The 65,245-nt window shown below is 43.5% G+C and overlaps 4 protein-coding genes across 12 annotated transcripts; 2 read left to right on the top strand and 2 right to left on the bottom strand.

Moving 5' to 3' along the window:
- Positions 1 to 5,316: 5,316 nt before the first annotated feature.
- Positions 5,317 to 18,174, bottom strand: CGRRF1 (cell growth regulator with ring finger domain 1). Of its 2 annotated transcripts, none has more exons than XM_056346776.1 (6): positions 17,970 to 18,174; positions 13,090 to 13,229; positions 11,705 to 11,882; positions 11,364 to 11,511; positions 8,036 to 8,143; positions 5,317 to 6,685 (listed from the first exon to the last, which is right to left on the bottom strand). In XM_056346776.1, exons 1-6 carry the CDS (start codon positions 18,071 to 18,073, stop codon positions 6,335 to 6,337), a joined length of 1,029 nt encoding a protein of 342 aa, XP_056202751.1. In that variant the 5' UTR covers positions 18,074 to 18,174; the 3' UTR covers positions 5,317 to 6,334. The 2 variants fall into 2 exon arrangements, with proteins under 2 accessions (XP_056202751.1, XP_056202752.1); XM_056346777.1 differs by having other exon boundaries at positions 5,317 to 6,682.
- Positions 18,175 to 19,549: 1,375 nt separating this feature from the next.
- On the top strand, positions 19,550 to 33,435 carry GMFB (glia maturation factor beta). 3 transcript variants are annotated; one of them, XM_056346230.1, is made up of 7 exons: positions 19,550 to 19,704; positions 21,911 to 22,007; positions 22,552 to 22,601; positions 23,555 to 23,606; positions 24,645 to 24,725; positions 26,909 to 26,982; positions 29,555 to 33,435. In XM_056346230.1, the coding sequence occupies exons 1-7, from the start codon at positions 19,702 to 19,704 to the stop codon at positions 29,624 to 29,626; spliced, it is 429 nt and encodes a 142-aa protein (XP_056202205.1). In that variant the 5' UTR covers positions 19,550 to 19,701; the 3' UTR covers positions 29,627 to 33,435. The 3 variants fall into 3 exon arrangements, with proteins under 3 accessions (XP_056202205.1, XP_056202204.1, XP_056202206.1); XM_056346229.1 differs by lacking the exon at positions 19,550 to 19,704 and adding an exon at positions 19,835 to 20,180; XM_056346231.1 differs by lacking the exon at positions 19,550 to 19,704 and adding an exon at positions 19,843 to 20,239.
- A 9,108-nt stretch (positions 33,436 to 42,543) lies between these two features.
- Positions 42,544 to 50,224, top strand: CNIH1 (cornichon family AMPA receptor auxiliary protein 1). Its single transcript, XM_056346785.1, has 5 exons — positions 42,544 to 42,703; positions 44,102 to 44,170; positions 47,411 to 47,523; positions 48,453 to 48,596; positions 49,365 to 50,224. The coding sequence occupies exons 1-5, from the start codon at positions 42,623 to 42,625 to the stop codon at positions 49,390 to 49,392; spliced, it is 435 nt and encodes a 144-aa protein (XP_056202760.1). The 5' UTR covers positions 42,544 to 42,622; the 3' UTR covers positions 49,393 to 50,224.
- Positions 50,225 to 50,668: 444 nt separating this feature from the next.
- Positions 50,669 to 57,355, bottom strand: CDKN3 (cyclin dependent kinase inhibitor 3). Of its 6 annotated transcripts, none has more exons than XM_056346779.1 (8): positions 57,279 to 57,355; positions 57,050 to 57,132; positions 56,463 to 56,518; positions 54,832 to 54,876; positions 53,597 to 53,819; positions 52,670 to 52,701; positions 51,692 to 51,795; positions 50,669 to 50,995 (listed from the first exon to the last, which is right to left on the bottom strand). In XM_056346779.1, the coding sequence occupies exons 1-8, from the start codon at positions 57,351 to 57,353 to the stop codon at positions 50,909 to 50,911; spliced, it is 705 nt and encodes a 234-aa protein (XP_056202754.1). In that variant the 5' UTR covers positions 57,354 to 57,355; the 3' UTR covers positions 50,669 to 50,908. The 6 variants fall into 6 exon arrangements, with proteins under 6 accessions (XP_056202754.1, XP_056202755.1, XP_056202756.1 ...); XM_056346780.1 differs by having other exon boundaries at positions 50,669 to 50,992; XM_056346781.1 differs by having other exon boundaries at positions 51,692 to 51,792.
- Between the last annotated feature and the right edge of the window lie 7,890 nt (positions 57,356 to 65,245).

Raw genomic sequence — 65,245 nt, 5'->3', positions numbered from 1 at the left:
ATCCATCAGCACTTGGCAAACATCTTTCTTTTGGTCCTATAGCAAAATGTAAAGGTAACTTTTTGCGTCATTCAAGCTGTCCCAGTGGAGGAGGGTTTGGATGATGCTGCAGCTGTTCCAGCCAGGGTTTGGTACTGACCACCTAGGAAGAAGCCAGCCTTAAGAAGAAAGGCAGCAGCTGGGTTGTCAATCTTGTCTCCATGTATGGCAGCATCTGGTGAAGAGCACTGCTTTTCGAGCTGTTATATGCCATAAATCGCTGCCCTGTCTTACTCTGATCAATGAAACGTGCCGCCATGGAAAGGGGTCTGCTAACCTTGGCAAGCAGAGCAGCCATGTAAGAAAATGCAGTGCCTGACTCTCTTGGGGCTCCATGCTTGCCACAATTATCCTCAGCCTCGTTGCCAGCAATATCCACCCTCAGGCTTCCTGCAAGCTGGTGCATTTTGAACTTGCGGTCTAGGCCCTTCCCCTACAAGGGAAATCCCTGAAATCGAGGACCCTCAGGAACTAGACACCAAAATCAAATAACTTCAAGCATGGCATTTGTGTTGCATTTGACCAGCTAAGATGCAACAGAACATCTGTATCTCACAGTAAATTCTGGTGGCTGGAGATTGATGCATGATGATCCCTGGTAGATCTCTGGAGTCTCACTGCCTCCAAACTCAATAGCATCGGCAGATTTAAAAGAAAAAAAATCAAGAGGAACAACTATCAAAATAATTCACAAGCTAGCAATCCTCCCTCTAGCCTATTTGTTAAAATACTGTTCAGAAGGAGCTGATAGACACTGAAGTAAATAGCACTATGAGAGAGATAAGTGATGCATTACACTTCTCACCAGTCCCCTGACTATAGCTACTATTGAAAAATCTGTCAAGAAATATTAGATGTGAAGTGGCTATGCAATGGGAGAGTAAAAAATATTAGCAACTGCCAAAACCCCTCATCTGATGAAGACAAAAAGTTGGAGGAGGCATCTAAAACCTCGACAAGCTTTCTAGGTACAAATCTGCTGCTGATACAAGGATGCCGCCGCAGACTGAGGATATAAACAGAGGTAGAAACTAACTTTCCATATCATTTATTGCTGGTCTTGCAGAAGCAGTTCTGGGATTCACCCGATGCTCAGGAGCACCCAGACACTGCATAGGTAGGACAGGTGGTCCCTCAAGAATAGAAATGCAGTGACGCCTCGTGTCACAACTACGGCAAACATCACAGTATTGCCCTTTCTATGGCTGAGGAGTACATGTGTAGGGAGGAGGAGGAAAAGGAGGGGTTTGGGTTTCTCTGAACCATGATGGAGGATCAGTAACCTCAGCAGGAATTTAGAATGTCGTTATTTTTCAAAATACTGTCGGGAAAAATTGAGAGACTTCTCACTCTGGACATCAGACTCCACTGAAGACTTCATCTAGTCTTAGGACTATGTTTACATACAGTATTTTTACTGTTTAAAATCATTCCCATTGTGAGATGGCATAATTTAGGCAGGAACTCTCCTAGCCCAGATGCAGCAGCATCCAGACAAAGGTGCCTTTACGTAGGTGTTGCACATTCCTACAGATTTATGTAACCAAACCATCAGAAGTCCCTTTTTACAAGTATAACCATCACTGTGCTACAAGCCCGTATCTCTCTACCCACATTGCCCACTGACACGAGTAAAAGCAATAGAGAAACAACGGGTAAAGCCACCTGAGCAACTCCACGCTGTTCAGCAGAGACTTTCTGAGCCCCTCTGTGGCCACTAGCTGGGGCAAACATCCCAGGGGATTGTGGCTAGCACTGCTTGAGAGAGCAGTGGCGAGGCAGGGCGTGGGGTCTGGCTGGTTTTGGAGGACCCTATAAATCATGGGACTCCAGGACGCTTGGTCATGGCCTGATAGCTGCACTCAGGTAAGCATTTCCATTATGAGGCTACTGCATGCTGTCAAAGCAACATTAAAACGGTAGCAATACCCAAGTTAGCCAGAAACATAACCCTTATTCTGGTTTTCTCTTTGCCCTTCCTGCCCAGCATACTCCCACAAGACTATACCAAGCTTTTCTAATGGCTTAGTTTGGAGGAGGACTTTCGCTGTATCAGATAAAATTCAGCTATTCCTGGCATTAATTATATCAGCTATAAACATGCAGGACACCAGGGACAGCCTTTGCAGGGGCTGCACATCCACTGCAGTAACAGAGGCGAGTCCTTGTTTATTCTGGGTATCAGGACAATTGAGCAAATGGTGACTGGTGACCAGTTACTGCAGAGACCTCCTTCACCTGGCAGACCTCGCAGAGCTTCATCAGGGCAAGGAGAGACTCAACAACGCACAAACTAGCAGGAGAAACTCAGACCCTGATTCCTGGCTCCTTTTACCATACTTCAGGTTTAAAGCTTGATGTTGGCAAGTAAATTAATCATTTTAATCAGATTCACACAGAATTTGCCTTGAAGCTGAACAAAACACGTACATGAGTTCTCATCTGCTCAGACCCACCAAAATATGAGATACTGAACTCGCCATTCCCTTATTCCCTGATGGAGAACAGCATTGTGCCAGGCTGGTAGTGTTGGCTGCTGGTAGCTCAGCAGACAGCCTCAGCACTCTGATGGTCAACGATCATCCTCAGTGGTGGTGGTGAGACTTTACAAGGTCTGTAGCGGAACGTCCACACCACTTTAGCCCACAAGAAGTAGGGGTCAGGGCATTAGCCAGTTTTCAAATTGCCTTATGGCAATTTTGAATTCTTCATGGGAATGGGAAGACCATTTTAAGATTAATTGACTGGAATTGTCTCCCTCCTACCATTTGCCCTCTACTTGGAGGGGGCAGGTAGGAAGGAGAGAAGACCCTAACAGAACAGCTTTCTATACAGAAGGAAGATGTCCACGTCATAGTCCATTGGCATTTGGAAAGGCACCTTGGGACTTAGTGTGATAACTAATTTCAGAGCCTCAGCTCTGATTACAGTTGATGAACCAAACTAAGCGGTGAGGTACCTCCCACCTCTCTCCTGCAGCAAAAATCATTCCAACTTTGTAATACACCAACGCTGCTGAAGTGTCTTGTTACCTGCATCAAGGAACATATGTCTGCATATGTTCCTTGACGTCACCAAATCCATAAACATCATCTATAATGAGTGGAAGAGAAATGTTATATTACCTCTATTACAACAGGGTGACCGAGCAGAACAGCCTCTGCCAATATACTGTGTTTTTGTGGGTCACTGGAAGGTTTTATTTCTCTCTTAGAGCCTTGAATTCCTGTTTTAAGACAACCAAGGGACACACAAGGCAGCTTTCGAGCTGCTCCTTTTACTTCTCACCTAATCTATATTTTCAGATGGGTTCTTGGAAGAAGGGCAAACATAATAAGCCAGCTACTGTACTTTTTATAACTCTCCGCCAGGTCTTTGATTTGGGCCAGCAAGGAAGCTCGTTAGATCTGATAAAGCAACTAAGCATCTCTGGAAAATGCTATTACAAGAACATGAAACAAATGAAAAGCTGGGACAAACTCAATGGTAAATACATGGCCTGGCAGTTCAGCACAGCCACATCCTGTTTGCAATTATTATTTAATACTGGCATCGATTGGTTGAAGGATGAGACAGACCAGGCAATTCTCAGCAGGGTTTACTTGAATACCATTTCACTCTGAGATAAAACAAGCCCACAAATTCGGATCGCACTGTCTTGTTGGGAAATTTTTAATTAATTGATTTAATATCAGGGATGAGTGTGGTCAAGCAGTAAACAACACCTCTTTGATCACCTATGTGGACAAACCAAGTCCCTGCTAACTACCAGACAGTGCCCAACTCCAGGTTAAAACCAGCACAGTACTAACCTGCTCCTCTGGAATAATGAGCTGTACAGCCACTATCCCACATGCTGGTAGCATCAGCTGTGTGTATGGGGATAGCTAGTGTCACGGCTCAGGCTCTTTGGTCTTTATATTAATTTTTCTGAGAGCCCACAGAGGCTTAGAACTATTTACACCAGCTCTCCATTTCACAACAGTGACACATGGATATGAAGGAAAGCCTGAAGAGTAATTATCGCCACCATCATCACGTTAGCTGCTCCCCTTTAACAGCACGACAAGGCTAATAACACAGATAGGGAGGCTAAACTCAGCAACTGCCTCCAGCAGGCATGCCACAATCAAGCTAGCAAAACCCAATGCAAGCCCACATAGAAAGGGAAGGTGATTTTAATTTTTAAGACTGATTTCACCCACTCATTCTTGCACATTCATATTCTCACTAGCACCAAGAGACATGCATCCAAGTGACCTGGTGAGGATTGCCTATAGTGACAGAGAGGCCAAGTCCTCATTGCATCTCAGTGATCCACCCTGAGTGGTGAAGACACGTATGATATTTAGTCTTTACACTCTCTTAATACAGGCAGCTCTGGGTCTACTTGAGATGCATCACACTGTAGTCGCTCCACATCCGCACTGTGTTCTTATCTGAGACACGGCCTTGCTGCCACCAGTGTTCATTCCTTCTGCTGTTACCTTGCCCTCAGCTCTCCTCTTGCTGTTCTCAACCTCCTGAATTGTAGCATATACACCATCCTTTGCCATGATGATTTCCACACGGAACCATCTGTCTTCTAAAGTTCTCTGCAAGTCCTGCTCAGTCCCGACAGACACCAAGGTATTTAATTGCTGTTTGATATACAGCACAAACAGAAGGCTGATTTGGCCAGCAGTTTATTCCCAAGTTGTCCCTGGCAAGGAAGGTCACTTTATGTAGACCAGATAAATTGTCTTACTAACAGCCTACTGATCACTGGCTGGAAATCTGTGGCTACATACATCAATTCCCAACCTCCATCTGCCTTTACAACTAAGCATTAGTCTTTCTACCACCACCACCTAAATCTTTTTCTCAGAGGCAACTGCCAGGAGTTTGGAAGCAGGGTCATGGCAAAACAAGAAAAAAACCAACATGAACGATGGAACGATGGAATACCTTTGAGGAGGGGAAGCTTCCTTCCCTGGTGTGGAGGTGTGCAGCACCTTGTGCATACCCTGTACCGGGAGCACTGTTAAAGGAGCTGCAGGAGAGTGCAGCTGAATAGCTTGGAGCACGGCTTTCTCTCTCTCAGACTGAGCAGCTGTCCTGGAAATGGATGTGGGGAAAAGCTGCAAGGGAACAAGAGGGACAACAGAAAGCAGCTATTCCCCATTTTTTTACAGGTTCTAACAAGCATTTGTATTTTTTGCCTTATATGAACAAGTGTGAAACCCAGCCCATCTGTCTTTAGGACAATTCAGCTCTCTCAAGAAGCAAAACAACACCTTCTCTTCTCAACAGCCATTTTTATTGCTTTTAATAATACACCACTGGAGGGAAAAATAAGTGATTTTCTGCTATTCTTCAGCTTCTTTCTTTATTAGAATAAGTAAATTCCCTGGGACTGTTGATAAAAGGTAAATAGTTAACTTTGCATCTAGCCTGACAATGCAAGTAAAAAGAATTGGAAATTCCCCAAAGCAGGCTACTTATATTAAGAATAGCATCACAAAACTGCCCAAGTAACCACTCTATGGAGTAATTAACTAGTATTTACATGGAAAACAAGCTCTTACAGCCATTGCTAACAAGAATGAAAGTCTGTGCCTCAAGATGACATAGCAGAGGCTCAGGCTTGAAAGTGTCAGCGACATTTAGTTCAAGCCAACAATAATCAACACAAAAGTCTTTCCACTCATTCCAGTGGGCTTTGGCTAAGGTCCCTCACACACACACATGCACACAAATCTTTCAAAACAGCCAGAAACAATGTCCTGAATCAGGTCTTAAACTCCGAGCTCCTGCCATAGTCCAGCCTTCATCTACAAAATAAATACAATTTAACAATGAAGAATATTTACTTTCCTTCATCTGATGTTCTGTAAAGTGCTACGTTTCTAAATTATACCGAGTTAAAATGATAATATTGCTCTAGTATTTTAAATACGATAAATATAGAATGAGCTGTGTGCAACTTCACTTGCAAGTTTTATTCTTTTTTTAGTAGATATACTAAATTTAGTCATCAAAATAGCCTCCAATAGTACTCCATGAAAAACTAGTAAGAAGTTATAAATAAAATCACATCCTTCAAAGAAATCCTACGCACCACTTCTGTCCACGTTGCATGGAGAAGCCTAGTGTTCCTGTGAGCATATGGAGCGAAGAAAAATGAGGAAGCTGAGAATTACCTAACAATAAAAAGCAAAACCATACAAGTGAACGCTACATATCCTCCCATAAACAGTCTGTTTTCTACATTTAATCTTGGTGCATACAACCCAGTTCTTCTATGTTTTCCCCATTAAAAAACTCTTCCAGGAAGAACATCTTGCAAGAGATGGGTTGATTCATCTTCATCTTGCTCCTTTTTACTGCAAAGTGGAAAAGATTCTTGTACAAACTGCCTACACATTGGACACTGTTGAAAATACTTAATGCAGCCATCACATAAGCACGCGTGCCTGCAGGGCAGGAGTACCCAGTTCACTGTGCCGTTTTGGCAAACAACACAGTCTTTACTGTTTTCTTCAGGCAATTCTGGTTCATCTTCAGCCAGTCCAGCCTTTTCTAGCAAGCTTCTGTCAGTGCCTCTCTCACCAGGGGATGTATTGCTTGAAGCTGGTGCAGTGCTATTTGCAGACATGAAGAGCTGCTAAAATACACATAATACACAAACATTTAGAAGTAAACAAACTGTCCCCCGATACCTGAACACACCCATGCAATGTAAGTGCCTCTGGGTCAGCTTCACTGGTTTCCACTGGGTCAAACAGTGCCAGACTCACTCTTTGCTTGAGTCCTGACAGTTGCCTGGCCTTCAGTTAAAGGTATTTCAGAAGTGTAAAATTACATAAACCACTGGAATAATATTAAGGATAAGTCATCAAATCTTAGCCGAGTCAAATCAATGTACGTGCATGAACTTTAATGCAACTGCCCAGGTTTTGAGCAGCTCCGGTTTCTGTTTCTGGTATACCATTCTCTATGCTTAGAGGGATGTTTCTATCCATTCCTACCAAAAAATACATCCACCCAGTTGTCAAGTCTACTTCACTCAACCCATTCCACTCTTGCTCATGTTACAACCCCCCACATCTTATGTGAAGTGCAAATTCTTCTGGGTGTGATCACTCAACAGAGCCAGTAAACTACCATGCAGCCCAAGACACCCACAGAGAGCATACTATGCAACTACACAGAATGCAGCTGCGCAGTTATTTCTGTTCAGTTTATGCATTGTTTTTACAATGGCAACCATACATGAAAAGAAAGCTTAAGGGGATCAGCAGGGAAGTTTACCTGGATCAACTACATCAGCAAAAAATGGCCAGGACAAACATCTCTTTGGAAAAATCTATTTCTGAATAAATGTTAATCGACTCAATTGAATTGATTTGGCCCAATTTCTAGCTTACCAATACCATACATTATTTTTATCATCACAGTAATGTAACAGTGAATCACACAGAATCACATCATCAACTGCCTGACAGACACAGGACAAAGATGGCCCCGCAACATGTGTAGATAAGGGGAACTGGAACAGAATAATGAGAGCATTGGTTTAACTTAACGATGGTATGTGCTAGACAGATTCCTAACCTTTGTGCATGTATTGCAGTAAAAAGAAAGTAAAAAAGTTTCTTCTGAGGCTGTCCCAATTGCAGGACAGTATAGGAGAACGTGAGAGACTAGCAAGGAGGTAACAAATGTTCTGTAGAGAGGAAGCATTGGACAGCTAATTTCTTGCTACTGCTTTAGTAAGTGAAGATGACCTAGGCCTCATAGACCAAATCAAGCAATTTCTCCAGGAAATCTTGAGTATTTTCATATAAAATATTTCTGTACAGTAACTTTGGCTGGAACTACTTGACTGATAAAATAATTTTAACTATTATCCATTCTTTGCATGACAATAAATGTCTTGTACTAATTTAGGCTCTGAAATCCTACACAAACTAAACTTAACAGTGTCGCCCAAACCAAACAAGACTCGGCTTACCTTCAGATCATGGTATTGACCTTGAGCTAGAAGTAGATACTGATATAATATCCTGCAGGAAAGTCTGTAGCTCTCATCAGGAATGTGAATTACAGCCACCATTGAAATCTACCAAGAAAAAGCTATGTTTAGTAACTTCCTTTTCATTATATGAATCATATAGAACAGTTTGCTTGAAAGACTGCATACTTTCTTACAACCTCTGACCTGCTTATTTCCTTAAAACAGTCAGGATTTGACCAACGTTGACTTCAAGCACAGATCAAAAAAATATACTGGGTAAGGTGAAAACAGAACGTGGCACAAGAGAGCACTTTGTGGTGCTTCAGTTTTCTGCCCCAGTTTTCCACAGAGCCCTTCTATGGCCCGTTTACAGCAGAGGCCTGCTCTAACCACTCTCACCTAGTGGAATTAGGCCCCAAACCAACAAGGCACCTAAGCAGATGCAGTCCTCCCAAAGGTAAGTGCTTATGCAGCTGAAGTAAGGCTTGCTTGTAGAGTCATGGATATGCCTCGGAGAGGCTACCTGAGTAATGATTTCAACCAGAAGTAGCAGCTCCCACTCTCCTCTCTTCACCCCCCTAACTCCTGATGAGCTTCTCCTAGATGGGAGAGACTTTGACAAACTGTGAGGACTTTCCTACAGCAACTGAGCCCCAAGCAAGCACATGCACTTAAGTCCCATACAACTTCTGCAGCCACATCCCGGACTGTCTTCAACACAAGGAATGGCCCTGTCAGCTCAAGTCTGAGTGCAGAATTACAGGGGAACATGCAAAAGGCAAAGTCTTTTCTACTTTCTCCCACCTTCCTCACAAACACAAGGACCACAGTTTTTAGACTCTGGAAAGCATTGAGAGGTGTCACTGATTGGCTTGTAAACAGAGTAGGCAAAAGACAAATTTCACTGGAAAGGATTATGAAAGGACCCCATGGGCTGACTTTAGAGGCATTTTTCTGAATAAGCTTGCATGCTGTGCCTAAAAACCCTCACCCTGCCCAAATTATGTAATAGCCTCTAAAAAGCAGGAAAAAAAGAAAGTGAAATTCAATGTTATTGTAGTTCCCAGAAGCTGTCAAAAGAGAAATGAAATATAGAAGAAAGCTGTTCTGTTTAAAAAAAAAAAGTAAGTTAAAGGCAAATCTGACTTGCACTTCAAAATCCACACATGGCTAATTATATGCAGAGTTTAAATATATATGTACTTATACATAATGTATTTATACTAACTACGTTTACTACGTTTTGGCAACAAAGTTTTTTTTTTTCTAAATTACAATGCCCAAATTGTGCACAAAAAACCTCCCAAATCACCAAAAAACAAAACCACCCCACACCACTATTAACTTCGTTTCAGAACCTGAAAGCCATTAAATTGCCAATAAAATGACAAATTTTGTATTTTGAGAATAAGAGTTTAAAAGTTAACGGTTCTCAGTGGATTTCTATTATGTCATCCCACCACAACATAAGTGCTTTCTCAATGATGACGCATGTCCCAGTTCATTGTTTGTTCAGACACCTAGGCAAACTTCTAAACTGTGAATGGGACCAGTTCCTAACACAAGCATCTTGATCGTCAAGGTACTGCCTTCTCTGTTGTGCTGTCCTATAGTATAGAAACATACACAGTGATACTATGATCTAGTAGAAATGCTATGCTGTTTGATTATAGGACCCCTTCCCCTTAAGCACTAGGTATTTTCTCTTTGTAAATACTTGTACACCATAATCAAGTTACTTCTCAGTCTTCTCTTTTGCACACAGGCCTGATAGGTAAGCCTTCTTCCACTTTAGCCCTGCCAGTCCTCAGTTTCTGTAACTCTTATATATGGTCATGCTAATTTTCTGGAGCTAAAGGAAAATCACAGCACAGAACCAAATAGGTATGATGTGGCCAAAAATACAGTTAGGATGAAAGTGAGACCACCCCCCCCAGGAAAGAGATACTGGAACACCATCTGTAGTGGTGGATGTACACATACACACAAAAATAATTCTAGATGGAACTTGATGTACTGATGCAAGAACAATGTGGTAATACCATATTGGCCACAGAGGCAAAGATCCCTTCCCACACTATATTTATATCTTAGAAGTTCGTCTCAACAACAACAGATGCAATTCTGACATTTGATTGGCAAGGAGTTCAGGTGGAGTTATTCCTTTGACCATACTAATAGATTCCAGTTGTGTTCCTTTTCTCCCAAACCAGAGGAAAAACACCTCCACCACTTCTCCTTCCACCCCTTACTTCCATGTTAAGGAACAAGAGAGAGGTGTTACAAATTCACATCCATACTAATGTCAAACACATTCAAATATGAAATTTGCAGTCTCTTTATATTAAATTAATCTGAGCTCTAACTATAAATAGACATACTTATCTGGGAAACAGCTGGGGTGAGGGGGAAACAATCCCATGTGGGGACAGGAGGGAGAAAGGCAGTCCTAAGGTCAAGTGAAATGAAGCCAATGACAGGCATCACTTGGAAAGGGAACAGACTACTTAGGCACAGGTGTAATCACAATTTCCCAATGTATGTATGGAAAAGCATTCAGTGGGTTTAGGCAATTTGCTTCTGAGTTCAAATAGAAATCCATTATTGTTCAAGCAGTTAGCACTATCGGGTCATCAACCAAATGAAAAGATGGGAGATAAAAGCATGTCCAAAAGAATCAGTCGATTTAGAGTTTAGAAGGGATATTGCACTGCATGTGACAAGGCTGAAGCTGCTTTAAAAGAGAGTCTTTTGGGAAACCAAGTATCTCATCTCAGTCTCCTGCAAGACCTTCACATCTTCCTGTAAATGACCTGGAGCTGGCTACTGTGAGGCATAACATACTGCATTACATATACTCGGGCCTGTTGCAGAAAGGTAATTTCTATGTTCCTAAACAGTCAAGTCAGCAATCAGCTCAAATATCTGTGCCAGACACTAGAAAAATAAATCCTCCTACCTTGCCAACAGCAATCCAAAAGACCGTATCAGCCCAAGAGCTCCACCACAGGTTTATGTGATCAGAAAATTCAGAGTAATAGCTTACTAACCTACCACAAGGCTAGCTCATCTGACCACAGGGCTTACCACAGAGACCTTTGCAGATATGAGCTTTGTGAAAATCATAAGCATCTTTTGAATGACATACATAATTTTTATATAACTATCCTTGCTCTTCTGCCATGCTCCTCCGGAGTCATCAGTGACAAAGTTAGGGACCAAATTCCAGGGGACAAGGAAATGAGGCTGTTTTATTCAAGCCTGTCTCCTGAAACATTCAGGCCTTAAATACAGTGACCCTAAAATAAATTCTTGTATTACTTACAATATCATATATTTCTCTGTCTTCTTCATCAGCTAACGTCAACAATGCTATCAACGGATAGCGAGATCTAGGCACTGGGCCAAAATCGACAATTTGAGCATCTTCTGGTAACTGACAATATTTTTCTTCCTTGTCATTTTTTTTAATGCTTTGTATGTGTCAAGGAAAACAATTAGCATAGCTGCAATTGTAGACAAATGTGACTTTTGCATAAAGAATATTTGTCATCATTTTTGTTCATAAATATATTGTGTCAAGAACTGCTGAATGTTCACAAGTCTCTACACTGCCTGTGCCAATAAATTAGCATATTTTGTCAAAACAACTTAAAAAAAGGATACAAGTACTGCTGTCGATAGAGGTATTCGCTGTACAGAGCATCCTCTAATGCCTGAGGAGTCTTTATTCTGAAGCAGTAGACGTGTTTCTGCAATGCTTCGTGGAGTTTTTGAACACTGCAGCCCCAGTAACACGTAAGAATACAGTCTTCCAGACAATCAGGTGTCAGGGTTATACCCTCTTGTAGAAAGAAGATAAGGATTTCATTTACTCACCCACATGTAGGAATTCTGGAATTGCTAAGTGTACGTTCTTAAAAGGGCAACAAGCAGAAAACAACTTCAGTGTGCCAGATTTTTATCCTTGTAATCTAATCTAAGAATTTAGCCTAGGTTTAGTGCTTCTGAAAGTCAATGGAGATGAGGAAGTGGGTGTGGGGGGATAAAATGGCTGATCAAGCTAAAAAAAGAGCACGTGATTTTATGAAGGGTAAATTTTAACTTCTGGTAACATTTTACACACTCACTACGAGATCCAAGAGCACAACCCCTAGCCCAAAGTCCATTCCCTTCTTAGATAATGGTATTAATTGGATCACTGGCCTACAACGCTCTCTGTGGTCTCAAAGAATAAGGCCTTCTTGATCATCATGCATAGGGAGGATAATAAAAGGACCTCTGTGCTCCACTTCTTTCCTAAAAATCAAGTACCCAAACCATTAACTTCTAAACACTTACAGCACAAACAGGAGCAGAACTCCTTCAAGAGTTCAAGTGCTCAAACCTCCTGAAAAATCCAAGTTACCTGAATACTAAGTTGTTAGGTTTGTTGGGTTTTTATGTTGAAGGAGCGGTAAAACTGCTGCAGCCCTTTTCTCATTCATAGGAAAGCTCCACATCTGTGTTGGTGGAAGATCTTGCTTACTACTCCCTAATGATGGAGAAAGGCATGAATTTCACTTCTCATGTGGGCAATTTCAAGGATGCTAGGAACCACTTGAACTCTGATCCAAATAGATATTTAAATCCGGTTTCCACTGAAGCACAGATAGAAAGACAGGAAGATTATTTGTTTATTAACAGTAGTGTGCTTCCAAACACCTCTGGAGATCTGGACTTAGGTTTAAGTGGGTGGCATATATTCTTTCATGAATTCTACAGAATTCTACAATTCTGTGCAGTTTACAAAAATATCAGTGGTAGCTGGTAATCTGCAAATGTTTTTGTTACTTAAAAATGTGTTATAGCAGGAAGTGTTTAATTAATAAAAATTAAACTGTACTTAAATATCCAAACATTTCACTTTTAAAAACACATTTAATTATTTGTATTGCAATGATGGAAGCATGTTTCTGAGGAATTTTATAACAGAAAAGGGCAAGAGCAAGAAAAGAGAAAGCTCAGGAACCTAAACCGACGAAAATCAAGCACATCAGAAATATACTGACTTGTTACTGAAGCTGTAGCAGGATGAGGGATTTCTAACCCAAAAGGATTCTTCACTTGTCTCATCCGCTTTTTCAATACTCTTGTGCTGGATTCTGTTTCTTCTGAGTTTCTCAGAATAACAGGAACACCCAAACCAAACCTATGAGACATGAAACAAGAACAAGTGGGTTAAGTGTTGATGGCGACACATTTGAGGTTTTCTTCAGCTCTAAATAGCAAGCAGCACAACAAATAGAGCTAGCTTGGCTTTGCAGAGTATCTGCTAGGATACATGCATAATACAGCCTGCCAGTCTGACTTCAACTTTTCATGGCAGAAGGTAGGAGTCTTCACAGTGATACAGAAAATTTTAAAAGGGGGAACACTTTACTCCTGTGTTTCCAGAGCGTAAAATTAATGAGAACGGTCAATGCCCTCTAGTGGTAAACGGTTAGCCAGAGCCTTCCCCTAATTGACATTGCTGCACAACCTGTCACAGGACACCCCCCGCCCCCCCAAAAAAAATTCTAAAAAAATCACTACTTGCAAAGATGGAACAGCCTTAATGGACAGTGTGTTCAAAAGGAAGACCTTAAGAGTAAATCATTCAGCCCTAAGATATTTCTAGCTGTAACTACAGCCAGCAAGATGTCTTTATGGGAGACTAAGATCTCGATTTCCCATATAAACCTCAATTACAGTAATATGCTAATAATAAATCCTGAGCCAGAAACCAAGTGCAAAATAGTCAAGAGTCCAAATCAAAGCTGAGACTGTAAGACCTCTTCAAAGCTGAAACCAGCTTGCTAGCCCAAGTGATGTTCTGACTCTAAAAGGATAACAAAGCAAAGGTTTAAAGGTTTAAACACCCTATGAATCAAAATAAAAATCAAAGAAAGTGAGGAAGGATATTTTGGGATGATTTCCAACATCAATTAAAACCCCAAGATTTTCATATTACCTGGGGCTTTTAAAAGAACAGTTACAGAAGAACAAGCTCCACAACAGACTTCCTTTTACACTTAGCTAAAAATAATTCACTTTTAAGGTGATAGCAATAGCTTTCCATAACCAAAAGCTGATTAGAGAAACTGTCCCAGATTTGCAATCAGAAGACTACTTTGGAGACTGAAGAGATTTCCTTAACTGCATTAATTCAGTCCTGTCTCATTAGTAAGGCAACAGGGAGAGGCTGTGGGAGTCTTTTGTTAATGTATTTTAGAAAACAGTTACTAATTAGCTCAGGCTGTACTTCCCTGAACTTGTGCTTTTACTGCTGCCACCTGTACTGTTGATGTGAAGGCCTGTTTAATGGCTTTGAATTTTGGTTTATGCAGTCATTAGAATATTGGGCACTGGAAAACTCCAAATGGCACGAACCATTGGCTCTTCCCTGCATCAATTGTTTCCATTTAGTATACTGAAATAGCAGCTGTTACGGTAAGATAGGTCTCACATCAATAACTCAAGCTGAAAAGAGCACTACCAGAGCTTCAATGTAATCAGTTTGATAATTGGTGATTTCATGTACAATACAGCTCTGAGCCAAGCAGACAATTTTGTGGCTTAACTGCTACTTTTTCCTGGTTTTAAAAATCTTTTCCAACTCCTGTGTGTCAAACAAAGAAAAGTAGAGCTTTTACTAACATTGGGCTCCTTTCTATTGATTCATGTTGGAGGGGTGCCCTTTGTAAAACTACCAGGCAAAAACAGCAAAGTGATTTTCAAGTTGACGGAAAAAAAATTCTCGAAGCCATTCCCAATAGCAACAACCTGTTCCTGGCAGTCTAACAAATACTCGCCTTTGCCATTTAACATCTTGTGTGCCCGAGTGTCAGCGATACACCAAAAGGGAAAGAGATTGAGCTGGCAGAAAATACTGTATACTCATTACTCCATCTTTGATAAAGTCCTTTGGCTTGCTAGACCTTGATGAAAACATTTGCATTTCTTCAATAATATACTATAGGGTGCTCAGCCATACTTCGTTTGCATGCACAGAAGGTCAAATCTGTCCGATGCAAGCAAAAGCAGCCACGGCTGTAACGAAGTACACAAGTTAAACATCTTACTCACAAAGGAACCAGGTGCAGCAGCTGTTTCACTTACTCAGTATCCAAAACTCAATGGAGCTAATCTTTCCAGCCGCACATAAAGATGCCTCCTGTTTTATACCATCTGGCTGATTCTGAAGTAAAACCCCTGTTCTTTGGAAACTTTCTTTGCTGGTCGAAAGCAACAGGATAATCACCATGAAAAGCAGGCATAGAAAAAAGCCTCTAGTACAGTTTTCCCAGCAGCTGAAGGCAGAAGGGCCTTTCTGTTCAACAATAAAGTACAGTGTTTCTGTAAATTTTAAGGTAGTATTCAGTGTATGAAGGATAAATAAAAGTAGTTTTTATTTTATGATCTAACAGTCTATCAGCCCAGATCATTAGCTAGTATAGGGGAAAATTAATTTCTTCAGAACAGTGCCAGTTTAGAAAAGGCAGGAGTTTCCAATGGTTTTACTCCTGAGTTAATTTCTCAAAGAGCAGTCCAGACTTCAAACAGGTGCCGAGTCTAACGTGAGCATTAATCTCCAGCTAAAAAGGCGATGCACAGGACTGTATTCAGCTACTCTAAATTCTACTTCATTCCTATGACCAGAGCATCTATTGAGCTGGCTCTAGAAAGCTACCTATGCAGTAACCTACTTAAGACTCTCTCAGCAGACCCACAGGTATCCAGGGCTGGCCATAAAAACAGACACTCATCAAATCACTGCATAATTTTGCAAATGAAAACATTAACACTCCTAAGCAGTTGGTGTTTTTTAGGCTGCCTGACACCATCACAAACACATCCATAAAACAAGCTGACAATTGATGCTGAAAATGATGGGGAAAATAAAATGTCATTACAGCAATATATCATGTATTATATGACACCATATGCTTTTCTAGTACTCTGTGTAGCAAATAAAGGATCAAGTTGTTTTCATGAGTAAGTTCAAGAGCACTTAAACTGTAACTGTGGCTGCAGACACACTGAAGTTGCTTGGAGGCTCTTTGTCATACAGCCGTGGTACAGCAGAGTTCAAAGGTAGCAGCAAACACCTCTGAGCAGCTGGCCACATACATACATACTCGTATGGGCTGAGCTCCCCGCCACTGCTTCTACTTGACTAACAGTTCCTTAAAAAGCTAACTTGAAGATAGTTTGTATATATTTATATAAACTGCAAGAGCATCTAGTGTAGATGCACCTAGAATCTGATCCTGAAACAAAAATGCATCTGGACAGTCCTCTGAACACCTTGTAGTCCAAAAAGCATCAACGGACACGTGTGCAGATGTAAGGATCTTCTGGCACAACTATTTCAGACATTTTACAACAGGGGATTGCAAAGCATTTATTATAGGCAGATAAATAATGATTAAATTGATAAAAGGATCACTGGTTTAGGATATACATGCAGAGGTTTATTTGAATCATGATTCAGTATCTTTTTTTTGTAAAGACAATATTTTTAAAGAACTGATGAAGTGGAAAAGGAAGAGCAGTTGGCAATATAATACCGTCAGCGTGCAGTGGGACAGAGAGAATTATGAAAAGGATTTCTACTACCTCTCTCTCCAAGTAAATAATGAGGTGGAGCTTTATCCAGCAAAAAGGTGAAAAAAGACCAGTTGCCTTCACTACCACGTACCCAGCACTAGGGGAGGCAATGCAAAACAAGAACAAAAATTTTCCAAAAAGTGTATCTGAAAGATCAAAGATCTGCTTCATTCACGCTGAAAGCAATAGATGGCATATGTTTGAGCAGTGGCAGCTAACAAACTGATGTAAACAAGGGGAAGACTTTTAAAGAAAAGTCAAGCAGAGTATTTATAAGCTGCCAAGAGAACAGCTGCAGCTAAGACATCTGTAATTCAAAGAGAGACAAAGGATGGAAAACACTGAAGTACACTATGATATTAATGTTAATCCAATGGAAGGAAATGCAATAACTCAACTTATTCTCTCCAGAAGCCACACAATTCCCAATTCCTACATAAAATATTTTGATTGCTAATCAATGGTATCCACTTGGCAAGTATCAGTATTTACATTTACAGACACTCCTGAGTTGACAGTGCTCTGAACCAACGACATTCAGGATCCTGTTTCTGAAAGAGGCAACAGTGACATCTTTGCTGAATCCTCTCAAACACAAGAAGGGGAGTCTTCTACTCATAACACCTCTAGACACTTTAGCAGATCAGTTGTTTAAGGTTCCTCCCCATCCCAGTCCCTGTTCAGCTCACTTGAAACACCCTCTTCTCTGAGCTTCATCAGTGGAATAGACTGGTATCACATCAGCAAGCCTGGGTACTCTGGCACCTCAGTAACAACCCTGCCTTAAAGACTGGCTACAAGATTCAGCTGCTACTCAGCCTAGCGCCAGTCACCTCACTCAGTATCTGCTCATTTTATCTGCCACGAAGATCTGAGATGTTCATCTCCAACAGTGTCAAACTCCTCCCTTGAAGCAGCCCTACCTGACCCCCATTCTCTCACTCAGGGTCAGGTCCTCTCCTGCCCACTTTGTTTTCTCCACAGCTTTCATCCTCCTCCTGCTGGAACAGCAGCTCTTCCCCTTCAGTCAACGCTAGCCCTCCTCACCCTCCTTTCTTCAACACAGCCCCACTGCCCCCACCGCTGCCACCCCAGGGCCACCCCACACTCCCGGAGCTCATTCCCCAAGGGGCGCCAACTCCCATCACCCCCCTCCTACGCCGGTCCACCTCATTACACCGCCAGACCTCCGCGGCCAAGGCCCATCGCCCCAGACCGGCCTCCACGGGCAGGGCCAGCCCCTCAGGGACGGCGTCGGCCCCACACGCTGCCCTCACTGCCGCCGCCCCGCCGCACTCACCAGCCCAGCACCAGGCCGCTGGTGACGAGGAAGCAGACGAACACCACGGTGATGTAGAAGAGCGGCGAGTACTCATAAAGCGTGACGAGAAACACGGCGGCCATGGGGCCGGGCCGCCCTGCCCTACAGCGGGAGAGCACCAGGCCGCGACAGCCTCTTCACCAGGCACATGCGCGGCGGCTGAGTGAAGCCACTGCCCTCAGCTTGCCCGGAGATGGGCGGGCCCGCGGGCGGGGCTGCGTTGCCTAGCGACGGCCGTGGGCTCCACGGCTGCCTGGGCTGGCACAAAGCATCCCAGTAATAAATCTAAGTCATAAAACCTGCGTTATGTGGCCGTCCGCCTTCAAACTCCTCCGTGCCGTAGCTGTAGCAGCCCTGACGCTCGGGGAACCGACCTCCAGTAGAGATGGGATGCTGCCAAATTCCTCCCGTGACCTCCACTTCTAAATAGAGTGCTACAGAAATATGTTTTGCATACTGAAATGAATAAGCAACCTACCTACACGATACCACAAAGGAAATAGCTGTACTTAAGAGTGTACAGAGATCAAGTGACGCTTCAACAGCTGCTTGACAATCCTGCACTTCCATGTGGTTTACTGAAGCGCTCATTGAAAAACTGCATAAATAGATCCCATATTTAAGTCATTAATATAGCTTGCATGAGGTCGTACCTGAGATGCAAAGTCTTAATCTATACTTTCATTCTCTTTGAGCAAAAAAACGAATAGCATTCTTAATTAACTCCCACTACAGGAGTGTGAAGAAGGCATTCTTTGTTATAGCAGCTTAAATTCCCAGCAGCATGAAGAAGGTCAGATATTTGGCCCAGCGTTGAGACAGCCCTCCACCAGCAGCCTGTTACTGAACAGAAGTGCCTGCCTTGCACTCCCTTCTCATATTTGTGAGCTCCAAATTCTGGTTTACTTCCAGAATTATGCTCAACTTGTCCAAACAAGAAGGACCATGAGCAGCAGAACTTCCAATTTGTGCCTCATATTTGAATCTCCTAACGTTTACAGAGTCAGACACTCCAGCTGTGGCTTTTTTGACAGCCATTTTACTGTGTATACCCTCAGGTGTTTTAGGAAAGGATGTGAAGTTACTAACAGGCCCTAAGGGCCTTTTCTAACCGTGGCTGCCTGGCGCTGCCCACGGGCTGACATGCCAGCCTGGCCTCGGCAGGAGGAGGCCCCTCCACGGATCAGGGTTTAAATGCTCCGCCCCGGCCCTCCCTCGCCACCCCGACGGCCGCATTAACCGCCGAAGGACCGAGCCCCCCACCTTCCGAGCCTGCTCCTGCGCCTCGACAGGCCCCCCCGCGGCTACACGCCCACCGGTTGCACACGGCCCCGTCCCGTTGCCATGACTCCCGCGGGGAGGGGCGGGGCCTCGGCGCCGCGGTAACGGGGCGGGGAACTGCGGAGTGCGAGGCTGGGCTGTCACGTGGTACCACGGCGAGCGCCGGCGCCGGCGCCCCTTCCCTCCTTCCCGCCCTTTGCGGCACGTGGGGCGCTCCCCGCCGCTCTTGAACCTTCCCGCTACCCGTAGGCGGGTGACACCGCCCGCCCGGCTGGGACGGCGGCGCTGATTGGCCGACGGGGAGGGGGAGACGAGGGGTCTTCGCCGCGCAGGCGCAGTGGGGTGCGCAGCCCAGCGAGGAGGCGGCGGGCGGCGGCTTTCGTTGTTGGCGCGCGAGCGGCGGCGGTTAGGCGGTTGCGCGCGCGCAAGGATGGTGAGAGAAGCCCGTACCGCCTGAGGGGGGGTTGGGCCGGGCCGGGCCGCGGGGAGCCCAGCCGCGGGGGGTTCCCCTCGCTGAGGCGGGATGGGCGGCGTGAGGCTGGTGTCCCCGCGGGCCGGGCTTGGCGGGCCGGGGAGGAGGCTCTGAGGGGAGAGCAGGTGCCTTCGGAGCAGCGGGGGCAGGCGGCCCCTCAGGGCGAGCCGGCGGTCTGGGGGTGCTGCCCGGCGAGGCGCCGCCGTGAGAGGCTTCTCCGGCTCTGCCCAGCCCCGCCCGACACTCCGGGCCGTGCCGTGTCACCTGCTGCCCCGCCGGCAAAAGGACCTTCTCGGTTGTTTTTCTGCTGGGGGCTGGCAGCCTGCGGGGGGAGAGTGAAGAAACAGCTGTTTAAAAAGGAAGTCGTGACCTGCCTTGCCAGCGGCTGTTCGGCAGACGGCTAAATCGTGTTCTGAAAACCGTGAAGCGTAATGCTGGTATGAATGGTGGCTGAGGTTAACCAACCGCAACACCCCCCTACCGCGCTGCTTGGCAGGTGTGCCCGCTCTCTGTGCAGTCCTCCTGTCTCTTTGACTTTCTTTGGTCTTTACTAAACCAAGCACTGGTGAGCCAGCTTATCCCCGATAGCTGATCTGAATCTGATGTGTTTTGCCAGCACAGCCTTCAACTTCTCTTAGGGATTTATGTTTGTGTGGCTGCACTGGTGTGAAACAAGCACTGCTTACCCTGCAGTGTCTGCTGGAAGATGTTAGGAAATGGCTGAGCCCAGAGGACTAGGAGAAATGCTCCCTTCAGAAAAGAGCATTTGGTAAAAGAATATAACTTCAGCCTTGAAATGCAGCCCTAAACTCTGTTGTTTTTTATAAATAGAGACCTGAAATGGTAAGAGTGGGTATTAATGAGGCTTGTGGTTCAGAGGGAGCCAAGAACAGTCTTTAAAGTTTCGGGGAAACAAGCAAAATAACGAAGGCTGTGCACACAGTGCCTGACCTGTCCTATCGCAGCAGAGCCTGATTTCCTCCCCAGCTGTTAAAAGGGAGTAGAGGCACAAGACTTTGTGCCAGAATATGGTCAAGGTGGAAGTCTCTTTAGGAGTAACAGCAAGCATAGGATATTTGCAAGGTGATTTTGTAAGTGGAGAAGGAGAGACACCTCTGCTTTTTGATGAAAATCTCTCAAACAAACCAATGTTGAACATGAGGAGACAGAACTTGGAGTTTAAGTAGTAACTTTCTTCTCATTTGTAAGTAGTGATTTGTCTTGATGAAACACCTCTTTAGTAGAGCTTGTGATAGGTAATCTTACAACTTTCTTCTTTTTAATTTGAGCAATTTTTTTAAACAAATCTTAAAATACAGTTGCTCTGGCACAAAAGCCTTGATGCCTTAAGAATTTATAAATACAGTAATATGAATAAACTGGAGATGTTAAATATCTTTTCTTCATCTAACTGGCATGTGCCTCTTCACTGTGGCAGTAGAGGTTGTGTGTATAAGATGCTGCTCAGGAAATGGCAGTGGTTGGCTTGGTACAGTTTAAAAGTTGCATGTGTAATGGAAGATAACCTGCATGGTTGCTTGTGAAATAATCATTTCCTTCTCCATCTTAAGTGTGATGACTAATATGCTATCTGGACACTTCTAAAAAAGATTGGAGTTAGTAACAGAGAAGCACGTGGGGAAAGTATGCATGCTTTTTGATAAAAATGCCTTAAATGCTTTCTGTGTATGTAAATCTCCGAAGTTCAGTTAATGTTTTGGTGGGTAAAAATAAGCAGTGATCCTTGATTAGTGTCTGTGTTCTTCTGAGATACTAAGAGTAGCTTCTGTTACTTTAAATACTTACTTTAACCCATTTCCTGCCACTTTGAGGGGCTTCCTTATTTCAGGACTTGTCTTGGCAAATGAACTGTAAAATTTGTTTACTTGTAAGAGATGTGAGGATAATCCCACTTCAGGAATAGCTAATATTTCTAGCTAATTGTGTGGTATTGAGGAGAGATATTAAAACAGATAAGAGTTCTGTTATTTTCAGAAACCTCATCGATGGTTTTTCTGGTATACGTGTAAGTTCTAAAACTTTGGACATGCCGCATGCAGTTCCACTTTGGTAGGGTTTATGTGCACGTATGCGTGACATGCGGAGTTTTTTCTGGTTTACTAGAAAGATTTATCTTTCCCTCCCCTCTGCCATTTCCTTTTTGTAGAGTGAGTCTCTGGTGGTTTGTGATGTTGCTGAAGACCTGGTGGAGAAACTAAGAAAATTCCGGTTTCGTAAAGAAACCAACAACGCTGCCATTATAAGTAAGTTAAAAACACATCTGACAAAATGCAAGGTCTTGCAGAAAATCCTGTCTTCTCTTTTCCTTCCCATGTAATATTGCTGATGTAACGGGTAAATGGGAGCCAAGAGGCTGTTTCTCACATGAACTTCAGTGTTTCTAATTCTGTCTGTAATTTTAACTGTAAAGCAGTGTGTTCTTCTGATGTAAGACAGCATTTGCTCTTAGTTGAGTATTTACGCTTGATTGCAGCTCAGTCTACCACTTTGTGAAATGATAGTAGAAAATGTCAAGGCACAGTCATTTTGAGTTCATAAATTTTGTAGCCTTTAAGCAGGGGAGTTTGACGTTTCAGTCTTTAAAATTTAGGAGTGTATCACAATGAACAGCGCTTATATTGTATGCTTCTCTTGACTTCCATGATTTTTATGAAGTCCTGGGGCACGCCGAAGAAGCAAAATGGAAGCACAAGGAATATACTTGTGGGGGAATGTTAAAAAGCTTCATGTGTATGTTATATAAATTGATTGAGAAAACATTGATCTATGTTTCATTTTGATTTGTAGTGAAAATCGACAAGGATAAGCAGTTGGTGGTACTGGATGAGGAGCATGAGGTTTGTTAAATGAATTGTAAATAAGAATATCTTCAGCCTGCAATGTATTGTTGTCTCTAAGGTACTGCCTTAGTTTCAAATTGTTATCAAACTCTTAATCTAATTTGGGTCATGAGCTTATTTAAATGCATGGTCACTCTGCATGTAAAGCACAGCACTATTAATAGTGGAACTATGCAGAAGCAATTGAGTTGACTAATTAATTGCACAAAAAGGTTATTTTAAAGCTGTTACCATAAAACTATGTAAAAAGTACCTTTGGCACCTGCTGGCTTTTTGAAAAGATTTCTGCTGTGTTTCCACGTAGATCTGCATATTTGACTCTGAGCTGGTCTACCATCAATTAGAAGCTAGGATTGCTAATCCTCTGCAGACTCTAAATTTGATAGGTGGCAGAATAAGGTCAGCCCAGTGTGTAGTGTTTCTTAATGGTACATAGGGCAAAATTAAATCCTTCCCAGGGATTTGAGCATTAACCATAGCTCTTATTCCCCAGAATGTAGAAATTAATGTAACATTTAAATAGAACGGGGGTTCTTTTTTTTTCTTGCTCAAGGAGGAAGGACTGAATTTTTCAAAAGCACCATTTATGTAGCTGATTTTAACAGCTACTTTTTGCTGTGTGCTTGCTTACTTCTGTTTAGCACTAGTTAGATAAGCATGGTAGCTGCCAGCATATCCAACTGGAGCCAAAAATGTTTCCTAAACTCATTATGCCTAAAATAGGGATGATTATTCATACTAACATTAATTCTACGTTTAGTCATAGGAATTTGTTAGCACATGAATTTTCCTGAACTGCTCTAGTAATTTAAGTGAGAGATCATTACCAGTTCAGCTGTAGATGTACATCTAACTTACAGATGTTTTACTCTTCCATTATTCTGCTTTAGCCTTCATAGTACGCCAGCAAGATCACTTGTTCAAATGTTGCTTGTGTTTAATGTTACCAGGGTATTTCTCCCGATGAGCTAAAAGATGAGCTGCCTGAGAGACAACCTCGATATCCTTCTTGCGCTGCTGGGATTTGGTCTTACTCCTGCAAGCTGTACAAAGTTGGACTTCACCTTTTTAGGCCAATACCTGCCTGTAGTGTGACTTTACTGATACTTTGTGAGATAACCAAGGGATCAGTTCTATGATGCACTGAACAGTTGTCCCATTGTTGAAACAATGACCATTTAAGTCTTTCCCAAGATCTTATTTTCTTTTTGACTATATAATGTTTGGGGAAGTAAAGCAAAGCCACGCTGCTGTTAATGTAAAGAAATGAGTAAAAAGTGCCAGTTTTGTATGTGGCTATTTTTGAATATAGAAAACTGCCTGTGTAACTTGGGATCTGTTTTGGTACTTTCTTAGGATGTGGCCCTTGCTATGTTGCTGCAGTTACTGATTCTGGGAGTGCTGTAGGCATGTGGTCTAGGGAAGAATCTCTGTATTTTAAAAAGGGAAAAGAAGAGGGACAAATAAATTATTCTTCAGCTAGGTGAAATAAAAAGTGTACTTATAAGCAAAGAAAATACCTGCCACCATTAGCCTTAAAAGCTGGCTGGTGCTATCCCATGTGTCATTCTGAATCTTTCCTTTCATGACTGTAGTGTAGTAGTAGACTATAAAGCAGGAGTCCTAGTGAAAACTTGAGTTCAAATTGAGCAAAAATACCTGAAACAATAAAGTGCTTAGTCTGCAAAGAAGGAATTTGGCTTTCATCAAGCCAGAAACATGTTGGTGGATGTGGGAATTCTTTTTACAAAGCTAGGAGAGGAGTATTAGTGATGAAAGGATAATTTTTAGCTCTGATGTGAAACAGTAATACCAAGGCAGCCCTTACGCCCAGCTATGGTAGACTTTGGTAAGGGCAGGTGGGATCAGTTCTAAAAGTCAAATATGGAAGTGAAAACAGGAAAACAGTGAGACTACTTACCAAATTTAAAGCATCTTTTAGAATGCAAGACTTATTTATACCTGCATCAGGCCCTGATAACTGAGGATTGGATCCTAATAACATTTATTTCTTAGTTTCTTTAACCTCAGAAAAAACATTTATTGTGTATAGTTACAAGTATCAGCATGATGATGGAAGAGTTTCTTATCCCTTGTGCTTTATCTTCTCCAGTCCAGTTGGTGAGTGAACATTGTGAACAGTAGCTATTATGTGTTGTAAATATGGGAATATTATTTGCTATGGAAGATAAAATGAGTGCTTAATGCTTGAGTTGTGGTTCAGATGTTTAAGGCTAGGTTTGCTTATGCCATTGCCGGAAGCAAGGCACTGTAAAGCTGTGGCATTATCTGGAGACCTTCTTTGGCAGCAGGGAATCACTAGTATATTAGCTTCATCCTCACCATCAGCTCATGCCAGGTGTGAACACTTCCTCTGCCCAGATCTACCTGGAGGTTGCTGAAGGTCTTTGCTGCCTTTGGGGTTCACATTTAGGGCACTTAAGATGTATGATAGAAGAGATTTTTTCTTTCCTATTTCTGATGGCTGAACAGAAGTGTTGGTTTCCTGCTTAGATGGCCAAAAGCTGCATCCTTCTAAATGTGCCTGCCCACTGTGTTCTAGTGGTGTGCTCAGCAACATGCTCCTCTAAAGGAAAGGAGCCAGGAGCGCTCTGCATCTGTTCATGTAGGTTTAACCTAATGTGTTTCTTGTCACTCTCCCCTCAGATCTTGGGAAATCAGACAAGGCTCAGGAGATGAATGGGGAGAGGGCTGGGTAATACCACCTCTGTTCCTGAGGGTTTCTGTTCATCTCTGTCAGTCTTGCTTTTCAGATATTAGGGACTAGTTGGGAGGAAATCCCTCTCCTCAGAAGGGCATGGGAACCCATGTCTACCTGTGACAGGAACAGGGCTCTAAAAGGGTGAGGATAGGATTCAAGAGGAGTGTTTTCCAGGGGGGCTCTGTGCAATGGGCAACAACAGAGGATGCCTCCAAACAGCGCTTTCATGTGAAGGTCTAAAGGGCTGTCACAATTACGGGTGAAAAGGAGGGAGAGAGGACTCCATAACCCAGATCTGGGCAGGTGAAAGTGCTGGCTGAATGCACTGTGCTCAGGGAGAAAGACACTGATCTTGGATCATCCCAGGTTTATACAGAGCAGTGACTTCCACTGCTTGTGTCACAGCAACACTTGATATAGACATACCTGCATGGGGAGCTGTGTAATTTTTATAGAACCCAAATAATCTGTGACTTGATTTGGACTTAAAGAGCTGAATTGCTCTGTGGTTACAGTCTGCTCTGAATTGTAATAGGGTAGCTTGATAGTGTTACTGGATTATCCTTGTTATACTCTAGAAGAAGATAAACTGATTGCATTGTTTTACACTTCATTATTTGGACCTAAAATAACTAGGTAGGTAAAAGAGTTGAGCAACTAGTGAGCATATTCTTCTGTAGTTACCTGAGAAATGTTACAGGTGTTAACTTCTCTTCTGAAGGATAGCTATTTTGTGAGTTAGAACAGCAGTAAAAAACATCCTGGGAGACCTTGAAATAACAAAGCGGGCAGACTTGCAGTACTTCATAGGAAAAGAGAGCTTAGACAATGTTCTTTATGGGTGGCAAGATTTAAAAGTACACTTGTATCTAGAAACTTGTAAGCAAGCAACTTCTAAAAAAAAGCCTTTTTTTTCTTGATGTTTTCTGTTTCAAAAAATGTTCTTCAAACATAAGTCGGTGGTTAGACTGATACTGGAGTCAGAAGCAATGAGCCATTAGTTGGGACTCTAAACAGCAGTTAACTTCAACTGTGACTTAAGTTGGTCTGTGGGAGTAGGGAGTCATTTTGAGCTGCCAATTCACCTGGGGAGAGATTAGGAGAAGGAACAACAAATTCAAACTGACTTGGTTTGTTCTTAGTTTGACTCCAGCTCAAAGGCACATGGTATAAAGATCTGCGTAAGTGTAACTAGCAAAAGCATGGACATCTTCTAGAAATAGCAAGAGCAAAGAATGTCGTGTAATTAGCTACTGTAGTGGCAGGAGGTGCTGATTAGTTGGCTGTTGTGATTCAAGTTTGACTGCTGCAATATTTGATGTTAGGTCTAAGCAGAAATGGAGGTGCATGTTGAGACCACCACTTCAACCTGTACACTTACTACTTCTGGAAGTGCTTTTCAAGTACTAGATATGAAAGTAAGAGCAAGGATGATAATGTATATAAAGAAGTAGGTCACTTTTCTGAATGGAGACTTCAGCTTTGTTTGGATTCTTTTTTTAAAAAAAAATAAAATTTAGTTTTGAAGTGTTGCAGTCAAAATAACTAAACAACCCCTTTTTTTTTTCCCAAACAACTACAGGATGTAAGCCTGAACAGCAGATGATGTATGCTGGAAGCAAGAATAAGCTTGTACAGACAGCTGAGCTCACTAAGGTATAATTGACTAGTTGAAATAACTGTCTCCCCCTTAAATGCAGGTTGCAGAAGCTGTTTTGTGTCTTGCTTGAACCTATCACAAGAAGGATGTTATGAGACTTTGTAATTACAGTGCACAGATTCTGTTGTAGGAAGACTGGAGAGAGGCGTGGGGATTGCTGGAGTTTTAGGATACAGGAGGAACTGTGTTCTCTAAAACTAAAATATCCATTGATAGGATGGCTGTCTTTATTTTGGGAATGAATTTATTGATGGGAAGAATAGACTGAAGTCTCAGCATGGTGTGGTGCAGACTGGTGTGGCTGCACAGTTCATGGGGCTGTACACTTGCAGAACATAGCCTTCAGGATAAGTAACGTATGTGCCAAGTGCTGAACAATTCCAAATCTCCCTGTGTTTGCTTCTCCCAGTACTAAGACCAAAAGAAATCACTGCATTCACTAGGCCTAGGTGTATATATATTTAAAAAATAAAAAGCCACCTAATTGTCATTTTGGAGACCTTTGAAATCTCTACTTAATTGACACCTAGACTTCTTAAAACTTTAGTTTCAACCAGTAAAGTTAAAGAGTCAGTGGTCACTTCAGGTTTTTCATACAATGTGAAATGACTTCATCATTCCCCAAAAGCACTGTTCACTTTTGTTATTCCTTATCCTTAGTCCTTTGACATCGCAGTAAAAATGTACATTGGGCCCATAAAAGAACTGTGAATTTCTACTTGTTCTAGCTGTACTTTGTGAAAAAGGCCCTCTCTGTTTTAGATTGGACATCGAGTTGACGGGTAAATGGGAGGGAAACAGGAGATAAAATGATGGAATCAATCAGTACAGCCCCAAGAAATACATTTTTTTTCAGTTCAGTTGAAAGTGCGTCTTAGAGACCTGAGAACTCTAGCATCTTTGATAGACGGGAAGAATTCCATGAGGAGGAAGGCAGTTTTCAGTGAGCGAGAAGGAAAAGTTGATGAGAAGGTGAAAGCCTGAGGACTAGCTCTGTTGGAGATACTATCACCTGTCAAGTGGGAGAAATTCGGTCTGAAAGGCTTTTGAATGAAAGCCTAGGAGCAGATATAGAGGACCATGATCATCTTCCTTCTGAAGCTGGAGATGATAGCCTGTCTCCAGTTCAGGTTGCTTACTTGCTCTTCAGTTGTGCTTTGTTCTTGCCGCTTGCTGAGCTATGTTTCATTTTAGCTCATGCTGTGACTTCCTCCTGGTGTGCTTGCTGCATGTGACTGAACTGAGTCCTGTTATTTTTTTCAGTGACTTGCATATTAACTTGCCTTCTGTTAAGCTGATCTTTTCTTATAACACTGAATTTTGAGGTATCCCCCCTATCTTTTACTTCAAAAACAAACAAAAAAAACCCCTCAATATTATTTGATAGTAGTGGATCACTGAATACAAGAAACAGTGTCCAAAGTCTACTGCAGCAGAAATGGGTAATAAGGAAGAAAAGATACAGAACTTGAATTGCTTCCTGAAGATTAAAATGGTGAAATGGCTGAGAACAGGACTAACTAGGAAGCTCATTCCAAACAGCAGGTTAACAGAGAAGCTTGTTTTGTGAGTCTTACAAAATCCCATCCATTCTAATGGCCTGAGCATGCTTTTTGCAGCTATGTACTCGATACCATTAGAGGGGCAGATAACTGATAAAGTGCTGACATAGCCTTTTTCTGTGTTGTCAGAGTAGTAACAACAGTCTCAATTTAAAATAGTTTTCTTGTTTTCATTACTTAGAGCACCACTTTTGAAGGCCTGTGGATTTGCAAAATTTACTTACTTGACTCTTCTGAAAAGATTTGTGGGCATCTGAAAGGTTCCAGTTAGCAATACAGAATTAACTTAGCCTCTCTTCAAGGGTATTAAGAAAACCCAACAAAACAGTCACTTGCCTGTATGGAACGTAAAGAGTATATTCATGTCTCTGGTCTTTTCTGCTTCAAGGCTGTGTTAAAGATTTGTTTTAAGGCTTCAGCAAAGCTTTGAGTTAATGGTTTTTGGGGTTTGGTTGTTTGTCTTTGGTCTTGTTTGGGTTTTTTTCCTATTTTGAGGTATCCCGGGCTTGTTTCTTCAGGGAAAACAATGTTACTGGATACTAAGGGTTTATTTCAGTTCAAGTAAGAAATTGAACAGTTCAAAAAGGAGAACCCTCTTGGGCTGAGCAAAATTCCTGAACTTTGGGCTAAATCCAGTCCAGAGGTTAAATTCATTTGTAGTCTTAAAACAGACAATCTTCTTGCTGAGGTAATACATATGAAATGGTGCCATTTCAGAGTAACTATAAAGTATTGTACATGTGCTGTTCTCACATACTCTAGCAATACGAATTATGGGATTCTTGTTCGTTAGTAATATTCCTTGCCATTTAGTGTTGCATATTTTGTACTGATGTTATTTGAGAAGATTAATTGATCCTTTCAAGAAAGCACATGGAACCTCTAGGTTGGTTACTGGTTTATTACAGCTCAAACTACTTGTGTGGAAAAGGTACTGGTTGCCTTGTATGCTTACCCCTTTCATGTACCATCACCTCAAGAATTTACACAATGCAATTTTGTTTAGGTATTTGAAATAAGAAATACAGAAGACCTAACTGAAGAATGGCTGCGTGAGAAACTGGGCTTCTTCCATTAAGAAAACCTCTGTAATAAGTATTTATGTACCATCCTGATAATACTGGAACCAGACATGAATACTTACATCTAAAAAATGCACTGTATTTACATCTGTCTCCTGCAGTGTATCTCTTGTGCAAAGTTTGTGCAAAGAATAGCAGGTCTGTCTCCTTGAAGTAACAAATCTTTGCAGGTGTTTCCTTATTTGTACCTGTTAAAAGGGAATACTCCTCTGCAGGGACTCCTTTTGCACTCTTGTGACTAATATTTCTATAACTAAAATAGTTCAGTTCTGGATTTGTATCTACAAACATAATTTGGAAGCTGATGCTAACTTTTTCTGAGCTACAAATGCATCCTTATGACACATACTAGCCATTTATGTGCAGAAATTGTGTACTGTTACTTACTTTACAGACTTTTTGACTTAATGTCTTTTCAATTTTGAAAATTACTCCCTGCAAGCATTTAGTATTAGAAAGACAAAATCCTTGTATAGCAAATCCATCCATTTATCTTTCCATTGAGTCCACGTGAGCTTTCTCAAATGCTTGGAACTAATTTTTGTCATTCCAGTAATTCCTCACTTGACTGAGTCAAATCTTTCTAAATTTCAGGGCAAAGCTTTGACTGTCCAGTTCTCATGCTGATACAGTCTTACAGGAACTAGATGATAACTAAGGGCTGAATTACAACTCTGGTTACTCTCATACCAGGTGTCTTGCATATATAACTTACTACACTGTTACAGAGTTTACCTCTTTGCTCATTTCCTATGATATGAACACCTGCTAATACTGTGTGCCTTTAATTTGTTAGCTTTAAAATGACTTGAGAATTTTACACTGCCACTTAGTACAAATTTGGTAAAAACTTTAAAGAATCGAAGTAACATTTTTTCCTAGTGCCTGGTGTTGCAGTTGACATCTGATTTAAAAAAAAAAGCTAACCTCATTTTCTTTGAAATTCCTGTCATCTACTCCATTTGTAGGAGTCAGGAGGTTAAAGCTTTTCATGATAATGAATGATTTGTATCACTTTTTGTTATAAAAGTTGGCCACACATAGCTTTTGAGTACTTTACAGTCTCTTAACTTTCTTAACTGCTTGTTGGTCAAAATTACATTCCAGATAGAGCTTTTGCATAAGTGATAACTTGATTTTCATTTAGTTACGGTTCATCTCTTTGAAACAGCAAATATTCTAATGTGAAAATAGTATTTAACTTTTATAAATGACCAGTCTTTTTACAGGTCTGTTTTATATTGAATAGAGTAGTTGTCTGATATGGGACATGTTCAGCCCATGCAGTGGCAAAAGGAGTACTCATGTGACAGTATCTCACTGTCTTGCTCATGTTTGTTGTGCTACTGAGTAAGTATCTGCATAAGAGCAGCTTCCTGTTGATAACATACTTTAAAATACAGCTGCCCTAACAAATCTGTTTGGTGAGAAGGAATGCAGTGTTAAATTTAGAGGCCAGTATTTCATGCTGTGAAACCTTTGCTGAAAGAAGGTTTATTTTTTGGTAGTAAACATATGTTGTGATAGTGCTAAAACACTTACTTCCTCTAAGATCACAAGGAATTAATTTGCAAAGGTCCTCATTGTTGGTAAATCTCTTCTGAGTTTGATGTTACTACTCATTTATTTGTATACAAATCTGACTTGAGGGGAGCTTTTCAAAATACATGTTAGAATGATCCACTTAAATTGATCTTTCAGCGTGGGAAAGAAATGCTTGTAATTAAATGTCTGTGTTAGTGCAGTGACTGGAAACACAGTTTCACTTCCCTGGACAAAAAAAATGTTGATTATGAAACTGTTGCTTGATCTTTGTGTACTACAGATAAATAAAAACAATGTATTTTGTGACAAGCATTGTATAAATAAGACTTTGGCTTAAAGAATAGTGTCATTCTAAGTCCCAGTCTTGAAACAGCAAGGATCTAGTTTTGTTGGCATTGTGCTAAAGGTAAGCCATGTCAAAGTACAGTGTGGGTGAGAGGAAAGCTGTCACTTGTAATGTTCAGCTTGACTTGCAGTGGGGAAAACTGAATTAACAATCTTTGTCATTGTACTTTGTACACTGGTGGGCTGCCAGCATCCAACCGCTGCTGCACAGGTCTTGACAAAAATAACTGTAAAAGGGGCCTGTCTCTCAGGAGGCGAGGGGAGGAGCTGGAGCTGCTGCAGGCAAATGATTGAATTTGATTCTTCATCTCTGGATCACTCCACCTTCTGCCAAGAAAATATTGCTATTTATGGCTCTATCTTCAGTCTGAGTTCTTTAGCTTTGGATGCTGTTGTTGCCTCTGCTTAAGGACTTTCTGCCTCTGGCACTGCCCTGCAAGTCTTGTAGAAAGCAGACAAATCCTGATGAGAGTGTTAAAGTCCACTTTCATGGGAAGGGTGTTGATGCTGCTCAGCCCACCAGTATTATTCTTCAAACAGCCTTGCTTGGTGGCTGTACCTCCTTCCCTTCTCTGAGCTGTGGAAGCGAGGAAGCAGCTGCAGGCACTTGGAGAATGAGTGTGCAGAGGATGTTTGCTGTTCTAGGCTTATTTGTGGTTTCCTTGTTTTTAATGCAGTGTTTTGACGCAGCTGTCTGCTGGTTACTGTCCTAGGCCCTTCAGATACAGGTAGTGCTAATACTTGATTAAACAAAGACATTAATTATGTCAAAATCTTTCCTGCACAAGTAATACTTGTTTTCTAACCTATTTTTCCCAAGTTATCTTTAGCACTGTATTTTCTGTACTGCTGCCCCCATAACATCAGTGGGAGGCAGATGTGTCTGTGTTCAGAAGGCCAGTATGTTCTCACTGTGCTTTACTAGTGAGTTGCCCATCTGTAATTGTACGTTTGTCTTGAATTTTCAGATCTCTAAAGAGCGTTCAAATTAAAGGGCAATGTAAATTAACTAATGCCACCTGTGGGAGCCTTTGTAGCTAAAGGTCTGAGAGTCAGCATCTTCCATTGTGAGCTCCTATTTTTCAGGAGTTAGTGAGTTGGCCGTAAAATCCTTGGCCTGGAGTTAACAGTCTCTCAAAGGGAGATTTCTGCCACAATTAATCTGGTTTGCTTTAAATACTGACTAGATGGCTGGGATACAGCTCTTCTAATCCTATTAATCGATGGTAAGCTGAATTAAAGCATGAGTTTGCATGTCAGCCCATAAAATGGATTTGTATTGTTTGAATATTTTTAACAAAAAACCAAATTCTGGTATTTGATGGTTTAAGTGTGTTTCTAGTATCATAAATGCTGTTTTGATCTATCAAAGGAGGCAATAATGCGGGTGTTGACACCTTTTCACTTCTCCAAAGGAGCATCTTACGCATTTGTACCAGGATTCCATTTTTGTATCTTTAACTGTAAAATAGCTAGTCCAGAAACAATGTTAAACTAGTAACAGGGATCTGAATCACACATGCAAAGGGAGTTAAATTCTTCACTTTCATGCGTTCAAAAAAGAAATAATCATGCAACATTTTTTTGGATACAGCCACCTAGTAACTGTGAAATGGAGGTGTGATGGGACATGAGAAGGGGCAGTGACACTCTTGTGTTTGTTACGTGATCCAGACTTGGTTGACTTGTGTACGGTGACATGTTGGTTGGCACCAGTGCTGCAGTTGCTAAAAGGTGCGAGAGGGTCATGGCCAGTTTTGAGAATTTGGCAATTCCATGAAAATATTGGTAACCAGTACAACTTCCATATGCTGTTTAGTCTCTGCTAGTTCACATTGCATGTTTACTTTAAACCAAATCTTTTTTGCTAAGCGTGGTGCTTGTATTGGTTTAAATAAAATGTTTAATTAAGAGATTGTGTTGCCCTGTTTTAATTGCAAAGTAGCACATCTAGAATGGGTGTCTGACAGGAAAATGTATTAATAGTAGGTATGATTTTCCTCCCTTTCTCAGCTTTCTGGAGTTTGCTTTGGACTTGCAGCACCCCGTGGGCTTGAACGTACTCCCTCGCTTGCTCTTCTACCTAAAATAATTCCTCTTTCCATCTGTTGTGAAGGGTGGCAGCCAGGGAGAGGGGAGGACAGCATCTGATGGCATACTGCAGGATAACTGCCATCCGCCTCTGCTGCTCTGCACCTTGTATCACAGAACTCAAGTGAGCATACTTGTAAGCTGCAAGACAGCACGGGGGCTCCATTTCATTCTGGAATACCACATAGACTTCTATTTTACATCTCTCCCACAAGGTCAAGGTTGCCGGCATAACCTGGAGCTGTGAAATGACACTATAGAGTGCAGGTGCCAAGTGAACAGTGTCAGAGTGGCTGTCAAGGTCCTCAAAGCTTGAAAGAAGCCAAAGGAACTTAGTTGCACCCTTTCCTCACAGTTGTTGGCTCATCTCTTTCCTGCTCAAGAGACCATTAGATTAATTTGATTGAAGCACTCCTTTTCCTCATTCTGGCTGACTGTTTCTTCCTTTCCTGATCTTTGGGGATTTTTTTTTCTTATGTTGTTGACCAAGGAATTTGGCTTTGGTAGCTGATATTCACTGTTTCTGCCCATGCTGAAGAATAGCACTAATGGTAGAAGTAACATCCTTCTCCCCCAGGCAAGAGAGCTCTTGTGAAGGAGAAAATGCCAGATGTGCTGAAGCAGCTGTGCTCTTGAATGGCACCTAAGTATGTTGCAACAAAATCTGTTGCCCAAAGCTCTGAAAAAAACACCTAAGCTGCTGTGGGAGAAGAATGACTCTCAAGAGCAGCTGATTTTTCCTTTCCCCCACTCCCCTTTAAATAGCTCTCACATCGAGGGTGAGATCAACTGTGGAGTCCTGTGACATTCTTTGTTGTTTGTTGAGTATGCTTAACTAGAAAATGAGGTGATAGTTTACTGGCACTGCTAGATCATTGAGAGAGTAAAAACGGAAGCAGACCAAAGGGAATTGCAAGAAGATCTAGGGATATAAAGCAAAATGCTTTCATTTGGGAAAGGTCATTGACTAGTAATAGGTACATGAAAAGGGCAAAGTCAAGGCTAGAGAAGGGAATAGGAAACAAAATGGAAAACCTCCGTGCAGCAGTACACATCTGCAATATGCACATAGCCTGGGTATCGCACAGCTGGTGCTTTCTCTCCCAGGTGTGTGGATAGATGGCTTGCCCAGGGCGAGGAGGAGTTTGCTAAGCAGATCCCTTGACTTGGTGGGGTCTTTGGGGATATTGCAGAGAAGAGGAGAAATGTAGTTGGTTCTGGAGGAGCTGGGGCAATCATTGCCCATATGTGCAGAAGTTTCCTGGCAGTGAAAGGGGCTCCAGCCAAAGGGTCTTGTGAACATGCCTGTGCCTATTGTTCTATGTCCCCCACAGGTGGTGGAATTGATTGGAGTACGAGCTGGCTCTCCCAGGCTCCTTACCTGCTCCTCACAGGCCATGGTCCTGCCATGTTGTGTCTGGGTGCAGGTAAGGGTGGGGAAGCCAAGCACAAGCAGGAAAGGTATTGGTGTGGTGCTGCTGAGCAGCCTTAAGGGCGAGTGCTGGCAGGGAGGCTGTGGGGCAGAGACCCGAAGCACTCTGTGGGTGTGAGAGTGGTTGGGGTTTATTCTGCTCAAGTCCTCTATGGCAGGGGTGATGATTTAACGTGGGCTTCACCCCTTGGAACAAAAATGAGGGTGTGTGGTGGATGGGCCATCCCCTGCCCTTGTTAGTTGGCACAGTCGTGTCAGCTGTGGTTTTGGTGATGCGCCCCAGGGCCTTCTGCAGCAGCAGAGGAGACCTCACCTGTGTGGGGGCATTGGCTAAGGGCACCTCTCTCGGTAGCTGCAGGCATACCAGCTGCTGTGGAGACCCAACAAAGCTTTGGCCTGATCTGGTTGGATTGTTCATGTGTTACAGCAGAAAATAGAACAAGACTTGCCAATCTCCTAAGATGTGGCTGGTTAGGAAAAAAAAAAAAAAAAGTGTGCTCAGCTTCATGTGGAAAAGCCTGCTCAAAGGGATTTATAGATCTCAGTGCTGGAATTCTTGGATTTTGCTTCTGCATGTATGACTAGTTTGATAACAGTCATTCTCTGCACGGTCTTCCCTTAGGGCAGGCAACTCCTTCTCTCTAGCGGCAAAGGAAGAGCTGTGGAGATGGTACCAAGTTTGTGGAGTGGCTGCTGCTTCCGCATCTCCTCCAGAGTGGTATCGAGCCCAGGGAATCGGTCCTGTGCGCTGAGCTGGTCTGGGTATGCAGCTTAAATTGTAACTGCTGGGGAAGAGAGAATTTTTCTGCCATCTGAGAGGAAGCTCCGGTGTTCCTAAAGAACAGTCTTGAACTGCCAGATGTGGAGGTGTACAGGTTCCTGCAGCTTAGCAAGAAGGAGTTGTAGTTCTCAAAATGTCTCTTTGGGGTCAGCAGTTGGTCTTGAGGAACTGACAACCTCTATCTGAGCTGCTATGTAAGGCGGTGGACTGGCTTGATTTGTGCTGTATTGAAGGCATTGGGAGCTTCATTTTCAGCCATGTTTCAATGAACACAACAATTCTGAAGCATGAGAAGCCCTGGCATTAGCTTTTGACTTCTCCGATTATTAATATGTATTTGTAGCTGCCAGGTCTCTATATTGAAAGGTTGAGCATAAGGCTGAGCAATCCCACACCCCGATTTTTCTCTTTAACACTCATTTTATGGGGTTTATTTGTTTTTTACATTCAACATTTCATTTTGTGAAAAACAGTGAAGGAAAATGGTGAAATACTAAAGAGTGAATATTCTCTGGTAGTGGTTAGGACATTACTGGCACGTAAAGTTGTATTCGCATCAGTTTAAACTTGGCCACCATTCCTCTCCCAGGTCTTGTAGGCTTCCTTTTGTATCCGCTGTTCCTTTTGGTGCTACTAAGATGGTGTGATCTTGTGCAGGTAATGGGCTGGCTGCTGCAGTGTGTATATGCAGCTTCCTTTGCAGCCTCGCCTTGCTCAGACTAGGCTCTGTGTCCTTTCTCTCAATGCAGCCATAAAGTGAAGGAGATAATTTTAATACATTTGCATAGATGTAGTTAATCGGTGTGGTCCGTTTTGTCACACCACAGGGGAATTGTCTCCTCTGGACTGTTCTCTCGTGTTTCATTCTTTCAGGGACTGCAAACACTCTTGGTTAACCTTATTCACCTTAGGTGATAAGTGAGACATCTCATACAGAATGTGACTGAGCTCAGCTGAAGCTCCCCTGACAGCTCTAGCTGGCCAGCGGGAGACAGAGGGGAGAAGAGAGCAATTATCAGCCAGAAAGACACTGAATGCAGAACAGATGCAAACACTGGGAAAACAGCATGAGTGTCTTTCACGGCAAATTTACCACTGTGATGGGGAAGTCCCATCAAGGCTTTCTGAAAGGCGCACTGTCAACTGTTCCTGCTGTTAGGTGCTACGGCAGGCAGCTCCTAGCATGAAGGCAGTTTCTCTTTCCTTTTCTGCAGTACTTAGCTGATCAATTAATATAATGTACCCTTGAAATCCCTATGCCAAACAGCATCTGTTGTTGTCACCTCTTTTCTGCAGAAAATGGGAAGACAGCAGAAGAAAATAGGGCAGAAGATATTCAGTTGAAAGGGAAAGGGTCACCAGCCATCCCACACTTTCACCAAGGCCTTCGAGGACAGAAAGTTAGGGGTCAGTGCCCTTACTGAACTGAATGAGGAGCAAGAGAGATTTAGCATTTCTTCAAAATAATGTCTAATATTAAATATCTGCTATAGGAAAATGCAGCTGGATAACTGGAAGGAGAATGTGCCCGCCTTGCTCACAAATGCAGTCTGCCTGGCCATCTGCTCTGACAGCAGCAAATCCTGGAATGATTTGCGAATGTGATTAATTCAGCTAGAACGACTGGATCAGGGGATCAGCTAGAGACAATGTTTATACCCTACCTCCAACTGTGAATGTGCAATTGTTTGGTTCAGAAGTACAAAACAAATTGTATAGCTGTATTACTGGAAGAATAGAAAAATAGATGCATCCACTAAACAGCCCTTTTTTCCTTAGATGGCCCCATTCCAAGGTCTGTAAGTATAGTCCACCATAAGCTACCCTGTCTGAGCGGTGAAGCCGAGCTGTTCTCATTTTACAGAATGCTTTTGCCTCTTTATTCCCTACACCAATGCTGCTGTTGCTCTCCTTGCTGCAGTTCAGTCCTAACATTTTGGAGCTGCTTGTTCTGTGACCTCATCCATGTGGTCTGGAGAGGCAGGTGTGGATGGAGCGTGAGCCAGCCACGCCACCCTGCTCCCTGTGCCTGAGGTTACCAAGCGGAGAACTGGTACTGATACCAAACCAGTGCAGGGCAGGACTTACATTCTAGAATCGTGGAACGGTTTGGGTTGGAAGGGACCTTAAAGACCATCCAGTTCCAGCCCCCTGCCATGGGCAGGGACACCTCCCACCAGCCCAGGTTGCTCCCAGCCCCATCCAGCCTGGCCCTGAGCACTCCCAGGGATGGGGCATCCACAGCTGCTCTGGGCAGCCTGTGCCAGCGCCTCGCCGCCCTCACAGTAAAGAATTTCTTCCTACTGTCTAACCTAAATCTCTCCTCGTTCAGTTTAAAGCCATTCCCCCTTGTCCTGCACTCCAGGCCCCTGTAAAAAGCCCCTCCCCAGCTTCCCTGTCGGCCCCCTTGGGCACTGGCAGGTGCTGTCAGGTCTCCCCGCAGCCTTCTCTTCTCCAGGCTGAACAGCCCCAACTCCCTCAGCCTGTCTCCACAGCAGAGGGGCTCCAGCCCTCTGAGCATCTCCGTGGCCTCCTCTGGACTCGCTCCAGCAGGTCCATGTCCCCCTGATGCTGGGGGCCCCAGAGCTGGATGCAGTACTTCTTAAGAACAACCAGGAGGGTGGATTTCTACTGCTGATGGAGCCTTGAGCTGATTTGCTAACATGGATAAAGCTGGAGAGATCAAGAGCAAGATTTGTGAAGGAATTTAGATGTAGATGAAGGTTTTTGAAATCCTATTTAGTGTGATTTAAGTGCGTAAATACACATTGGGCCTGAGGATGCCGTACTCAAGGCCACGTGGGATGTCTGTGGGAGAACAGGGAGATCAAAGTCTCTTGGGCCCTATGCTGACATTTTCCCTCACAAATTTTGAAGCATGCTGCAGGCCTTCTGCTGGAACTGGAAGAGCTGCTTGGCGAAGCGTGAGGCTGTGGTAACTGGGCTGTGGCTTCTGGCTGTTGACAAGACACTGAGCCCTGAACAGCTTGCTTTATTGATACAAAGCAGAAGGTGCGTGTATCTTCCCTCCTTTGGGGCAGAAACAATCATGATGTTACATCTGGCAGAGGACCAAATGCCTTTGTCCCAGCGAGTAACTGCCCTGACTCTACCTGATGCAGTCTTCTCCCCTATCCAGCAGCGATGGGGTTTCTGCTAAAATGATTAGCAGTGAAATAATTAACAAGGGAAAGTTTTTTGTTGTTTTTTTTTTGTTAGGTGGTGTCATTTGGTACCTGACCTAACACCATCTTAAAATGCTACCACTGTGGTTTCAGCTTCTGTTTATTCAGGCTGACACCACTACACTGGTTTATATTTGGATCAGAATTTAAAGTTACTCTTTGAAGAGCTAAGACTAAGGGTGATATTTTCAGAGTCAACACTGCTACAGTTAGACTAATGCAGAATGTTTTGGAAAATCCCCTTGTTAATGAGTGGCCAAATCCTGAAACACATTATAAAATGTTCTTGAAAAAAACAACTGTTGGTCCCTTTGCCTGATCACACACTGGTATTATGTTGTGGGCTCAGAATTGTACAGAGAGCCATTAACAGGAGCTCTACGCAAGAGAAAACCAAACCCTCTTATTAAAAGGGCAGGTTGCACATTCAATATTTAGCCTATTGAAAAAAAAATGTTGCCATCTGACAGTAAATGTTGGAGGGATTGAGGCCACGAGTGGATTCCATCATGAGATGCCTGGCAGCATCTGTGTTTTGAAATAGAGTTTTAAATGTGATTCTTGTTTCTCTTGAGACTTACTTTCATGTGCAAAGGAATTTGTAACGATTTTATTTTTTTATGTGGTCACACACATGGTGGTAGAGTCTAAACAGGGATTCTAAAGATGAGTTAATTAGTGCAACAAGAAAGGAAATTTGCCGGTTCAGAAAGGAAGTTGGTGCCCTTGCAAGTCCAGGGATCTTTCCATCCTGCTGATTGAACAGTGAACCAACATCCTCCATCCTGATGCCTGTTAGCACATAAATGAGGTAAGTGGGTGGGGAGATTGTGTGCTTTTGCTGCTTCTGATGTATATTTAAAAGGTGTGCAGAAAGGTGACCTCTGCTAGACTACATTAGAGGTACTTGGAGAGTCTCTTCTAAATTGGAGATAAATATTCAAATTTTCCTCTCCTGAAAACCCAGTAAGTGAAGTTTTTATTGAAGTCAGCAGCATTTTTATTACTGAGTTCAATAGTATTAGATTATTCCCTGATATTTGTAATGGAAATGACTGTTTTTCCAGGGGTATTATTTTTAATGTTGAAGAATGTGGTTAACCCGTGCATTTCTACTATGATAATTCAGAGGAACTGCTCTGTCATATTCCTTCACAGCTCTCTGCTAAAGTGCTGTTGTCATGACCTGCCAGAGCCGTCCTGTCTTCAGCTAAATCTTCTGTATGAACAGACTGCAACGCGCTGAATTACAACTGATTATATGACTGTTTTCTGATAAGGACAAATACTTGAAAGGGATTTAAGATGAAGTGAACAGGCACTGATGTTTTCCCTTGGGATTCCAGGAAGGATTAGACTCCATGAGTCCAGGCTAAAAGGGAAGTGCATTAAAAGCTGTAGGCCATCTCCAGATCTCCACTGTCTTCCTTATCTTGTTTACAAGACAATCGGAGAAAATTCTGAAAAGATACTCAGTTGTTCTTTGATTTGAGTTCCCAAATAAATGCGTGAAATGAGAATTGATTAGACCCTTTTCTACAGAACTTGCTTTTCATTTCCTTTTGTCTTATTATATAAAGATAATTATAATACAAGAAGTCCTTCAATGAACCAATCTTTGTTGTACAACATTACAGCTGCCTTCCACTTCTCCTGACAACATAATTGCAGTTGAATGGTGTGCAAGCATCAGAGTTAATAAAATATTGCGTTCCTTGAGGCAGAACCAGTATTAATTGCAAATGCAAGAACGTGGCTGACACACCTTTTCATTTCTGGTACTACACATCCCTGTTGCACAGGAACACCAAGTACAATCGGCAGCGTAACAACACCACTGCCTATTTGGGTGTTGAACAGATTGTTTGCCTTTTCTTTCCCATGTTTCAGCTAATACGGATCACACATCCCAAAACAAACCTGTCAGGATTTGTTACAGCTGGAGCGCTGGGGAGAGAATGTTACCGCTATGGTGACTTGTCTGTGCAAATGGCCGCGACGCTGCTGACAGCAGTGGTGCCAGCCCAGGCGCTACATGAACAGCAGCTTGGCCCTGGCCTGTCTAGAGTCCTGCCTCCGTATTTATGTGTCTTGAAGTACAAGTTCAGAGTTACAGGTGAGACTGGTGGCCTGAGGTGGGTCTTATGGGGAGCCACATCTCCTTCTTGGACAGTATCAATAGGCTTGGTGCTGAAACATCTGTAGTTCTGCAGAGCTTTGTGTCACCAGGGAGGCTCTAGGCATAAGTTAAAGTAGTGATGGTCACTATATCCAGATGCCTTTTAAAGTACGTATCTACCTTGAATGGATCAAACTGCTCGTTTCCATATTGCAGTCAAAAATGAGCAATTCCCTGGTCCCACGATATAACAGCATCTCTGCACACAGCCTCTCTTTCTTTACCTTCTACAGCTTCTTTGATGGAAATGACCCTCCGGAATGGCTTAGGAAAAGCCTGGAATGGGGAGTTTGAACGCTGAGCATCAGCTCTTCCAGTAAAATCCAGACACATGGTCTTGGGAGCAAGTGTACCTGTGCAGCTCGAGGATACTTGAGGTAAGAAATAAACAGTAACCTAATAAATAGGGCCTAATGAATGATAAAATAAGTTATATGTATAAAGTAAGTTATTGCAAAGATGACTTTGGCCCCCTGTTGTTTCCAACTCGCTCCTCTGAGGAGCAAGGGACAAGGAGCAGTTAAGCAGTGGCCGTGGTGTGCGGACAGCGGTTTTATGGGAGTAGTTTGTGGACGAGAGGAGTGATTTTATACTGAAAGGTCAACTTCATGTTCGCAACAACTGATTTCATAAAGACAGCCCATTTGCTGCAGCTTTCCCTATTCTTTTTGGTGAAGGAAATAAAGCTGCTGCGCACCCCTCGTTGTGACAATTAATTGCATGTAAAGCTTTCCAGCAGGTATCACCAGAAAATGTAATTTACTATTTGGCAGCTGTTAGTTTTATGGAAATCATTATGTACGCCGTTGGTCTGGAGGAAACTATTGCAGCAATACCGCCCGGACTTTCCTTTATTGCAAAGTGTTGTTGCTTAAAACTGAAATGACTTTTGTGCGGCCCTGTGGAAGGAAAATAGACAATTTTTTTCTCCTCTTGCAGTCCCCTTCCAGCAGGCTCCAGGTGGTACCGTGCCGGGGCTGCCCGACCCAGGGCCCCGCTGCCTGTGGGGCGCACACAAGCACTGCACCGCGTCCAGGCTGGCCGCCTGCCTTTTCGGGGGACACCCCGCGCCCCCGGGGAGCCCCCTCCGAGGCTGCACGCCCGGCTGCCCCACGCCGCCCCAGCCCCCATCTTCTCGTCCCGCGTTGGGCCGGACCCGCCTGCAGTCCGTCCCCCGGTCCCGTGGGGCGGCTGCTGGGCACCTGCGGGGCCTCCCGGCTGTCGCGGGGAGAAATGGCGGCGCGGCGGGGGGAAATGGCGGCGGGCAGGCGGGCGGGCGCGCGCCGGCAGGAGGGGCGGGGCGGGGCGAGCGGGGCGGGGCGAGGGGGGGCGCGCGGCAGCTGCGCGGCGGCGGGTTCGTCCGGCCCCGCCCCGCCCCGCCCCGCGGTGGGTGCGCGCGGCTGGCGTCCCTCGCGCCGCTACCGGCCCGCCGCCATGGCTTTCACGTTCGCCGCCTTCTGTTACATGCTGGCGCTGCTGCTCACCGCCGCCCTCATCTTCTTCGCCATCTGGCATGTGAGTGGGGGGGGGCGGCCCTTAGCGCCGTCCCTCCCGCGCGGCCCGAGGGGCGGGTGCCCGCCGTCCCGCCGCCCGGGCTGCGCTGCGGGGCCGGCAGCCTGCCGCCCTGCCCGCCGGGAGGCCCCGGGCGCTGCTCGGGCCGCTCCCCCGCCGAGGCCGGCGCTAGGCCGCGGGGCTAGCTAGTCCCGCTCCTGGGCGGGAGGTGCCCTCCCGCTCCCCGCGCCGGGCCGGGGGCAGCTGGGGCTGGCCCTCGCCGCGGGGGGCCTGCGGGGGCGGGGGGCGGCTCGACTGTGGCACCGCGGCCGGGGCGCGCTGTGGGGGTGTCCCCGCGGCGGGCTGCCGGGGCTCCGCGCCCTGCCCTGCCCGGCGGCTGGTGGGGCGCCCGGCGGCTTCCCGGGGGCCTGGCGGGCCGGAGGCCGAGCCGCCTGCCCGGGGCCGCGCTGGGCGTTGGGGCCCCCGCCTGGGCCGCCGGCCTGGAGAGGCGGAAACCCGGCGGTGCCGCTCTGTGGATAAAATGGGTTTTCAAGTTCCGATGTAAGACACGTCCCTTTCAATAAACGGCGCTTTACATGAGCGCAGCCTGAAAATGCAGTTGTTGAAAATGTTTTCGGCTGAGGTCAGTTTGGCTGCAAACTTAACTGAAAGAATGAGTTGAGAGTGGCATTTTTTCCCAACTTGAGATCTGATAATTATAATCGTTAATATTTTGGGGGGAGTTTTCTGTCTTGAGCCTGACCCGGGGAGAGCTAGCCAAATGGGAACCTGGCTTGGATCAACTGTGAGATCCTGCTCTAGGAGAGGATGTGATGTTTGCCGTGACCCTAGTGTGGAAGTGGCTTTCCTTGTATTTCATCCCGCACCCTTGTCTGATTTTTATGGCAAGAAAAGGTTAAGTATATGTGGGGGTTTTCTTTATGGATGCACCTTTTAGACATACAGGTAGGGTCAGCATGTACTTTGACAATGAGACAAAACATTTGGCTGCTTTTAAGGTCACTGTTGCTTTTTCTTTATTAACAAACCCTGTGTCGGGTTCCTGTTCCAAGAGAGTCACTTGCGAGGTTTGGGGTCTGCGCGCAGCGTGGGGTTAAAAACTGCTGAAAGTGACATTGGAAGCTCGTTGTTGGTGGGGAGGTAAAAAGGCAGAGTGTGGGCAGAGGTCTCTGAACGCCTGAAGTGTTTTCTGCTTTTTTCTTTGTATAACCTGTTTCGAATGTGACTTACCTGTGGGTTTATGACACTAGGGTTTACTCAGGAGAGATTATGTTCCTGGATAGAATGGCAGCAGTTGAATGTTATGGCTCTGTGCCAAAAATGTCATTTTTCATGCATAAAATACTTTGCTGCTCCTGCACTGAAGAATCGTAACTGTTTCAATTTTTATTTTTTTCCTAGATTATAGCATTTGATGAACTGAAGACCGATTACAAGAATCCCATAGACCAATGTAATACACTCAATCCTGTAAGTAGCACGCTAAATATTTTTTAAATTAATATATGTAAAATGCTTGTTGGGTGTTACTTTGATGTAATCAGACTAGGCAATAGAATTGCATCTGGGTTGACAAAACCTAGCTGTTCGACAGAAGTTCTAAGGAAAATGCTTTGTCTGATTCTTTACTTTCAAGTTGAATATTCTGACTGTTATTAATCAGCTGGTGATCTTGTCAGCTGTCGTACTAACATTCTTTCAATCTGCTTTCTACGTTTTCGGCACAAAGACAGTTGAAAAGGTCAAAAAGATTAAAAGAGTCAAAATTGCATTAAAGGTGTGTACTGCTTTTCAGTTTAACGTTTTTAATGCCACTTTCATTTTGTTAGGAACGTTTGTAATACTATTAAGCTGTTTTGTTTAGTGTGCCTGTTCATCTGCTCGTTATTCATTTGTGGGGGGTTTATAACAGTGTCATGGGTTTCCATATTTTGTGCAAAACAATTTTGCTTGCTTACCCAGTAAAGTGGGGAAAACTGTTACATGCCTGTTACAGGTCCTCTTGGTTAGCCAAAGTAACTTCAGGTAGAAATAATACTTCTCAAGCGAGATGTATTGAACGCTGAGATTGTAGGAGATGAATTGTTTTTTAAGCATTGACCAAGTCGATTCTGATCTTGCTTGAGGATTTAGGTGGGCAAAATGTGATAGGCATTATCTTTACTTCTTTGTTTTATGTTCCAGGATCAGGGACGTACTGTGGTGTCCTCTCTTGGATGCAACTCTGATACTCCTTGGTTTATGAAAACAATTTGAAGCAAGCTATTTTCTTGCATCTGTAATAGTTCAATAACAAAAGGGATACTTGTTAAAGGGAATGTAGTTTGATAGCGCAGGGCTTTTGTGTGTTTTTCATGGTTATTACCTTGGCTTGGTTGTGCCCAGGCTGAGGTAGAATGCCGGGCAGCACAGCTGGAGTGGAACTTTACTGTGTTTTGAAGAGTAAAGTAAATTATGCAAATGAGAAATGAATTTACCATTAGCTGCAGGGGGAACCAACCCGCTTGTTCGACATACAGCACGTAAACTGACAACAATTATTACAGCCTGAGAATGGGAGGGGAGAAGAGGCGGTAGGCAGAGGATTGCATCTCAGGGAGTGAGGTTTGCTGCTCAGATAGCTGTGCATCTAACAGTTTCCCTTGCTTGGTCTGTTCTACAGTCATTTCTGCTACAGTATGGGGAAGGGCAAATTCTCATTACATTTATGCATTATGATCTTATTGCAACCTTTGAAGTACAATGCGCATGTTTAATGCAAATATTAACCTTCTGTTAACCCACATGCATGTAGTGTTTATTTATATGATAGCTTTGTGGACTGAAAATATTAAATAACTTAATATTTACTGTTCCTGTGAAAGTAGAATAGATACTAAAAGTGAAGTTAAGATCCTTCGGCGACTCTTGAGGGGCTCTTGTAAATGACGGTGGACAAAAAACGCTGAAGTGTTGTTTTTCTGTACAAAGAATAAAAAGTCCTGGTAGGAGCTGAGACACCTCAGTAGAAAGATTAGCCCAGAATAGTAACTGCTTAGTACACAGTTGATGCCTTCTCTTTGCTGCTCCTATTATAGTTGTATCTCTTCTCAGCAAGGAGATTTCTTCCTCCCTCGCTTCTGTGATAAATATCACAGTAGAGTATGATACAGTTAATTTTCCTTCAGGTCAGCCAGAGAGGATAAAGTGCAGTAAGATTGCAAGAGACAAGTATTCTGGTGTGAGAGTAGGGTTTAATAAACAATCAAGATAAAGAAAAATATGTTTTGAGATGTGTAGTTAAATAAACTACAGCTTTTCAGACCTGGTAAATCTGTCTCAGAAGGGTGCCAAATGCATTGCGTTTTGGATAGGGTTGTTGTTGTTCTGCTATAAATAATTGCCGAGTTGTGAATGGTAAGTATGCAAAAAAGGATCTGGACAAAAATGTTTACGTGAAACATCTCAAGTCTGACGGCTTATTTTTGTTGATGTTGATGCGAGTTTGCTTTGTTTGATATTCTTCATTTAGGGAAGCAGAGTGTTGTAGCAAAGTAGGTGGTGCGAATGGCTGTTGGTAGTTTTTAGATTTCTGGGAAGATATTTTTGGGGTGTAAAAGAAGTGTCTGCTTAGAGAGAATGAAAAAGAATTCTAAAACGCTGAAACTTCAGCATAGTCATCCTATGCAATGTTAGTCATGTTACACAAGAGGGGCAGAGTGCCCTGTGTGTGTATGCGTGTGCACACACATACACAATTTAAATCTTCGTGTGGAAATGGAGTATCTTTCATGAGGAGATGTCCTGAGCTGAGAAGTCAGAAGCGTACGGATTTGCTTCTTTCTGAATTGTGTGATAAAAGGAGAAAATAATACCACTTTGGGGTGACGCGTTTTAGCGAATTTTACTCTTGTGGTGGGTGTGAGATTTTGCTGGCTCTTTGCATGCCTTAATCTATGTATCTCTCCATATTATTCCTATTAATAACACTAATACTACCTGGCATTTCACGCTTTCTGTGATTTCATAGTAAACTGATAATTAGCTCTGTGGGCTTCTGCTGGAAAGCATGATGCTATAAAGCATGCATATTAGGTACTTGTGAAGGAAAACGAAGCTGGCCAGTACACCCTGAACTCTACGTGCGTCGCTGCTGTCATGCCCTCCTGCGCAGCAGGTGGCACAGCGCTCGTCTGTGTGCAGACCCGTGTGTGTGACGGCGTACCTGCTGATTTGGTTGGGTAAAGCTCTGCCTGGGATAATACATTTTGGCGGTAGTTTAAATTTGAAAAATTTTCTATGTGTGTATACCAAAACAAAGCTGTAAAATAGGAAAACACAAAACATCTTTTTGCCTATAAACCATTACATGGAGCACGTGTCCTACTGATATTTCTCTGTTGCATGAGCAGAAATATCTCTATGATCTCTTCTGTTACGAAGGTCACGTATAAAGCGTGGAATCTGTCAACAGTGCACTCTATTTAATAGAAGCAATAAAAAAAGAAAATTGATCTGGGCATTTAACTTTCTAATTTTTTCTTTTTGGTTCATGAATTACCATTGTGAAAACAGCAAGGCAGATACTGCTAGTTGCTGTTTTCACTCTCTGCAGTCTTGTTCTTGTTAGTTGTTTTTAAATAGTATTCTTTAAACGGTAGCTTACCTCCAAAATAAACACCACACATTTTGCTTTGAGTAATCGAAACTTCTCATATTTTTCTTTTCCAGCTTGTACTTCCAGAGTACCTCATCCATGCATTCTTCTGTGTTATGTTTCTCTGTGCAGCAGAGTGGCTTACACTGGGTCTCAATATGCCTTTGTTGGCTTATCATATTTGGAGGTAATATTGATGAGTCTGGTATCTCTGTACTCACGTTAACTGTTCCTTCATTCTGTCGTTGCAGTGTTCCGTGTCTTTGGCAAATAAAGATGCTTTCTGATATGACAGAGAGAAAGTTTACGTCATAGCTATAAAATAAGATCCATCACTTTGCTTTCTCTGTCATTTAAATTTTTTATTCACTTGTGCTATGCAAGAATCAAGTTGTGTTGCATGTGTTGAAGGTAGCTGACATGTCAAAGGTGTGCTAATCCTGCTGACTTGTGGAGCGGATTGCCGGTAGAAGCGGCAATCCTGCTTTCCTCCTACCACCAAGACGTGGGCACCACCTCACCTTGTGCTGGGGAGCTGCAGGAGGAAGCTCTCTGTTTGAAATGTGACCCAGCGAAACAGCTTTCACAGCTTGGCTGTATTTGTGCTAGTACCGGCAGGAGGAGGAATCCGAGGGGTGGAGGCAGGACTGTTCCTAGCAGCCTGCGTTAAGCTATAATTTCAGGGTCACTTTGTATTGGCCCGTATGAGTGTTCCTTCACCATGGTAGCCAGCATGTCTTTTAACAAGTAGAGGCTGCAGGTTACGTAGGGTAGTACGTTGGTCTCCTCTCCATCCTTTTCACCCCTTCCATAAGGAATTCAGTTTTTCATTTACTTATAAATTTGTCCTAGTCCCTTTTGGCGTACTAGAGTTCAGCATGGTTTAAGGCTGAGGTAAGCTGTTGCAGCACCACCTGGGAACGCCCCTTGATAAGACACATTTAGTATGGGGCTTCGTATTGCTCTCACTGTTCACCATCTCCTACATGGAGTGATGGACTTTGCTGTGAGGGGTGCGATTCCTTGTCTCGGTTCTGGTATTACTTGGTGGGTGGGGGGCAGGAACCAACGTTTCCCATCATCGCCACCACAAAACTAACTGTGCGTCACTTTCAGGTACATGAGTAGACCTGTGATGAGTGGCCCTGGTCTGTATGATCCTACAACCATCATGAATGCAGATATTTTAGCCTATTGCCAGAAAGAAGGATGGTGCAAATTAGCATTCTACCTTCTATCATTTTTTTACTACCTATATGGGTAAGTTTTTTTCCTCTGTCTCCCATCTAATCTTCAGTCTGAAATTTTGGCTCAGTGCACAAGAGAAATGTTGTACATGGGACTTCCCTGGAAAAGAATCCACAGTCACCATTTAGTCTGTTTTAAAACACAAGTCTTAATTTGGTCGCAGTTACGCTTTCGAATATACCGTGATGGGAGACTTGAAAGCTCCACACTTTCCTTCTTTTAAGCATAGTATAACAACCCCCCACCCAAGTATTTTCATTTAGAAGCTGGAACAATATTTTTAGAATAAGTAGGTATTTTGATGTAAAAGTGATTTTTGTTGAAGTCAAATGTGGAAGGATCATTCCAAGAGTGAAAAGGAGTGGGAGGCACAAAAGCCAGTGCCACCACCTGGTTCCTCCTCCCAGTTCTTTGGCTCAAAAGCTAACTGGCTGCTGGGTGGTCACATCTGGTCTGGGTGGTGTGACATGAGAAGTAGCGTGCAGGTGTTCTTGGCACGCTGCACTTCTTACAATGCAGCTGGAATAGTTTAGGCTTTCAACATGTAGGCATCACATTTGTACAGGGCTCCCTGTGGTAATGTCACTTGCTCTAGTGACAACTGTTGTTGCAGCAGTTCATGTGGTACTTTACAGTGCCCTTCTGATGTGTTGTGTGGAATCTTCAGTCACAATCCACCTTCCTCACACCAGTTTGTTCCTTAGAATACACAACTGTATCATAAAATGTGTAACATGAATGGAAATGGTGCATCTTAACTATTTTCATTTTATTTTCCAGCATGATTTATGTTCTGGTGAGCTCTTAAGAAGACATTGATCGAGCATTGTTCCAGTTAAGTGCATGCAAAAGCCACAAAACATGGATTCTTTACAATGAGAGCCTCTTACCAAGTTTAAACACAGAATCTGATTATTGCATTTGTGTTAGGAATTTATGGTTCCCCTGTTTTTTAACATATTTCCACACTTTATACTTGTGGAAAGACTGTTTTCTTATATTTTACTGGGTTTTTGAAAAGTTCTGACTTCGCACTCCATAAGGAACAGCCATAATCTTCAAGTAGGTATGCGTTACTGACTAGCCTTAGTGCACTAGGGATTTTCTTTAGGCTGGGCTTTGTAGTGGCTCGTTTGGACTTGTGTATCCCACTTGTAACTATGAATCAGCTGTAGCTGCTGAATGCTTGGGAAGGACCAGAAGTGCTCTGTGTTTTACCTGTAGGCGATGTTGGCCTTAAGAGATAAATTCGTGGACACAATTGCAAAAAATAGTTCTGGTTTGTTTGGGGTTTTTTGTTGTGTTTTGCTTCCCCCACCCCCACCCCACATCTGGTTAGTCCTTCCCTGTATATGCATGGTTCAGAGACTTCTATATTTTCTCCAAACATTTAATCTTGCTTTAATCTCAAGCATATGTCATTGTGATAGAAGTTGAATTGTCCACAAAGGAATGTATTTAAGTGATTATTTTTTTTTCAATGTCTGTGCTGTCTTATTAACAAATGGACAAACCTACATTTGTCAAGTCCAACGATGAAAATACTTGAGTAATACTACAGACTTTTTCAAAGCAGAAAGTGAGATTGTGAAACTGCCCTGCTGTTCCTTAGTGCAATAAATAAAAATATTAAAAAAAAACCTCAGATGTGGAAACACTTATTTTTACCTGGTGCCTTGTTTTGTTTTGGAATTGAACAGATACTTGTTGTATTCATCAGTTAGTTTTTTTGATGGATAATTGCATTCCCTTTTAAAAATGGAACACTGAATCAAGTTGTACCTGGAAAAGGGAAGCTCTGCAACACGGGGAGTTCCACCTGAATGTGAGGAAAAACGTCTTTACCGTGAGGGTGCTGGAGCGCTGGGACGGGCCGCCCAGAGAGGCGGTGGGGTCTCCTTCTCTGGAGACATCCAAACCCGCCTGGGCTGTGCAGCCCGCTCTAGGAGACCCTGCTTGAGCAGGGGGTTGGGCTGGGTGAGCTCCAGAGGTCCCTTCCAGCCCCACCAGGCTGGGGTCCTGTGAGGTAGACACTTTGTAAGAGTCATTATTATATTGATGACAGGTCACCAGCCAAACAGTAATGAACACAAATAAAATGTATTTTTAAGGCAGTGAGTATTAAAGGCTGCTAAATAGAGGCAGATGCTGCATGTCCTGTAGGATTTCCTTCCCCCACCCCAACATTAGACATGCAGATTTGGAAGCGAGCAGTTGTATCACACAGGCAGTAGCAATGAGAAACCGTAAAGGTCAGGAGCGAGGTGTCTTGCCCAGGTGTCTGCTGCATCCACGTGGACAAAGGTGCACCATGCTAGCGTGCATTATCGCGATACTGATCTCAATGTTGTATCCTTTGTTGCCAGATGTGTGGCTAGGTTCTCCCGAAACTCATGGAGGTAATTGTACTGCTGGAAAAGCACAACCAGATTTGTAATGAGTGCTCTGCACTTCCAGAGGGGGTACTACCCATATCAAAAAGCTGTATCTTGTAAACTTTTTAAATATCAGCTCCTCTTTCCTTTACGTAGAACGGTTTTAAAAGCCTAACATCCAGGACTCACACCAACAGAAGGAAGTATGTAGAGTAGCTAAAAATCCCACCAAAAGAAGAGAAACCCCATTAAATTCAGCCACTTGGGCCTCCTGCCATGTAGGTTTTCACACTAGTGCTAGGACACTTAAAAGATGACTGCAAGTCTATTGATGTAGTAGCTACAGAGGACAAACGTGGCTAGCTGGGTTAGGAAGATGGAATAAAACCAAGGCAGAAAAAGCAACCAGATGTCCACATTGTGAGGAGAACATGAGTAACAGAAAAAGGGACATAGCTTAGCAAGTTATGAGCAGGTATAAGGATGAGAAAGCAACAAGTTACTAATGGTGAAGAGCAGACAGGGAGAACAGATGTTGAATTCAGTAGAGGCAGAACAAGACAGAATCGGCACGAAAGCAGAAAGCCAGAAGCAGCTCAAACCCAAGATGGCAGCAGGGGCACCAGCTGCAGAGTATCTCAGAAAGACCAGAGGGACCCCTTCACGAAGAGGAGGACCAGCTAAGCTCTCCACTTGTTTCACCACGTGATTAAGCTGCTGTAGCCTCATTACCTTGATGGTCTGTATCGCTCCAGATCCCCTCAAGTTCCTGAGGCTGTCTATCACTTGCTGAGGCGCCAGCGTGTCCAAAAGCTGAAGCAGGAGACACGCAGCTACTGTGAATGAAAGGTATATAGGCATGCATGCTGCTGAGCACCTCTGGCTGTGTGCAGAGGTGCTTTTGCACAGTAGTAGGTTTGTTCCATGAAAACCACTCCAGTAAAACTCAACCTCTTCGTACCAGGGTCACAGAGTAGTTGGATCTTTTGCTGAACAGAATTTCTTGGCACTGGCCCCATCTGCCTGCTGTTCCTGCCCAAGCCTGCAGGTTTTGGAAACAGGTGAAAACCCCTCCCCCTGTTTCCCCCCTGCCTTTCCAGCAGCATTTGGGATGCAAATTCTAGGCTTTTCAAGAACGGGTCCCAGTACACCCAGTAAATTCCCCTTTGTGTCTTCTGACCACATTTGCTTTTTTAGCAGTATTGCCACCCCCTCCTTCCAGGACACACACAATAATTAAAGGCCCTGAAAACTTTAGGGGGAACACTGGGCTGAAGAAAGATGCCGAGGAATAGGTTCATCTTTTTTTGATGAGAAGTTCGGGGAAAAGGAGAAGGTGCAATCCCATCAGTCAGATGAGACTAAAATGTGCAGTGAAAATGGAGAAAGAGTCAGGAATTTGACAGAACTTCCCATCAGCCTCACTGAAAGACTGCCCCTGTCTGACCCTCCATCTTCTCACCTACATTACTAAGGTCTATACTGTGACATGTCACTCATCACTATTTCTATGCCACTACCATTTGACAATTTGACCTTTCCTAAGAAGTGGGCCCAAATACATTAACTAGCCTGCTCTTTGTAGTGGCAGCTTGCACTGTAACCACAGTTAAGCTTCAAGTAGAATTTGGCTCCTTTAGACAGTGCTGTCTCATGATAACGGGCAAGATGAGCGAGTTAGGTACTGAGAGGGGGAAGACAACTGCTTACCGAGACATGAGCGCCCGAGACCACTGTAACAGCTGAAATAGAAGAAAACAGTTGATTTTAACAAGCTGTAGTACACTGCAACACCCAGAGACCCCTCAATATGTAAATATATGAACACAATTCTTGCCTTAATATAATCAAGAGGAGTAAGGGTACAAGAAAGTCAGAATAAGAGTTTCAATAGAAATACCCACAACGCTATCTCCTGTTTATTCTTCAGGCCTTCCTTAAGTGGTGCCTTTCTAGAGGAACCTCAGTTTTAAAGCTCCCCCTTATTCATGGGAATAGTCCCAAAGGCACAGGAGGACAATCTCAGTTTTCTTTAAATCCTACTCCAGATTAAGGTTTTGATGATAGCTGTAAGACAATGAAAGCAGCAGGGTTCTGCATCAGCAGGAAGCCCAAGGACTCAGTGGACACCTATGCAAGGAGCTGTCAGCGGGACCATTAAGAGAACATGCAACTTGCAGAGCTCTTCCCCTCTACCCTGCGCACAGCTACACGTGTCTAAAGAAATTACTTTAAACCAGTTTTGTGCAATTTAAGAGTGAATTTTGCACTGCTGGAACCCACCGAGTCCCTGATAAACAACCCAGGGGTGTGTTATCCTCTGACAACAGCTGCTTTAGCTTACAACTCATACTGTACACCCAATATCGAACTAGGCTAGCAGCAAGGAGTCATGTGGTGCCATCCAACACACGCTTTAAAGCCCTGCTGGATAGAGCAAGAGGAAATGAGAGATTCAGATCTTACAAAGGACAAGGTAGCTCCAAAAGGAGCTTCAAGAAACACAAGCAGCTTTTCAATGCTTGAACTAACCCTAAAGAACACAGCTGTCATTGGACAGCATTCTGTTGCAGCTGGTTGTGCATCTAGAGACAAGCTGGTATCTTTTACAGGAATGTGGGGTGAACCAGAACCTACTGTATGATTGTTTTCCGGTTACTTTCCAAGCAGCTTCTGAGCTCTTCCAGAATTTTGCAGCACTTGGCAATGTCAGGAGTGTCCCCATCTGGGATAGGATAGTGGTGCACACAGATCCCATGCTGTTGGTAGGCATCTATAAGGTTTGGCACTCTGTATTTTAAGAGCTCTCCTCTGGTACAAAGCACAAATATATCCTGGGTCCCATAATTCTTTAGTTCTTCTGCCAACAGATTAAGACACTTGCAAATAAACAAAAGCCTATAAAACTTAAGGATAAACAGATAAGCTACTTGGTACTGATTCTCTTTTTTAATCTCTGAGGTTAAGACAATAGGAGTTGGCAATTTTGCTTTGAGCAGCATTTACTTCTACTGACTCTCTCCCACATTTGCCCTCAGGTAACCCATGAGTGGAATTTTCTCAGTTCAGAGTCTTGAGACAAGCCTCATTAGAACTGTCAGCACTCTGAACCATCTGTTAACTGCTGCCAGCTGAAGCATGATTCTGTCCCACCTCCAGCTGTGACTACATCCAAACCGCGTGGGTTTTTGCTATTAGCCTCTGCTCTTCTAGTGTTTACAGATGAACACTCGGTACAAATCTCTACATAATTTCATCTTTTCTATCCCAATCTCACTTTTGTCTGGGAAGAGGAGATTACAAGTTTGTAATTCATCTTGATCCCAGATGCTTTGAAGAGACTTTCTCCTGCAAATGACTTGGCAGACCTCAGGGTTACTGTGAAAGATAGAGATGCCTGTATAGCTCCAGCCTGGCCATACCCTGACTATTTATTCAATATTTGGTGGAGAAGCCACAGAGAAAGTGGCATTGCATACTTGAAAATGGTACCTAATACTCATAACAGTGACCGTGCTAAGGTACTTGCTGCACCTTCAAGCACAGTATCACCAAAACTCAGGCAGACATTGCTGTCAGACATACCCTCAAACAGGACTTTGTAAAGAACTGCCTTGCATTCTAACATCATGACATGCACATAGACAATTATAGCATCCATCGTAAAAGTATGATTAAGAGACCACCATTTTAGACACCTGGTGTCTGGATCTTTATGCCCAGATTAGATGAACAGCAACTCCAGAAGTCTCCAGACTAAGACAAAGTAAACCTGCAGCTTCTCAGCAATTTACACTTTCAATTTACCTGCATGCTGTTCTTGCTGATTACATGAAAATGAGAGACATTTACACACTGTCCAGAAGACTCACCTATATCTTTCTGAAGATTTCTTCTGACATCCTTAAACCTGCAACCTAAAATAAATTATGGATGACAATTACCACTCCAGGTATGTGACATTTATGGAATGGCTGCTACAGCTGAAGAACAGAGCACAGACAACCTCTCCTTCAGAGCCAAAGTAAACAACAAAGCCACACCCCAAATACCACACAGTTCTTATTTTTGCAAATAGATCACTGGCACAGAAGACAGTTTGAACACCATTATCTGATTAACACTGTAATTTAATAGGATTAAAAAAATCTGCCCAAGGTTTTAAACTGCTATGCATTTATCCAGATTAAAAGTTTGGGATATTATAAAGCACAGTACAGCTTAAACACCCCCCTCCCAAAAAAAACCCCAAAAAAACAACCAACCAAACCACCCAACAAACAAAACCTAAACAAAAAACCCCAACAAATCAGAGGGCTGGATGGAGATCACTTAAGAGTTGTCTGGTAGGAAAGTGAGTTCCCTCTTCTGTAATGCTCAGCACAAATCACATTAAAAATCCTCCTTACTACTCAATCTTCAGCCACTTTCATTTTTTCCTCATACCATGCTACCGAGACATTTTTGCAACCCTTGCAGAATACTGCAGCACAACACTCACAGCTATGGTTTGGTTTGTAAGATGCAATTGCTCAAAACATTTACACTGCATCCTCCCTCTGTCTCCCCTCTTCCCCTTACAGCCCCACAGGCATAAAATTCTTATGCCTTTGCTGACAACAGTCAGGACTGTGCATATCCTCTAACACCTTCTGAAAGCATGACAGCAGAATCCTGCAGACCAAAAGCTGTATCAGCAGGGCTGTGACTGGAGGTTGGAATATGAAGATGAAACAGCTATTACATGAACAGGTGAGGTAGCTAAAAAACATAATGCAGGGGTTTTTTTGGCATATATATGTTAACCGGTGTTCAAGCGTTAGTGGGATTTTCATCAGTGCTGGCTATCATCCACCTCAAGGTACCCTAAGTTCAAATATTATTCAACATTTGTTTTCTAGTTTAGTGTGGTGTTGTTCCCAAGCTTGTATATTTCTCAGAGTTGGCTAATGAAAATCAAGTAACTGCTTTAAATGAAGTAGGGAAAGTTCACATTGTCACTACCACCAGTTCTGTCTCTTTCGTGACCACAGGAGATACACCATGGCTGAAGTTCTGGTAGTTAAAAATACAGTGAAAGCTTATATGTTAATTTTTATATCATGGCCATGGTAGGGCAACCCAGACACTAAGGGAGAGCAGTATAGAACGGTCAGCACAGCAAGTGATTTTAATTCAGGCCCGATATATTTTATTAAGGAATTATTTATTAAAGTAGTCTTGTTTCACTGTTGTTGCTTGTTATAAATAGTAAGCCAGGCCAAAAAGCTAAATATTTTAACTGACAAGGGAAGACAACCACTATTCTCTTACCACTCTGATGTATGATCTTGCATTAAGATATTCTTTAGATCAGCTTTGGTATTTCTGAAACAATGACTCCAGTGGCAGATTAAAAACCAAGTCACCCTACCAAGCACATGCAACTGAGGATCTTGGAGTGCAAGGTATTACCTTTCTTCAGCTTCAAACATGTCTGCTAATTTCAGTGAACACTTCTTACCTGGAAGGGAACATAATCCCAGGAACTCAGAAGAGTAGACAGGAGACAAAGGCAACCTATCAGGGGAGAGAATAAAAAAAGTCAGAACAGAACATTTTAATTATTTGAATAGAGATAACTCACTACTAAACACTCCTTTTCTGTGGGACCATGAGACGAGTTGCCTACCTATCATTCAATTTTAAGAATAAACTGAATAAATTCCAGTGTTATTTCTATGACATCAGACAAGGGAATCACACGTTTGGTAGCATACTTCATCGCATACCCCTGCCCAAGAGAAGGACTGAAAATGTTGATGACTCCCCGCGCCTCAGCACCGAGACCCCCGGGCCAGCAGGACCAAGGGTGGCCAGGAAACGCTCCCAGAAGCGGGCCTGGCCCCGCACCCACAGGCAGCTCACCGGCAACACCTTCATCCCCTGCCAGGGGCACCACCGGCCCAGCCCCAGCCTCCGCCCTCCCGCTAGCAGGTCACCGGGGCGCGGGTTTTCCTCAGGAAAACACTCCCGAGAGAGATTTAATGCAAGCTCCCGCGTCGTTTCTGAGGGAAAAGTCACCCACACCCGCCCCGCAGCGCGCCTTACCAGGAGACAGGGAGCGGCCTCAGCTCCTCCTCAGCAGTCTCGTCGTCAGAGGAGTCGAAGTCGCTCATTGCCATGGCGCAGGGCTGCGGCGGAAGGAGAGCCAGAAGCTCACCTGGGGGCCGGCACCGGGCCGGCGCGCGCCCGCCCTGCCCCCTCGGCCGAGGCGGCACTGAGGGACCCCGGGAGCCAGAGCCCCGGCCCCGCTCCCACTCCCGGTCCCGGTCCTTACCGGCTTCACCATGGCGCCGCTCTCCGCCGGCCGCCCGTCCGTTTGAACTGTCCCCGCCCACCCCAGCCACTTCATTGGCCAAGCCTTTCCCTCCCTTCGCCCAATAGGAAGCTGTCGCGCACAGGAAGCTTGGAGAGCCAAGCGGCCGGCCTTACGGCTTCACGAGAGGAGCATTCTGATTGGTAAGCAGCGAAGGAGAGGCGGGCTTTAAAAAAGATAAACAACCTAGAGCTGGCAGCGGAGGGTCTCTGCGCTGATTGGCTGAGGTGGTGTGGCGGGAAGGGGCTGCGTCTCGAGCCCCCGGGGGCCTTTGCAAGTGGCTGCCCCAGCCCGCAATTCCTTTTTTTAAGGCCGGCTTTGCGTTTCTGACTGAAAAAGAAGTGAAAGTAGGTTTACTTTTAATTGCTTTCACGTTGCCCCAGCCCTTTTAGCTTGGGATGCTGTTCCTGAGGTATATGTGTTGCAAAGTGTCCGGTCGATGTCGACGTGGAGTACTGTCCAGGCTCCTGCAGCGCCAGCCTTTTATTTCCGTTTCTCTTTGGTAGTCTTGTATCACTCACAGCACCTGTGAGAGCAGGGATGTGCTTGAATTTATGGGGTCTGAGTGCAGTTTGGTGGCGCCTTTCAGCATTAGTGTGGTTTTTGTGGGTGGCTGTACCCTTCATGGGTGCAGGGGAGTTCTCAAGGGGCTCCCAGGTACACTGCAGAGGTTTTGGGTTACCAGTTCTGGGTGCAGAGAAAATAGGACTTTCTAAAAGCAGAAAATGAGCTATGCTTGCTCTTTTAAACCGTGAACTTAATATCAAATATTTTGGCAGCAGTAAGACATAGAACTTTTGGGACTGTCCGCACGTCACAGGTATACTTTTAACATTGCTGCTTAGGTCGCTGACTCACAACTCCATGTACAAGGAAAGCTGAAGGTGGCTGTCGTGTATGCTCTTGTGAGATCTCATGGAAAATTCAGACTTAAAGCAATTACATACATCCACATCCTGCTCTTGCCATGGTCCTCTTTTCAAAAGTCCAGTGTAAATAGGTTTTAGGGATATTACATGGAGTTTTTAGCTGAGTTTAACACAAAAGATGGCTCCAGGGGAGGGAGGGAGGGGTGGGGGGAAGATTCTGGATGCCTCATCTTTAAGAGCTTAGGGCATTTTAGTAGACCTCTTTTTGCAGCATATCTGGTTTATTGTGCCAGTAACTCTGGCCATTAAATAATAGGAAGAAATGCATAAGTTGATAGTGTGGAGTTTTGTTTTTTAAAATTGTTTTAAGGCATTTCTAGTCTGTGTTTAGACTTGTGTAGAGCTATGTGGTGAAGGAGCCAAGGAGGAACAGTGATTTTTCACATCAACCTGGAGAATAAAGTCATGGAGACTTTTAAGGATGTTTGAAGTTGAAAGAATGGCTGTGTACAAATTCCTTAAGTAGTTTGAGTTTGGTGGGATTCCCAGCAGGACCAATGCAATGTCTCCAGGTGTGGAGATTTTAGTTCTACATTAGTAATGTTCCACAGCTGGAGGTTTTAATGAAACCTGCCTGAGAAAGATTGTGGAAGCAAATTGCTTGGTATTGCAGGATTTAGGGTAGGTTCAGGGAACGAAGAAACAGATGATGAGAGGATCAAGGAGAAGACCACTTTATTAAAACCTAGAATACGATAGCAGATGTAGAAAGTTACATTACTGAGCATAATGGAGAATTAAAACAATGCAGATGTTGTGGACTACGATGAGCAATGGGAAAAAATTCATCCAAAGAATTGAGGCAACATGAGGACAGCTAGCCACTGTAGCTGCAAATACCACTTTAATGACTCCTACAGCCACTGCATGATGGAACAGGTATGTTGTTTGCTTCTGTTTGCTGTCTTTTTAGCTCTTGTTCCCTTAGAGATTATGTGCAACACTTGTACTATTTGATACAGATGTGAAATTTGCCATACTTTTCTCCTGTGATTGATTTTGTCTATTCATGTGAGAGGTGTTGCAGACTTTAATCTGAGCATTAGATCTTTATGGAAGCAGCAACATGAGAAAGATAAATACAAAAAAATAGCAACGGTGATGATAACTTCTGGTTGTCCTTTGAAAAGATCAAAGGAATTCTTTGGAGTTTGGGTGCCTTCACGTGGTAAAAATCAGTACAGTATTGCATGAAATCTAAAATGGTAATAACAGCTGGTAATGCCAAGGAGTCTGCAAAATGTGAGGCTAAATCTTGGGTCTGTTGTGGCAGGAATGAAATGAAGTGTGAAATCTGAAGTAAATGTAGGAAAAAGTTTGGAGGAAAAAAACCCCAAAAGCAAACCTGGGGAGGTCCTGCGAGATCATTTATTACCATTGGCACCTTGCAGCATGAAATGACAAATATGTCTATTAGTCTTAAATTGAGCTGTTGCCCAGCATACCAAATTGTAATGTGCTAAAGCAACTAGATCAGCTTGTTTGTGGTGTATTTTATAGGAAAGACTTACAGGAGCTGGTATGCAAGAAAGTGCCCTTTTGGCATATATAAAGGAACATGTTGACATCAAGGCTTTACCTTCTGGAAATTTTTGTCAGTTTGTAGATTGGAGGCTTGTGCAAAGTGAAGAAAAATAGACACAGACATGGGCTGAAATAGATGGCTTGGAGGATTTATTTCACTGGTGTGAAAGGGTGATGAATAAGATATGATTTAACCAGATTTTAATTGGGCTTTTAGATAAATGGTTGGGCCAGGAACAGCTATCTACAAATACCTGATGGGAGAGTCTGAAAAAGATGGACTCTGACTCTTCTTAGGGGAGAAAGAGAAGAGGCAATGGAAAAAAATTAGAATATGGGAAGTCTTTGCTTCATATAAGAAAATAATTGCTTACTGCAAGCATTGACAACAAAATAAAAGTCTGCTTGGTAAGTTTGTGCTTATGCGGTAGCTGCTTGGGATTATGTTTTTTCAATTGGCTCTTCCTGTTTTTGAGATAATAATGCTTATGTTACATGACATAAGACACTTATGCCTCTAATGCGATAATAAATACCTTCCCAGAGATGTTTAAAATAATTTACGGTGAGGGGGTCAGGCAGCAAGATTTTCCAAGGAGCCCTATGTCCCAGGCTTTAAATACACTTATGTAGAATGGGTTTGTGGTCTGGCAGCAAAATCTGCATACAAAATTTGTAATATAAGAAAATGGTGTATGAAAATCCAGACAGGTCTGGTGTGTTAGCTAAGAATTTACTCATGGACTCAATCATGACTCCTGTGTAAGCAACGCTGTACAAACCTATCTGGGTTTTGGGTCATTCTTATTTCTCATTTCTCAGCAAACAGTCAAGTGCCTGAGAGCTAGCTGCAAATGTTACTCTGGCTACATCTGGTCCTTACGTCTGTGTGCACCAAACCAAAGTGAAGATCTTCGTACCTTGAGTTCATAGCTTGTCTACCAGTGAAGTGTTAAAATCTTAATTGCCAGACAAATACAGTTAAGCCTAACCTGGTTTAGTTGTCAGGGGAATAGCCCTTATCCCTGGGGACAGTAGAGTGGTTTGTATATGTAATATCTTCTATCTGCTATTCTGCCCTTGGGTTTCCCGGACAAAATAAATAATGGATTTACTTTGGGTAAAAGCTTAGGAGTGAACTAGTGTGTCTGCAGTGGAGGCAGGCAGGGACTAGTGTGAAACAAGGAGTGAAGGAACGTATCTTGTTCAAAGAGGAAACTTTAACAAACAAGTTATCTTCCCTTCCTGCAAGGAGCCAAAATGACATCTGAAATGTCCAAACCATCAAAATAATTTTTAAGATAATTGGTAACTGATTATTCCAAACAACCATATGTAATGCCAAATACCTGTTAGTCATCGCTCATTTCATATATCAGTTTTTAGAAGTTGCGTTTTAGTAAGACTGACTAATACATGTAGTGTTCCAAAAGATGCACTGTAATGTCTTTGGGAGCACTCCACTGGTGATATCACCAGAAGATCCCACAGGGCATCGTATTAATTATTCAGATTGTTAGTTTTGGAGGGAAAAAATGATAGGTAGGACACAAAAAAGAAGCCTACAGAGAGTGGACGCAAGGACAGGTAGCCTGGGAGGAATACTGAGACATTGTCCCAGCAGCCAGGGATCAGGTTAGCAAAGCTAAAGCCCTGATAGAATTAAATCTGGCCAGGGACATCAAGGGCAACAAGAAAAGCTTCTGTAGGTACATCAGTGATAGAAGGAAGACTAGGGAAAATGTGGGCCCTCCCTGGAAGGAGGTGGGAGTAGTCAACGGCTATTTTGCCTCAGTCTTCAAAGGCAAGTGCTCTGGCTGCATGGCCAAAGGTGCAGAAGGCAAAGGCAGGGATAGGGACAATGAAGAACAGCCTGCTATAAGAGAACATCAGGTTCAAGACCGTCTAAGGAACCTGAAGGTGCACAAGTCCATGGGACTTGATGAGATGCATCCACAGGTCCCGAGGGAACTGGTGGATAAGGTGGCTAAACCAGCTGTCCATCATATTGGAGAAGTTGTGTCATTCCGGTGAAGTTCCCACTAACTGGAAAAGGGGAAACGTAACCCCCATTTATGAAAAGAGAAGTAAGGAAGACCTGGGGAAGTCCAGGCCAGTCAGTCTCACCTCTGTGGAAACATCATGGAGCAGGTCCTCCTGGAAACTATGGCAGGGCACATGGAAAATAAGGAGGTGGTTGGTGACAACAAACATGGCTTTACTAAGGGCAGATTGTGCCTGGCACATTTGGTGGCTTTCTGCAATGGGGTTACAGTGTTGGTGGATAAGGGAAGAGCAAGTGACGTCCTCTACCTGGGCACTGTTTAACATATTTGTCAGTGACATAAGACAGTGGGCCTGAGTGCACCCTCAGCAAGTTTGCCAATGACATGGTGTGGTTGATGTGCTGCAGGAAAGGGATGCCATCCAGAGGGACCTTGACAGCCTGGAGAGGTGGGCCCGTGCGAATGTCACGAAGTTCAACAAAGCCAAGTGCAGGGTCCTGCACGTGGGTCAGGGCAATCCCAAGCACAGATACAGGCTGAGCAGAGAATGGATCGAGAGCAGCCTGGAGGAGGAAGACTCGGGGTTGTTGGTGGACGAGGAGCTCAGCATGGCCTGGCGATGGGCGCTTGCAGCCCTAACCCTGCGCTGCATCACCAGTGGCGTGGCCAGCAGATTGAGGGAGGGGATTCTCTACCTCTCCTCCACTCTGGTGAGACCCCACCTGCAGCACCATGTCCAGCCCTGGGGCCCCCAACATAAGAGGACATGGATGTGTTGGAGCGAGTCCAGAGAAGTCCATGAAGTTTCTCAGAGGGCTGGAGCCCCTCTGCTATGGAGACAGGCTGAGGGAGTTGGGGCTGTTCAGCCTGGAGAAGAGAAGGCTCCAGGGAGACCTGACAGCACCTTCCAGAATCCAGAGGTGCCTACAGGAAAGCTGGAGAGGGACTTTTTACAGGGGCATGTAGTGATAGGGCAGAGGGGAATGACTTTAAACTAAAAGAGGGCAGATTTAGGTTAGACAGTAGGAAGAAATTCTTTACTGTGAGGGCGGCGAGGCGCTGGCACAGGCTGCCCAGAGCAGCTGTGGGTGCCCCATCCCTGGGAGTGCTCAGGGCCAGGCTGGATGGGGCTGGGAGCAACCTGGGCTAGTGGAAAGTGTCCCTGCCTGTGGCAGGGGGTTGGAACTAGATGGTCTTTAAGGTCCCTTCCAACTCAAACCGTTCCGTAATTCTATGAAGACAAGTGAATGGAAAAAATGCATTTCAGAATCTTTAAAATAGAATTCCTTTCTACTTTTCCAAAACCTGCATTTTTATTTTTAGACTCAATCCAGTAACTTACATCCACTGACATTCTCGGGGCAAACCCTTCTTTGCAACATACAATTTAAGGGAACAGGCTAAGATGAATGACTACAGAACTAAGAAAAGAAAGAATCCTCTGACTTTGCATCCAATGCTTTAACCCCCATTTTTTTTAGTCACAGTGCGTATCCACAAACAGCAAGAGACAGCAATATATTTTAGTTCCTTCAAAACATAGATACCAACCCCTGACACTGACTTCAGCCACATCCCCCTTTTGTTCCTATGGCCTCCCAGAGCAAGTCCCTTGAAATAAGATTTTACAGGTTGCAGGAAGTAACTTTTGGTTTTTTATTGCACTTTTCCTCTCCAAGTTGCATTTTGATACTTAGAATCCTTTCTTGTTCTGAAAAGTCCGGACTGTGAAAGTTTAATTATCTCATGAGTCACCCCAGTTGATGAGATTGTAGCTAATTTTCAGTTCAACTCTCTGAAAAACAGGAAAAATTGAGAAAGAAAACATGTAAATTTATCCAGTTTTGTGCTCTGGTAGTATTTCCATTGACTAGTTTGTAGGGGAAAAAAAAAGATTCACTATGCCAGAACTTTCATAAACTTTTCTGGACTATCAAGCTTTAAACATATGTCCATTTATCAAATATTTGGTTTATGTCCTTTACCTTCATTATGGCTCATGAAGTTGTTTCACAGGCACTCACTCAAAACTTTACCTCCTGCTGTTTTCACAATGGCTGAAGTAATAATTCAGCTGTCTGTTTGGGACTATATATCATCTCCACTGTAAAAACCTGTGCTGTCATAGACCAAGTATTTAATATCATTGAAAAGACAATGTCTGGAAGAGCAAGCCAGAAACACACAAAAGCCCCAGCCTCACTGTAGCCTTCTTATAAGGAACTTGGTAAGTGCAATGAAAAAGAACAAAATAATCCATATGCAATGTTTTCCATTTCATCTTTGTTACCATTAAGGGAGTATACATTTTAAAAGTGCAATTTAGTATTAGCTGGGTTAATGTTAAGTAGGGGTGAATTATCTACAAAGCTAATAAAAGCAAACAGAAATAATATTTCCTAGGGAGAACATAATCTCCAGTTAGTGTAAACCAGGATAGCCACCAAGTGTGGCAGCCTTATCAGTGGAAGATTCGGTCTTCTAAGTTTGTTTTGCTTTCCTATGCTTTCCTTCTTTCCTACTGTTGCTGCCAATGTCCTGTTTTGATTGTTGCTTTGAAACTTCATATAAACCACAAATACAGGAAAAAAAGTTAGTAAGAATTCAAATCAGTTTGCTAGCAAATGGTCTCCGATCTCCAAAAGTTTTACAGTAATTATTAAATGATAATAAAGAACAAGTAGGTCCCATGAGGAAAACGGCAATATCTACATGGCCACATATAACTCGGAATAAAAAATACTCCTATTGTATGTCAAGCCAATGATTGATAGGTGATGCTCAGCTCCATGGGCAACATTGCCTTTGTTGCAAATATGACTTTATCCCTTGTAAATCAAGTAACTGCACATGCAAGTATGCTGCTGCATGCACGGTGCAATATAGATATCCACAAATTACCTGCTTTGGAGCAGTAAGGCACAACTGTTAAACTCTCATCTGCTGTGTTGTTGTCATTAACTGTTATTATTACTTGTGTTCTGGTAGGGCTTATGTAGTCAAGTTATAATCACAGGACCCCAGCCTGGTGGGGCTGGAAGGGACCTCTGGAGCTCACCCAGCCCACCCCCTGCTCAAGCAGGGTCTCCTAGAGCGGGCTGCACAGCCCAGGCGGGTTTGGATGTCTCCAGAGAAGGAGACCCCACCGCCTCCTTGGTGGCCCATCCCAGTGCTCCAGCACCCTCATGGTAAAGACGTTTTTCCTCACATTCAGGTGGAACTCCCCATGTTGCAGCGTGTGCCCGTTGCCCCTTGTCCTGGCGCTGGGCACTGCTGAGAAGACCCGGGCTCACCGCGTCTTCTTGGCGCTCACCCCTAAGATATTTGTAGGCATTGATGAGATCCCCTCTCAGTCTTCTCTCCAGGCTCAACAGCCCCAGCTCTCGCCTGTCCTCACCAGGGAGATGCTCCCGTCCCCTCATCATCTTTGTAGCCTCCGCTGGCCCCTCTCCAGCAGTTCCCCCTCTCT

The sequence above is a fragment of the Falco biarmicus genome, chromosome 7, assembly GCF_023638135.1.
Source record: "Falco biarmicus isolate bFalBia1 chromosome 7, bFalBia1.pri, whole genome shotgun sequence".
In the NCBI taxonomy this organism is placed as follows: domain Eukaryota; kingdom Metazoa; phylum Chordata; class Aves; order Falconiformes; family Falconidae; genus Falco; species Falco biarmicus.
The sequence above is the reverse complement of the archived record's forward strand: the minus strand, read 5'-3'. Positions and strand labels throughout refer to the sequence as shown.

Coding starts and splice junctions, on each gene's coding strand:
- CDKN3 (XM_056346779.1), bottom strand. CDS start 57,353: ATGAAGTGGCTGGGGTGGGCGGGGACAGTTCAAACGGACGGGCGGCCG. Junction 56,519..57,049: donor AGGCCGCTCCCTGTCTCCTG/GTAAGGCGCGCT, acceptor CTCCCCTGATAG/GTTGCCTTTGTCTCCTGTCT. Junction 50,996..51,691: donor GAGCGATACAGACCATCAAG/GTAATGAGGCTA, acceptor GTGCTTTTCCAG/CAGTACAATTACCTCCATGA.
- CNIH1 (XM_056346785.1), top strand. CDS start 42,623: ATGGCTTTCACGTTCGCCGCCTTCTGTTACATGCTGGCGCTGCTGCTC. Junction 42,704..44,101: donor TCTTCTTCGCCATCTGGCAT/GTGAGTGGGGGG, acceptor TTTTTTTCCTAG/ATTATAGCATTTGATGAACT. Junction 44,171..47,410: donor AATGTAATACACTCAATCCT/GTAAGTAGCACG, acceptor TTTCTTTTCCAG/CTTGTACTTCCAGAGTACCT.
- GMFB (XM_056346229.1), top strand. Junction 22,602..23,554: donor TACTGGATGAGGAGCATGAG/GTTTGTTAAATG, acceptor TAATGTTACCAG/GGTATTTCTCCCGATGAGCT. Junction 23,607..24,644: donor GCCTGAGAGACAACCTCGAT/ATCCTTCTTGCG, acceptor CAGAAAAAACAT/TTATTGTGTATAGTTACAAG.
- CGRRF1 (XM_056346776.1), bottom strand. CDS start 18,073: ATGGCCGCCGTGTTTCTCGTCACGCTTTATGAGTACTCGCCGCTCTTC. Junction 11,883..13,089: donor TGCTACAGCTTCAGTAACAA/GTCAGTATATTT, acceptor TCTTTCTACAAG/AGGGTATAACCCTGACACCT. Junction 8,144..11,363: donor ACAGAGAAATATATGATATT/GTAAGTAATACA, acceptor TTTTCTTGGTAG/ATTTCAATGGTGGCTGTAAT.